This window comes from Pantherophis guttatus, chromosome 3, assembly GCF_059756535.1.
Source record: "Pantherophis guttatus breed Tessera chromosome 3, ASM5975653v1, whole genome shotgun sequence".
Taxonomy (NCBI): domain Eukaryota; kingdom Metazoa; phylum Chordata; class Lepidosauria; order Squamata; family Colubridae; genus Pantherophis; species Pantherophis guttatus.
The window spans coordinates 173,942,839-174,014,927 of record NC_142065.1 but is presented as its reverse complement, the minus strand read 5'-3'; the positions used below and the strand labels follow the sequence as shown (position 1 = coordinate 174,014,927).

General features: G+C 37.1%; 2 protein-coding genes across 3 annotated transcripts; one reads left to right on the top strand and one right to left on the bottom strand.

Annotated features, from left to right (window-relative positions):
• Window positions 1-1,106: 1,106 nt before the first annotated feature.
• Window positions 1,107-12,933, bottom strand: RGS20 (regulator of G protein signaling 20). 2 transcript variants are annotated; one of them, XM_034429773.3, is made up of 5 exons: window positions 12,662-12,933; window positions 8,510-8,658; window positions 3,968-4,051; window positions 2,387-2,621; window positions 1,107-1,354 (listed from the first exon to the last, which is right to left on the bottom strand). In XM_034429773.3, exons 2-5 carry the CDS (start codon window positions 8,653-8,655, stop codon window positions 1,166-1,168), a joined length of 654 nt encoding a protein of 217 aa, XP_034285664.1. In that variant the 5' UTR covers window positions 8,656-8,658; window positions 12,662-12,933; the 3' UTR covers window positions 1,107-1,165. The 2 variants fall into 2 exon arrangements, with proteins under 2 accessions (XP_034285664.1, XP_060537960.1); XM_060681977.1 differs by lacking the exons at window positions 8,510-8,658; window positions 12,662-12,933 and having other exon boundaries at window positions 3,968-4,386.
• Window positions 12,934-31,561: 18,628 nt separating this feature from the next.
• On the top strand, window positions 31,562-54,985 carry ATP6V1H (ATPase H+ transporting V1 subunit H). Its single transcript, XM_034429772.2, has 14 exons — window positions 31,562-32,108; window positions 35,029-35,151; window positions 36,664-36,766; window positions 41,239-41,328; window positions 42,476-42,589; window positions 42,680-42,784; window positions 44,242-44,283; window positions 44,507-44,604; window positions 45,507-45,699; window positions 47,029-47,207; window positions 48,572-48,697; window positions 49,705-49,806; window positions 50,924-51,037; window positions 54,654-54,985. The coding sequence occupies exons 2-14, from the start codon at window positions 35,048-35,050 to the stop codon at window positions 54,712-54,714; spliced, it is 1,431 nt and encodes a 476-aa protein (XP_034285663.2). The 5' UTR covers window positions 31,562-32,108; window positions 35,029-35,047; the 3' UTR covers window positions 54,715-54,985.
• Window positions 54,986-72,089: the final 17,104 nt, after the last annotated feature.

The window sequence follows — 72,089 nt, the reverse complement described above, 5'->3', positions numbered from 1 at the left end:
TCAAGAACTCAATTGCCAGTTGTTATAAGCATGAAAAAATTATCATGTGAATGGAGATTCTCAGTCATCCAGGTTATGGTTTCCCCAAAGGTGTTTTTTTCAAAAGGCAACTGGACTTCATTTTTCATTGAAGACATTTTGCTTCTCATCCAAGAAGCGTCTTCAGTTCTGAAACTTCTTGGATGAAAAGAACTGTCTTCAAGGAAAAAACAAAGTCCAGTTGCCTTTTGAAAAAAACACCTTTTGGATTATCATGTGAACATTTCAATATCAAAGCAAGTATTTGCTTTGTACAGTGCAAAGTTATCACTTCAAGTACTTACTGAGAAAAAGTTTCAGAATTCATAGAAATCCTCAGGCTTGGTCAAACATTGCAATTTTGGTATGCTTTCGGTAAACAAACATTATTGTTATACAAATTAAATTTAAAATGTTTTATTATATGTATGTTTTAGGTAGGTTTGGCTAAAATCAGAGATCTCTATAGACAACCTCAACAGCTACAAGATTTCTTGGATTGTGTTTGTCCAAGATCAGTGGTAAGGTTCTGAAGGATAAAGTTCAATATCAGATATTTCCTTACAGCTTTGCAACAGCTCTGATATGAATTGCTTTAATATTCAAAAGATCTTATCAGAGGCATAGTATGGATTATACAATGAGCAGAATGGAAAGAACTGACATCTATTTGATCAGGTAGTTCCCTTTTGCCATATCCCTGATGCAGGGGAAAAATCGGATCAAGCATAATTCATTTGTAAAATAAGAAAAACACTGGAAAGATTCCTGATCCCACACTTCCAGTCTCTCACTGATAGGACACCTGGATAGTGAACCACTCCAGGTAGATCATAGAATTGTGATTTAAAAGCTGTGTATGCATTTCAGAATTTTACTACAGTGCATGTTCCTGCTGTTAACATTTTTTTCTATATATCTTCCATCAGCACATATAATTTAGGCAGAACTACTTAAAATTCAGGAAATAATGTGGAATTTTAGAATTTGTAAACTTTGGAACACTGTTACCATTGTATTAAGATACACTTCTTACTGAATTACTGTTATGTAATCAGCTTGTTGATTCTAAATCCCATATTAATGGATGGTGGGCCAAACTTTTATTTGTGTAAAAAGGTAGTTAGATGCAAAATAAATTTAAATTCTACGATTCAGCAGTTGCTTGAAAATGTGACATAACTAATTCTTTGTAAATAGCAGAGTTCACAAATCGAGGATAGGAATCTCTGAGCATCAACATATAAACTTGGAATTGTGCTTCATCAAAAGTATGTATCGATGGTTCCATTATGTTCCGGTTAATAATTCCTCTTGCTCTGGAGTCCAGACTGACCTGTTAATAAATGAATTTATTAAAGTGTTCAATAATATCTTTCCTCAATTCTGTTGCTAACAATGGAAACAATTTTATAGTTTCGCAATGGGTCTGAAAATTGTGTAGACATTTTTTTTATAACTGGAGGACATTCTATTACCACTAAAACATTTGACAATGTTCTACTTTCATCTAGTCTTTATTTTAAAATCCACAGCTTTTGTTTTTCCTTGAAGAAAGACAAACACAAATTTTCTTCAAATGGTTAGTATTTGAAGGATATCCAGAATGGATTTAATACAGATATGGATATGTTGGAATCCATCATACTAAGACATCTAAATCTCCATCAGGGATTAAAACAATTTTCCATCACAAATCAAATATTACATTCAAAGAGCTTTCACAAGTGCAGTCCCTTGTCTTCATGAAGTACACACACTTGTTTTAAAAACTTTGTATTCAAGGACAAGAATTGTATGTTAAAAATCTATTGTATGAATTTACAAAGTGGTAATTGATTACTGGAATATCACAAATATCTTATCAATACCCGAAAAGTATTCTAAGGCATTGTATAATTGCAACAAGGTTAGATTTTAATAAATCTGTGTATATATCAATGTACTATATAGCTGGACTTCATTAGCAATTGGGAAAGAATGAAAAAATTAAATCTTTTGAAACATCCTATGAGATTGAGCCATGTTAGTCTTCTAGAAAGATAAGTTAAAATTTTATAACTGTCCCCTACTTATGCACTTATCCTTATCATCCTCAGTGGTATGCTTACAGATAATTTCTATTAGAAAAAATATATTCTAAGTTTTAACCCAAGAAGACCACCTCTTCAAATCACCTCACAAGAATAAATGTTTAAATGTTATAAAATAAATCACTTTAAAACTATCAAATTTTAAAAATCTTTAAAATCTTGTAACAGTCTTAATCTTTAAAATACTCCATCTAAACAAGAACAGCTTGGAACAGTTCATTGTATTTCTTTGGCTGACTCATTTAAAATCAAGGGTATTGCGAAATGTAACAAACCTCTCTTGGAGAAAGAATAGAAACATAATCTTCATATATTCGCCTGACTTTTTCATCAATTACATTCTTGTTAGATTCCTGTTTTAAGTCCTCACAGGCCAGCCAGAAAAGCATGTTTTCTTCACTGTATTCTGACCGAAGGAATTCTCTGAAAGCATTTCGACCTGAAGGTGTTGCCATCAGTTTGTCAAAGGAATGCCTCCAAGCACTTGCTTCTTCCAAAGATGGTGTTGAGCTATAAATGAAATAAATGAATGAAAAATAATAAATACTGTTACAATGGTATGGGAAGAAAAGGTGGAATTTAGGAGGTTTTATGCATTGATAAAACTGAAATTCGAAGCAATTTAGTTAAAAAATGAACAAAGGTGGTGAATGGTACCTTATCAGTGGTGGGATTGAAAAATTTAACAACCAGTTCGCTGTCCAGTTGCTGGATGAGTGTGGCCATGGAGGCATGACCTACTCAGCCTCCTGCACCACGATGGGGGGGGCATTTTCACCCTCCCGAGGCTCCGGAGGCTTTCCTCGAGCCTCCAGGAGGGCGAAAAGGGCCTTCCCCGGACACTGGAGGCCCTCTGGAGGCTGGAAATGGGCCGTTTCTGGACTTCCGGTATTTCCAGTAGGCTCATTTTTCACCCTCCGGAGCTCCAGAGGCTTTCTTCGAGCCTCCTGTAGGGCGAAAATGGCCTCCCCTGACTCTGGAGATTGGAAATGGGCCCATTTCTGGACTTCTAGTACTTCCGGTAGGCCCGTTTTTCGCCATCCGAGGCTCCAGAGGTTTTTCTCGAGCCTCCAGGAGGGCAAAAACGGTCTCCCCAGGGCTCCAGAAGTCCTCTGGAGGCTGGAAACAGGCCCATTTCCAGACTTCCTGTTGGCCCATTTTTCACCTCCCAGAGCCTCCGTGTGGTCCCTGCACTTACCTTGCATCCAAAACGGGCCGCGTGGAGACTCTGGGGAGGGGAGGGGTGGGCTGGATCAACCAGTCCTTTGAACAACCTGTTCAGCGAACCAGATTAAAATTAACATCTGGTTCACCCAAACCAGTCCGAACTGGCTGAATCCCAACCCTGCTTATTATGTTATTAATACCCTATCAATAAAATACTCTATCAGTATTTTGTCTATCTGTTATCTTATTGTAGTATGTTTATTATTGAACTGACCAGTACAATTATCTACAATATGTTTACTCAGTATAACCAGTACTTTCATGGTTTTTCTTATATGTTATCCTGTAGCTGTAGTATTAAGGAACAAAAGCAACACAGTCTGATTTTGTTTTTCATGTTTTCATAAAGTGTTAAAATGGAAAAACAAATTGTTGTATTAATTTTTCATATATTTTCATAGTACATTTTAACTAGATTCAGTTTACAGGTGAATGTGTTGCATGATAGTGATCTCATGATAACCAAAATATGCTAAACTGGTATGAGAATGGTAATAACTTTATCCAATGTGATATCGTCTAAATATGTAGAACTACAATTTCCATCATTCCCAGTATACATGATCTTGCTATCTAAGAAATACCAGTGCTTTAAATGCAGTACAATGACTTTACCAGTTAATCCTTACCCTTGTTCACAATATGGAATCATTTCTGATGCAATTTCATGTGCTGCTGCCCTTGTACTTTCATCTTGATTCCTAACAGCAAGACTGTAATAAAACAGAGTTTGGTGAAACTGAAATAAACAATTTGCTGAGATTTTAAATTTACCACTAGGCTTGATACCTAAAAATAGGTTACAATCTAATTCCCCCAGTATAAGATTTCCATTAAGATACCATGCAATTTCTTCTAAACTTGATGTGTTGAATGATGGCATCTCATTTTTAATCTCTTAGAAAAATATTGGTTCATTTAATATATTGGCTGTCTGTGCTTTAGTTTAAAAATATGGGACAGAAGAGAAAATATTTTTAGCAAATGTGATTTCTTCTAGAAAATCTAGTATGAAAGACTGCAAGAATAGTAAAATGTTACACCGAGAGATTTATCTGACAACAAATTAGCACTTTAATGTTCAGATGTCCAATCACTCAAGGTTATTTATGTACATTCCCTTATTGTTATTTGTTCGTATGTCAAGAACGTCCCTTTTTAATAATTTTATCAGACTGCTTCATATGTTTCCTAGTTTGAACTGAGGTAAATCTACAGAGAAACTTTTGCATTGGAGGGAACTGCTCTACCATGCCTTGAAAGAAATATTATGTTTGATTTAGAATTGGATAAATTTCATATACTCTGTGGTAAGTGTTACCCAATTACAGTCTTGGCTGCCTATTTCTTCATATTTTGCAATACCAGGTCATGTACTGTAAATACACAGTATCTTTATAGTCTTAACTTTTCTCTACAATACATTTTTTTTTGCAGTCTGACTCCTTGTTCTCAAAATTCAGGATAAAAGGAATTGTAATGTCAAAAATCTCTAACTGGACTATTTTACTTTTAAAAAATGGGGGAAAATCTGATTATGATGGGAGTAAATCTTAATAAGGGGTGCAATGGCTCAGCAGTTAAAGACGCTGAGCTTGTCAGCTGGAAAGCTGACAGCCTGGGTTCAAGATCTAAGCACCACGCAACATAGTGAGCTGCTGTTCCTGCCTCAGCTCCTGCCCACCCAACAGTTCGAAAGCATGCAAATGTGAGTAGATTAATAAGTACCACTTCGGTGGGAAGGTAACAGTGTTCCATGCATCTATGGTATATATCCATGCTGGCCACATAAGCCCAGAAAATCTTCAGAGAACGCTGGCTCGGAGATGAGCACTGTACCCATGACTGGACAGGGAGACCTTTACCTTTAATGATCTTAATATATTTTAGTTTTTCAAAGTTGTAATGGATTTAAGTCAAGAAAACAGCATATTATGCTGGACATGTCTTTCACTGTTGATCCACTCAGTGAGAGATTCATTTCTCTTTTTCTTTAAAAATATAATTTAATTACAAAATTCAAACTTCAGTCCTGCTGTAACTGAAACTCTAATGGATAATTATACTCTTAATGGTTGTATAAAGGTTGTTTTCCTATAATATAACCTGATGGATATCATCTGAGATACTCTTGAATCCATCCACAGATACAGGTTAATGGAATAAAAAATGTAGAAACATTTCCTCAAGAATTTAAAAGACCACAAAAATCAAAAAAATAAATAAATACCTAAATTGAAAAGTTAGTCCACCAGTCAAGGAAGGGCTGTTATGGAGAAGAAGAAGAAAAGAAAAAAGAAAATAAGAAAGCACCAAGAGCAGGGCAGATAATAGACTTTGGAGCAATTATTGGAGTGGTTGGCCAAGTTAAAAAAAAAAAGAAGCAAAACAGTTTTATGAGATGGCACAGATAATCTGGAGAAGTAATAATGAGATAGGTTGTCTCAGTAGTCAAGAAAATGACTAGAAATGTCTAGACAGCAGGCTAGATTAATTGTAGAATACATTTTGGGTCACTTCAACAGTGAGATGGGCAGCATATAAATTTAATAAATAGTAAATAATTTAATGGAAGACTTTCCCCCAAGATCTGAGGTGGGAGTTAAGCTCTTTTGCGGGGATCTACATATGTTCTCTACCTACCTGGTGAATGTGTTTTGGAATGGTAAATGAGAACATAAACATCATTAGATGTTACCTCCTCCTTGTTTGCTTTTGTTTTGAGTGTAGTTATCTGTATTAGGTTTTTCAAACACTATTATTTGCCAGATTTATATTTCTCTTTCTATTCAAGAGGGCAAAGCAGCATAGACAGCATTTCCTCTTACATTTTTTCTCCAAGAACAGCATAAGGCGAATAGGTGGGGGTAAAAGCAGGGGTGAAATGCTGCCGGTTCGGACCAGCTCGGGCGAGTAGGTAGCGATGGTGCCGGGCAGTTCGGAGAACCGGTAGCAAAAATCCCTGCCCCCGCCCCCATGCCCAGCTGAGCCACGCGATCATCAGAGCCTTTTTTTCCTTTTAAATGGCTCTGATGAGCCAAGCTTTGACGATCCCAGCTGAGTTGCCTGCTAATCAGGCAACTCAGCTTGGATCGCCAGAGCCATATAAAAGAAAAAAACTTTTTTTCTTTTAAATGGCTCTGACGATCCAAGCTCTGACGACCCCAGATGAGATGCCTGCTAATCGGTAGCAAAAATCCCTCCCTCTCCCTCCCTCAGCTTGCTTACTTTAGCTGCTGGTCGCAACACCTTACTGTAATCCCTGCACTCCATTGCATCAGCAAGCAACTGAATCTCCCTGCCTGCAATCAAGCAGGCAGGGAGTTGTGGACTTCAACTCCCAGAATTCCTCAGCCAGCAAAGCAAAGCTGGCTGAGGAATTCTGGGAGTTGAAGTCTACAAGTCTTAAAGTTGCCAAGGTTGGAGACCCCTGTTCTATTGAGTAAGTTTTTTTCCCCTTTGGAGCTTTAAAAAAATAGTTAATTGGGGTTTTTTTTAGTTGTTCTTTTTTTAGACCTAGCCATTTAAAGTTTAAGGAGTTTTAAATTTAGCTGCTTTTATATAAAAATAAAATAAAATAATATTTGTGCAACTTTCTGAGATTTAGGGTGTTTCTGTAGTGTTTCACTCTAACTACACAAACACACAAAATCTCACAAATCTGTATGTGGAATTTTGTGTGTGTAAAGTGTGAAAGTTGGTTTTTTGGGCTTTTGTGGCTGTGAGGTTCCTGCTTGTTGCAGGGGCCATTTTGGGTCTAGCACAGCTGCTTTTACATTGTGGGTGAGCCGGTTGTGTTGTGTTGTGTTTTGTAGGTTAAAAAAGGGCAAAGAAGTGACATTGACTTGGCCACGCCCACCAAGCCACACCCTACCAGTCACCTTACCACCAAGCCCCGCCCACTAATTAAGCCATGCCCACAGAACTGGTAGCAAAAAAATTTAGATTTCACCCCTGCTTTAGATGAAAGAAATGTAGTGGTGCAGTGGTTAGAATGCAGTATTGCAGGCTAATTTTGCTGAGTGCCAGCAGGATGAATTCAGCAACATGACCTGTTTGATTTATTTCACAACAATAAGGAAGTAGTTTGCCACGGTCATTTGGGGGGTATTTTCTCAACTTCCCTGTCTAGCTACAGCACTGTATTTCCTTGACATTTTTCACCCAAGTGAAAACTGCTTGGCTTTCAAGCCCAGATAAGGCCAGCTGCCACCAGAGCAAGCTGCAAACGTATCAGAATCTTAAATTTGTTCTGCTGAAAAGAGACTGTTTTGGCTCTGGTTTGTTGAAGAATTATGAGTGCATTTATAAAATTATTTGTGCATAAATAGTTTTACAGTACTACCTTTTTTATGCCTCACAGCTGCATTTAGTAAATATTTTCAAAATACTAATTTCAAGTTGAAGCTATTTCCGTTATCTACCAGCAGTTTTGCAGAGACAATAATCTAATTTTCTTTCTTTCAAGAGTGCTGATTAAAATTACATTTTTCTTAGCTTGTCTTTTATCTACTATGGATCAAATGTTTCAAGATCTTCTGAATTGCTTCGGTACTGAAAAACTATCATTCATGATATAACAGCTACATAAGGCCATCTATGAAATGCGTGGTGGCGCAGCGGTTAGAATGCAATATTGCAGACTAATTCTGATGACTGCCAACTAACCTAACCCTATACACATTGCATATACATTTATATTTATCCCAATAATTGGAGGGATGAAAGGCTAGGCTTTCTAATCTCTCACTTCCTGAGTTCAGTAGCCTATCGTGCTTAAATAAAATAAAGTAAAAACAAAGCGGAGCACTAAGCAATGCAATTCACATTTTATGAATAATCTGATTTAACCCTGAATCAGATTATTGGTCCATTTGGCTATTTAAATCACTTCCAACTTTATAGATCTAGAGTGTATTTGTCAATGAAATTATCCTGTTTGGAAAATTAAATGGGAAACACGTAATGTATGAATAGCATCAATCTTGCATCTTTGTGCAACTCCGCAAACAGCATGATTTTGTTTTCATCTCCACACAGCTGTTGCCTAGTTTATGCTAGGTATCTTCCTTTCCTGCTTATCTGATTACCCAAGGGACCTATGTCTATGTTCCTATGGAAACTAGCTGTCATTTCCCTCTGGCTGAATTGAGTATATTTTAAAGACATACCAGGAGCAACTGCAACAACAGCACCAGCAGAAGCAGCAGGGATTGGAGCCTTGAGTCTCTATCCCAGACTGGGCAAGTAGAGAGCTTGGTATCCCCTGAGATGCAGAGGTCTGCCTTTTGCGCATTTCCACCTGCTCTGATCCCATGAGCTGCAAAATGGAATATTAGGAAATAGGTTAAACATGCAAGAAAAAGCTGTATGCTGGGTTGCTGATAGCTGCCATACTGCAAGGGCAACCAATGGTTTTTCTAATTGCTGTTCAAAATGCAAACAGAACTATGTCTTAAGAAATGGAACACTATAGGCTTCCTCGGGTCCCTGACAGCTGCTTTGTTGTTCAGCAAAAATCTTGTGAATGAGACAGAAACAGGGCTTGTTGAATCTGAAAAGCATATTTTCAGGATTGACAAGAAGATTAATCTAATCATCATTTCCAAAAGTTCTTTGGCTTGCATAACAAATGAAAGCTATAATAAAGCAGATGGTATATTGTTACATACTGCTTTATTCCAGCTTACTTTTGTTCCTAAATTATACCAAAACTGATCTTGCATTCCTACTTAAGAAAGACAGGTTCAAAATACTATACTTCATTTCAAAAATACAAAACCTATTGAATGTTTTAAGGATCCATGTTATTGTTTTTCTGTTTTAGAATGCTTTTTTTGCCCCTCCCCTCCCCTGTGCCTTTTCACCTCCTTGAAATATATTGAAAAAGGAGGTATCATGTAAATTTAATTTAATTTAATTTAATTAATCATATGTCTATGCCGCCCAACTTCCAAATGTCCTGGCTTTTTTTGCAGAAATAAACAGATAACACTTTCTGCCACTTGTAACTTGTTTTCTGACTAGGAAAAAACCTGTTAAGGAGGGAAAAACAAAAATAGCTACACATAATCCTTCTATTCTACAGCACCAGGAGCCATACATCTGATAGCACCTAACAGCAAAGACGGTATCTTTTATATGGCCAAACAGCAATAAGAATTGTAACAGACATCAGAAACCCCAAAATGGGTTATCCACTTTGGCTGAAATAATGTATATTAGCTTTAGAATTCTCACCATCTCGCTATCATGTTCATTTGTACATTCATTCCTACTAAGTTGCAATATTTTCACTATGGAGCAAAATACAGCTGTCTGCAATGTCCATCTGACAATTTATAATGTGCAAATAAATTACAAGATAATGTCCAAAACAAAATCAAGCTACCTCATAACATACTATGTTGTATTATTATCTTTTTTGTTGCTTAAGTTCCCCAATATTGACTGGTCAAATTATTGAGTCTTAAGGTTCTTTGCTTTGAATTTAATATATAACAAAGAAAAAGATCTTGATATTAAAAGGCAGGAGGAAATCAATATGCAACTTTAACCTTTTTGCAAGTTTCTGGTGACAGAGTATTAGGAGGAGTCTAGTGGCACTTTTTCCAACTAACACGTTTTATTAAAAAAGCATAGCTCAGAAAAGGTGCTTTCAGATTTGTGATTTTTTGTCAATATAGCCCAACTCAATTATGTGACAGTATACCGAATGTTGAGTAGAGAATGGGAAGTCTTTTTATTTCATTGTGCCCTGTGCGCTATTGATAAGAAAGACAAAGTCTGAATAGTAGACATTATAATACCTCGAGACAGCAGAAGAGAAAGAACTCGAGAAAATTAAAAAATATAAAGACTGCAAATAGTGTTTGCCACAACTGTGGCAAAGTAAGCAAAGACAGTGCCAATAGTAATAGGCTCCTTGGGTACAGTTCCAAAACTTCTGAGACACAATTTAAACACCATCAGCATTGACAAAATCACTTTACTTGGAACAGTTTACATCCTGCAACAATACCATTAATATTATTAAAAAATAATGTCTGGCTATCCCAGGTCCTTGGAAAGGATTCAATAAGTGGACAGATGTGCTAAATACAGTCTAAAATGTGGCTGATGGCAACCAACTACAATAATGATAAAACAATGTCACAAACTGGCCATTATGGTCCCAATAGTTATTGATACACTGGGTGCCATACCAAAAAATCTTGGTCAGCCCTTAGAAAATCTGAGCATTAACAAAATTTCCATTTGTCAGTTACAAGATGGCCTCCTGCTTGGATCCGCACATATTAGACTGATATGTTATAACACTGTGGGTTCTTGGGAAGAACTTGATATGTACAAAGGCCAACACCTGCTAAAGAATTGGAAACTGTAATTTCACATTATCCTGTATACAATTCCTATTTTTATTTTTCTTTGTATTTAATACATTGATAAAACAATAAAAGTCATGAGATTAAAAAAAAACAATAGCTAATCTAGTCACAAATGTGTTTATGTATTATATGCATGTATATATTGACTTTTTAAAGCACACACTGTTTTAAGTTTAAGTATTTCTGAGACTTCTTATTTTTTAAAAAACTTTTTTCCTGCCTCTTGAGATCAAAAGGATCATCCTCAAAGGACCTTAGAAAATAATTTTCCCAAATACTCATTTTCCCAAATCCAAATAATCCTTCTCCCCTAAACCCTAACCCTAACCCTATGTACAACATTAAAACAGCACCAGCACTGAACATTAGAACTATTCAATTACTATAAACAGTCTAAAATCTTCTAAGCGTTTATGAGATATTTAAAAAGAACCTTTCTGAACTGTAATTTCATCCAGACATTACTATCACTTATCCATCCGACAGAGCCACTCTTTCCTAATGTCTTTGCCTACAATAGCCATCATCTCAGCCAGCTTGCAAAGAAGAAGTATGCTGATTTAGTTAAAGAAGAAATGCTCCATCTCTTCAAGAAGAGGGTAGTAGGTCCTAAATTTGGGGATTTATGAGATCAACCAGCCAGGTCCCTCTTTTTATTTTGGCAAGTTATGCATATGTTGATGGGCTGATCCTATCTATCTGAACAAAATATTTATTGTTCTATTTTATTATCCTTCGCTGAAGCTATTTTCAAAATTATTTTAGGCTTTTAGGCCGGCAATAGAAACCTTGCTAACTTTTTGAATTACCGTACTTGTAGCGTCCTTCCTGCTCTTCTCGCTAGTTCGAAATTGCGCCCTCTGGCGTTAAACTGAGAAAGATTTGGCTGATTGAAGGCGTGTGTTTACTTTTTTGCCTCTTTAAAAATAATGTTCCCTATTTAAAAAAAAAATGAAGGATTACTGTAATTTCCATCAATGAAAAACGAATCAATGTATACCGAGATTCAGCGGGAACAGAACTCACTGACGAGCAGAAATCAAGACTTCTCTTAGTTTTGAAAGCAAAATTTCTTATAGAGCTAAGCACCCGGATTCTTCTCTGATGGGGTGTTTGCTAAACCAGGGGTCTCGAACCTTGGCAACTTTAAAACTTGTGGACTTCAACTCCCAGAGTTCCTCAGCCAGCAAAGCAAGCAAAGCTGGCTGAGGAACTCTGGGAGTTGAAGTCCACAAGTCTTAAAGTTGCCAAGGTTCGAGACCCCCGTGCTAGATCGAATCTATTGCAGCAAGTGTTTTTTTTGTGTGTGTGTGTTTGTGTTTTGTTGTTTTGTTGTTGTTTTTTTGCTTGGAAGTCAAGAACAAGCACAACACGTTCTCATCCACCCATCAACCTTCTTCGGATTACGTACAAATACAGGTGTCCCCCACCCCCGTTCGTTTTATACAATTCTTTTCCAACCCATGTTCGCTCTTCCTCAGTTCCGAATCAATCATATGAAACTTTTTGATGCGGACCTTGCCTGGCATTTTTCCCCCCAGATTAACGTCCTCTTGGAGTTGGCAATGCCGACTGCAAAACTCCCCTCTCCCACTTTGCCCCCTTCAGGTTCCCTAAGAAAACCAGAACAATCGCAAAAGTCAGCCTGACAAAACTGTCGCCCCTACTTTCCCCAGCTTTCTAAGGAGAGAGACCTTCTGACTGAACCTGCTGTTCTTTCTTCCCGCGTGGCTTCTCGCGTCCAGTGGATCTCTTTCTGAGTCTCATCAAGACCTGTGGCATCTGAATCTAGGAGTGGAAGCCTTTGCATTCCTAGCTGGAAAACTCAGACTCGTACGTTGTATCCCAGCGTATTTGCACGCCAAGAGCAAAGGGGTGAAGGCCATTCCGACAGGTTTCCGCAACCTGTTCGACGAGGGTGCTTGAAGTACTTACAGCTTTCCCTTCGATCTCCGAAGCCAGGTGGAAATCCTTGCCTTGCTCACCTCGGCTGGCACTATCACTTGCACACCCGCGATAGATTTATTCCCAGGTTCTTCCCGCTCAAAACCCCTCCCCCGGTTTTTTCCCCTCCCAATGACCAAACTTCTCGAGTCCTTTCCCGTATTCCGTATTTTTGCTGCCCGAAAGGGAAAAGGTTGGCTAGAAACGTGGCGAACTGAAGGTTTTGGGAACCCGAGAGACCGCCCTTTACGGAGGAAGCGTCACTTGCTGCCTTTCCGAGGTTCAGCACCTCGGACAGTTCGCGAAAAGTCGCTCAATTGAACCGGCGGTTAGCTCGCTCTCCTCCCCCCCCCTCCACCCTCCAATGCCCGGTGCCGTGAATCACTTTGGCTGGTGGAAACACCCCGCAGGCATGTGAGTGTATAAATGCTAGCTGGGTTAGTTGACATGTGAAGCAATAAACATCTGCTACAACACAGAGGGGGAAAACAAGCCTAAAGAGAGGGCCGGGAGACGGAGCGACGCAGTTTCCTGCTTAGGTCTCCCTCTGGGAAAATTAGTAGAGGAATAAACAAGAGTGTTTGTCGGAAGAAAAAAAAAGACAGAGTGGCCTTCACTAACCCGATGCCCTCCCAGTGTGCTGAGCTACCACCCCTTTGCTTTCAGGCAAGGCCTGGCCGATGGTATTGGTAGTCCAAAACATCCGGGTGGCGCTGGATAGGTCTGATAGAGGTCCACCGTCCTCTAACAACTAGGTCTCCTTCAGTTGCAACGGGGAAGCTGGTTAAAGAAGCAATTTGTGTCATTCCGAGGACCTCTTTCCTTCCTGAACTTCAGCGCTGAAAGAAAGAATGGCACTGCCTCAGACTTAAAAGAGTTTATGTGGGAAGGAGAAAATTGGCTTTTCCACCGGATCAATCGAGTCGGATCAATCGAGGATGGAAGTGCCTAAAGGAAATGCTTTCCTTGGATTTCCCAGCGGGGAAGCGGTGGGCTATAGAGCTTCTTGATGACTTCTGTCTCTTCCTTTTCTCTTTCTGGAGAAGGCATGGTGCAACTTCCTCTCCCAGACACTGAAATTGATCAGATACAGAAATAACCTTGGCCTCACTTCCTTCTGCTTCTCAGGAGCTCAATTCAGGATCTCCTAGTTACCTGGAAAACAGAGAGCCTTCACATTCAGCAGATGTGAGTCAGACTGCTATCTTGATTGCAGAATTCGGAGAGAGCCCCCAGCCATTCCTGGTTCTCTCCCCTACCACAAATCCTATTAAACTGTTGAAAGTGAGAGCTTCCTAAATTCAGAAATAGAGTTTTCTAGTTCAAATGGGACTAATTTTTAAATGCTGTTTCCTTATAACAATAGCTTGGCATCAAAAGAAATGATAGAAACTCTAAGAATGTGAAGAATGCCCCTCCTAAAAGTCAAATGAGAAAAGCCCTGCTGGGCTAGGCCCAGCCAGCCAGCCAGCATTTCATTTCACTTGCTAGTTCATTGGTTGCATCTAGCAAGTCCACATTTCAGAGACCAACACAACCCTCCTCCCACAATGTTGCTTCCATGCATCTCCTATGTAAAATGGACTGCAACTATTTTCATATTATATTCCAGCCTGCAATTAGAATACAGGTTGATAATCTCCATCAACACCCAAAGTCAGGAATGATTTTGCCCAGTTTAAATCCAGCCAATTGCACCTGTAAATGATATTGTTAATTCTGATCACATGGCACTTTATTATACTACATGGATAATTAATTATTCCATTTACTCTGAGAATAATTATAAAGAGTTGTGGAAAAGATATCCTGGTTACTAATTTCTTTTGGGCCACAATTCAAAGGGTTGTTTAAAGATCTATAGAATTTAGGTCTCAGATATCCTAGGAATTGCCTCTTCCCACACTGATTCCCACAATCTTAAGTAATATTGAAATCCTTCTCTATGTCCCAATGTTGCAGAAACAAAATTGGTGGATACAATGATCTCAGCTAAATTGTAGAACCTACTTAGGAGGCCAGGCTGCTGCCCTATCTAATGATCTTTCACCAGCTGATTAAAACTTCTTAATGAAGACAGCATTTATTCTACAGGGAATTATATTGGCGATAATATATAATCTACTTTTACTGGAGTATTTTTCCATTTTGTTTCTGTTTTCAACACTTATTAAAAATGTGTTTTAATTCTTAGCTGCTCTGAATGAAAGTTAGACACCTGTTCTATAAATAAATAAGGATGGACTCAAATGTAAATACATGACCGCCAGTATCCTTCACATGCAGTGAGTCAACCAGTTTATTATAATTATGTTTGAATGAATTGCATTATAAGGAACTGCTGATATCCTTGCCTAAAACTGGGTCACATTCAAGGTTCTCTGTAAGCAGAGATATCTAAGGCTAAGATTTCTTCTCCATTTCACAACCTCAAGATGGTCATCAGGTGTCTATTACTGCAACCTTATGCTTATGTAAGAAGGATTTTTGTCAAATAAAACAACACATATTTTATTACCTTTTTTTAAAAAAAATAAACTGGTAATGATAATGTGATTGCCTGCCACTATATCCATTGTTTGTCAAAAAGAAATAAAATGGGAAAGTGGTGCCTCTACTTCATCTACAGAAATTTCTCTGTAGAATTAGTACTTACTTGTTTGGGTTGTTTGCAGAAAGCCTTGTTTAGTCTAGTACCACTGCTACATTTAGAGCATCTCAGGAGCTCTGAGGAGATGTGATTATGTAATGCCAATTCTTCTAAGAGATCTCCTCATAAGCTCTCATAAGAAGAGCCAGAGACACCACTTCTACCCTAAGCTGAACGCTTGTTTGAAAGGCTGAATTATTCAAGGAAAGGGCATCAGGCACAGCTGGAAAGAATGGCTGATAGGAGAAGGAAAAGAGAGGCGTTGGGAAAAAGAAATGGACTGGAGAATTTGGAGATTTGGATGAAAACTTGAAGGAAGGGAAGCAGGGAAAGAAAAAGCGAGAAACAAAATAAATAATACTTTGCAAGTTTGCTCTAAGCATCCGGGATTCAAGTCAGAAGCAGTTGATCTAAGTACTGGATTAACATATAGAAGACATTGTATGTCTTGATTCTCTTTGAGAATCCTCTTTTACTTAGAAGAAGATAGCTGGATTATGCAGCAAATTGTTTTTGATGGAGCAGGAGCTAGGTGGAAATGCCATTTTTGCTATTTCCAGCTACATGCTATTTTTAATCATAGGGTAACATCAATATTATATAACTCTATATTTTTCTATAAAAATATTTATCTTAGGCCATTGATAACTATTTCTATTTCCAATGACCTGCTGAAAAGAGCAAATGAAAATAATTCAAAGAGAGTAAATGAAATCTAAATATGTTGATTCTTAAGAAAAACTTAAATTTTGATGAGCTAAATAATGCTAGAGCATTAATGCCAAAATATAATTGATTGCTATTAGCAGAATTAGGGCTTCTGTTATGGAACAATATAGAATGTATAAGTAAGATTTCTGGAATGTTGGATTCCAGGATTGAAATGCAAAATAAACATAAACAGTGTTTATAAGAGACCCTGTCAATGAACTCAACTACCATAATTAAACTTCAGGGAGTTCAGTCAGTCCCATAGAGGGTTTAACTAATTTAATAATTTTTTAAAATCCCTGCAAGTACACTGAGAATGTACGTAAAAATAAGCAAAAATGATATCTCCAACATTGGCAGCTGTCCACTGCAAAGTTTAGTTTAGATTATTTTTGCTCTTGCAAGGAAGAAAAAGAAAGAAAGAAAACATGAAGGAAGAAAGGGAATGAGAAAGGGAAGAAGAAAGGAAGGAAGGAAGGAAAGAAGGAAGGAAGGAAGGTAGGAAGGAAGGGTTTTCTAGTTCATTGTATTGTTTCATGCCGTGGCAGTGCATGGAAGTGAGTAAATTGTATCAAGGAGAGGATTGCTGGATCAAGAATACTGTGCAAGCATGGGCTACATATCTCTTGAAAACTACAGTAAAAACAAAATAACAAGCTCAATTAGTACACTTTAGACTGTTTAGATGTAGCCATTTGGGAATATATTTTGTTGATAAAATTCTTCCTCGCTATTCTGACTTTTCATAGCCCTTGTAGCAATAGGAAATGGATGCTACTTTTTAAGATATTGTAGATATTGTCCTTCTGACTTATTCTTGCTGAAGAAATTGGCAATCTACGTGGAGTGACAGATATGAATGATAAAATTATATTAACAAAATTATTATTGTTAACGGAATATTAATAGTGGCACTTCTAATACCAGCCTTACTGTCAATGTGGAGGAAATTACTGGAAACCAGGAGTATTTATAAGATTTATAGAACAGATTAAACAATGTGACTATACATGACTACAGTTCAGTTTATTGCTCTGAAATTATAGTCCAATGTACATATAAGTCAGCATTTAGAAACATTTAAAATTCAGACCTTTCTTCCTTCCTTTTCTCTATCCAAAAATATTTCCTTATTTGTTAATCGAGTGAGGAAGAATTAACTTTAAGAGGGAATAAGTAAAGAGAAAATTATCATTAAAATATTTTTGAAAGGTTAAAAACTTTTAAAAGATGAGCTTATAGTAATAAAACAGCAAGAGGTCATCTGCAGAAAACATTCCTAATGAGCTTTTCTGCATTGAGATTCCCTAACAAGCAGTAGACCTAAAGAAACAGGCTTTTAAATCTGGAATGGGTTTAAAATATAGTGTATTACATGTTGTGTTTCTTTTAACCCAGCGGTGTCAAACTCAAGGCCTGGGGGGCCAGATCCGGCCCAAGGGTACTTAGAAACAGCAAAGGACTGGCCTGCGGTGCTTCTGCCAGCGAAAATGGGCTCCTGAGCTCCGTTTTCACTGGTAGACGGTTACAGGAGGCCGTGGCATTTAAAAACGGAGCTTGGGAGCCCGTTTTCACCGGCAGAGCATTTGGGCCACCACAGGCGCCCCTGACATGAGTGACGTCAAGCTCGCCACACCTACCTTGGCCATGCCCCCACCCCTGAGGTCAAGCACAACCCTGATGCGGCCCTCAATGAAATTGAGTTTGACACTGTCAGATGTAAATGCCTTATTCCCTAATGTGTAAATAATGTATATATGGGATATCAGGGGTTAACTTATTCTTTGTTTCTTAATGTATTCATAATTCACCACTCCTACTCTTGGCTCCACCCTTTGTATATATAAGGAGCCACCTTCGCCATTTTCCTTGCTTTTATCTGTGAATATTCAGTGAATATAGAATGCCTACTATAATTAAAGAGAAATATATTTGAATCTCTAACTCTAAATATTATTATTGAGTCTGATCCTAAAAATATTGCAACAAACTGGTAGCAGAGGATGGTTAATTGACTCAATAAATAACTAAAAATGTCTAAGAAAGATAGGCCCAACACCAGGGCCTACAGCAAAGAAATAGAAACTGAACAAGAAATAATCAACGAATCCACAAACGCGATTTCGAGAGAATCCGAAGAATACACCACTGAAGAAGAAGAACTAATAAATGAAAATGATGGCCAGGAAGAAATCGAAATAGAAAATAACAAACTCAGGTCAGAGATACTAAAGATTTTAAAAAGCCAGAAGAATGATGAAAGCCTCATCGCGAACCTCCAAGAAATGCTGAAGAACAGCGGAGCAGCGAGAGAGAAAAACATCGCTAAAGAGAAACCCAAAGACCAAAAAACTGTGAGTGATGTGACTACAGAGAAAGTCGTTATGAAAAAGAAAAGATGTGATCCCGCGCGAAATTTTGAATGGCAGCCATCTTGGTTTCAACAAGCCTCCAAAGTGAGCGAAGCAGAGCCAATCAAAATGCTCAGTTCAAAATTTCTGGCGCCAAAAACGTTATCAGACAACGAAAGTGAAAAGGAGGATTCAAACTCTTCGGAAGAGCCAGAATCAGAAAATGAAAACGACTTAACGAAATCCCAAGTAAAGTCAGCAATGAAGACGCTTTTTGCCGCATTCGGGCCAAAATTAAAAATTTCCAAAGCGCCAACGAAGAAGCAAGCGAACAAGCCGATGCTTCAAGACCTGCACGCTCCCATCCTGACTTCGAGAACGACGACGCCCGAGCCCAGAGAGCCATGTCGATTCCGCCCTACACCGCAGACCGAAGCAAGTGCCAACGCACCCAAAAGAAAGAAAAGAACAGCCGCCGCCATCAGAACTCCTAAGACCGAGCCAGAGACCGACTCGTCTGAAGAGGAACGGAGCGAGCGAGCTGCAATGGAGAGAACCTTCCACGACAACGTCAAAGAAGAAATGAACAACGCGCATGTGCGAAACTACGTAGACGGTCCGGAAAGACTTGAACTGGCCAGAGAACCGCGCAGACTCGTTGCGAGCATTCCCATGCCGTTTTGCAATTTTCTACACTTGCGAGACCACGGACTGCCTCAGGTTGTAAGTAATGGACAAAATAATGTGGGTAACTTACCCAGTGACTTCCCAAAACTTAGAGTTGATGGCATTAATTTACAAGAATGGTATCAACAGCTCCAGGTTGTATTTATGAAAGAAAATTTACTATTCTTTATCACTAGTCCCCCAAGAAGACCTTGGACTTTAAAAATAGATTGTTTACACCATAAGGCATTTTTCCTAATAATATCTAGCGTGTCTCCTGCAATGTATCATAGCATCAAACCAAACCTAACTGTTTCAGAAATAATTCAATGCATGTTTAATTTGTTTCACAGCGATAGTGTAGCTACCACCACAAGAATGTCTAAGGACTTCTTTTCTTCCAGAGTAAAACCAGGGGTTTCCATAAGTGAGCATTTAATATCTTTAAACAAAATAAGAGCTGAGCTGCATTTGAGGGGGGAAGTGATTTCAGATCAAACAATGAAAAGTGTTATTATCAACTCACTTGATTCATCATGGGATAGTTTTATGTCACACTTAGACACCATCAATCTAGGATATTTGTCAATAGAAAGTCTATCTAACAAATTGATAGCAGAAGACAATTCAAGAAAAAATCGTTATAGCAATCACACAGAACACAAACCTTTTAGGAAGGTAGCTTTCCAAGAAAAATATAATGAAACCTTTAAATGCCACAATTGTGGGTCCAGAGAACACAATAGAAGAGATTGCCCCAAAATCTCAAAAGAAAGACATAGGTCAGAATATAGGAATAAATACAATTATAGACAGTCTTCCACAGACAGACATAAATATAGAAGCCCACCAAATTACAGAGAAAATAGAGGGGGCAGAGAAAATTCAAAAGAGAGAAAATCTGGTTCACTGAATGGACTAAATAAACAAGATAGCACCAAAACGCAACCAAATGAGAACAATAATTGGCTTATTGATTCTGGAGCAACTAATCACACCACTAATAACAAAAATATATTGTCTTCATTTACAGAAGATAAGTTTGTAATAAAAGTAGCTAACCAAGAAAAAGTTCAAGTACTAGGCAGAGGGAATGTGACCTTGCCTGGTCTAGGAAAAATAGAGGGGGTATTGTTAATACCAGAAATACCTCATAACATACTAAGTGTCATAAAATTAAGCAGAGATTCTGACATCAATATAGTTTTCTCAAAGGGAAAAGCAACTTTAGAGAAGAATAAAACTAATGTAGGCACTGTGATGATTAAAGGAGGCCTACCCTATCTGATAACAAAAGAAAGATGGTTACATAACATTGATTCAAATATGGAAGATTGCATTGAGGCAGATGATGAAAATATTAGTAACAGTGACAATGATGAATGTAAAATATCTCATGGTCACACAGATACACACAATGAGAAGAAACCAAAAATAGGTAAACCAATACATGACGAGTGTGCTCATATCTTACATAGGAAGTTAGGACATGCAAGTTTTCCTGTAGTACAAAAAATGATTGAACACGCTGAAGGTGTCAAAATAAAAAATTGTGAAAATTATTTGGAATGCTCAGTATGTAAATCTACTAAATTAAAAACTAGTCCCAGGCCAAAAAAATCCACCAGATCAACTAACAAAATTTTTGACTTAGTACACATGGACTTAGTTGGTCCATTAACTCCATCAATCACTTATAGAAAACGTTACTTCCTAACAATAGTAGACGATTATAATCGCTATGGTTTTGTTTACACATTAAAACACAAGGATGAAACCTTTCAAAAATTTAAGGAATTTTATAAACGCATAGAAACACAACATAATATCAGAATAAAACAAATTATGACAGATAGGGGATGTGAATTCATGTCTAAGGAATTCTCCCAATGGTTAAAGGATAGAGGAATGTTACATTACACATCTAGTCCATTTTCTGCGTTCCAAAACGGGATTGCAGAGAGAAAGAATTCCACATTACAAACCATGATTAGATGCACATTAGAGGATGCTGGTTTAGGCAAACAATTTTGGTCAGAAGCCCTACATTATTCAAATTACACTCAAAATAGAACCTGGTCCAGTATTGTGAATAAGACACCATATGAGGTGATGTATAATAGGAAACCAAAATTAGCACACATGCACATATTTGGGGTCACTGCAGACGTACACATACCCAAACAATTGAGGAGAAAGGGAGAAAACGTATCCAGAAGATTAAGATTTATGGGATATGAAACTGGCACCAAAGGGTACAGATTCATTGATAATAATAATAAATTTATAGTTTCCAGAACAGCTGTGTTCCATGAACAGGCCAACTGGTCTAAATTACATCTTAATGAAATATTTCCGAATAAATGCAAGGATACCAAATCTCGTGAGGAAGGGACGATAGAAAATCAAAATATTAACAGAAGCAAAAACAAAACCAAAACATGGACAAATAGTAAACACAAAATAAAGACAGACACATTAACAAAAAAGGAAGCAAGATATTTGCATGACTACCATAGCAAACCAGAAAGAACTATTAGGAACAACAGAAATCAAATACCAAATAAATACAAAGATTACATAATGCATATGGATGGTGAACAAATAACACCTAATACATATGAGGAAGTATTAAAACTACCTCGTGAAGAAAAAGAAAAATGGGAACTAGCTATGAAAAAAGAGATGGAGAGCTTACAAGGATTAAATGTATTCACACCTGCGATTGCACCCAAAGATAAAACAATTATTGGTACCAGGTGGATTTATAAAATTAAAAATCTAGAAGGAGGCAATACCTTATACAAAGCTAGATTGGTTGCACAAGGTTATGCACAAAAATATCCGGAGGACTATACTGACACATACTCCCCCACAGTAAGAACAGAGAGTGTTAAAACAGCTCTAGTAGTAGCATCCACACTCAATCTTGATGTATTCCAATATGACATACAGACTGCGTACCTACACGCAAAACTAGATAAGGAGATATACGTAAGAGCACCTCACAGTCAATACACTAATAAAAATGAAATTTGGCTATTGAACAAGAGCTTATACGGATTAAAGCAATCTGGCAAAAGATGGTACGATTGCTTGGTAAAAGTACTTAAAACCATGGATTTCAACGCTACCACTGCTGATAACTGTTTCTTTGTCAAAAAGAGTGATGATCACGTTGAGTTTGTATTGATCTACGTAGATGATATTTTATATATAGGAAAACACAGAGAGAGAAGAGAAATCTTTGTAAACAAGTTAAATGAACATTTCTCGTTGAAATCTCTAGGTAAAATAAACAAATACCTTGGTGTACAAATTAACAAAACTAGAAAGGGTTTCAAACTTACTCAGAAAGATAAGATTATTGAACTTCTAAACAAATGTAATTTAAACAATGCCAAACCCTGTGACACTCCTATGCAAACTGATTTCCTTAGAAATACTGATGAATCTTCCCCTGAATTCAAGGACAATACATTCTATAGATCAGTAATAGGTTCACTTCTTTATATATCTAATTGGACCAGACCAGATATTGCATTACCACTCAATTTATTATCAAGGCACGTTAGTAAACCAACAATGTATCACTGGGAAGCTGTCAAAAGAATTTTAAGATATCTGAAAAGTACATTGGACTTTTGTCTAGTATTAGAGCCTAGTGATAACAAAGAACCAAGACTTACATGTTACGCAGATGCGGATTGGGCTGGAGATACATCATGCAGAAAAAGTACCTCTGGTTATATTTTTCTGTTAAATGACTGTCCAGTTTACTGGTACACTGGTAAACAAGAATTGGTAGCCACTTCAACCACAGAAGCGGAGTATGTTTGTTTATCCAAAGCTGCAAATAATCTTGTATGGTTTAATGATTTAATTTCAGATGTTTGGAAAAAACCTGCTTTGCCTTTTGTTATGCATGAAGACAATAAAGCGGCCATTGAAATATCTAGATCCGATGCCATTGGACAAAGATCCAGACATATAGATATAAAATTTAAGCATGTGAGACAATTGTCCCAAGATGGATTTATCAAAGCAGTACATTGCGATACCTCTGAACAATTGGCTGACATATTGACGAAGCCTTTACCTTCTAAACAGCACAAATACTTAACTTCCAGATTGTATGTATTATATTGTCCTGAATCTGAATGTAATTGGTGTTGTATAGCGAACCGGCATTTAGAGGGGGATTTGTCAGATGTAAATGCCTTATTCCCTAATGTGTAAATAATGTATATATGGGATATCAGGGGTTAACTTATTCTTTGTTTCTTAATGTATTCATAATTCACCACTCCTACTCTTGGCTCCACCCTTTGTATATATAAGGAGCCACCTTCGCCATTTTCCTTGCTTCTATCTGTGAATATTCAGTGAATATAGAATGCCTACTATAATTAAAGAGAAATATATTTGAATCTCTAACTCTAAATATTATTATTGAGTCTGATCCTAAAAATATTGCAACAGACACCCCTCTTTTATTTATTTATTTTTTAAAATTATTGAGTATTTTACATTTTTAAAACCAAACACACAATAGCAAAAGAAAACAAGAGAAAAACAAAACAAAACCACATACACTTACATCAAGTGTTAAAATACAATACTAACAACAAATATAAATTTTACAACTTTCTGCATCGACTTTTGTCTTTACTCTTAACTTTTATCTTCCTGCTCCTTCTCTTTATTTTTAAATATTCATCATTAACCGTTTTGTTAGCAGGGTCATTATTTACATTTATATCCAGTATGTTAATATCAAATTTCACTTTAAATTCTTATTTCTTAATTTGATTTCTGTTTTCTCACCATGTATAGAACCTATTCCACACTTTGTAATAATCCGAGTCATCTCTTTCTTTGATCTCCATCGTTAATTTGTCAATTTCGGCACATTCGAGGATTTTTTAAATTATTGTTTCTTCCGATGGGGTATTGGTTGACTTCCACATTTGTGCTAGAGTAATTCTGGCCACCGTTAGAATATGCAATATAATATATAATACAGACTTTTTTTCATTTTTCTATCAATCATTCCTAGGATTTTAAACATCTCCGGTTTAAAATCCATCTTTTGGAGTTGACACTCTTCTTTTAATCTATCTCTTTTGCTGTAGTATTGAGAATATTTTGCCTCAAAACTTCTAATTTCTTTGGCTCTAGGGAGTCACTTGATGCAAGATTCTTATTTTGGTAATCTAGCAAAAGTACAAGTGATAAATTATATAAACAAGAGCAGATCTACTACCATCTGCTCATTTACCTGCCCCATGTTTTGGGAAACTGAAGCCAGAAGAAAGTAAAGAGAGTAGAGTAGAGTAGAGTAGAGTAGAGTAGAGTAGGGTAGGGTAGAGCAGAATAGAGTACAGGGTGGGTTCTACTTACCTTTACTACCGGTTCTCAACAGGAGCACACACGCGCTTCTGTGCATGCACAGAAGCTTTTGTGCAAATGCAGATTGTCATATATGACATCAGGGTGGGTGGGCGGAGCCTCCCACCGTTTTTACTACCTGTTCTCAAGAACTGGACAGAACCGGGAATAACCCACCACTGGTATAGCCTTCCAAAACCTTGAACTACAGTAGTAGTAATCATAATGTGTACTAGAACCAGTGGTGGGATTCAGCCAGTTCGCACCACTTCGGGAGAACCGGTTGTTAACTTTCTGAGCAGTTTGGTGATCTGGTTGTTGGAAGATATCATGAGGGCAGAGAACCGGTTGTTAAATTATTTGAATCCCACCACTGACTAGAACATCACTGTCACTATCTTGAACTTGAAAAACATATTTGCTGAAAGCAGCAGCAAATGTTGAGAGCTTTGAACTTTCTCTTCTCCTGTTCTTTGGCTTCCAGACTACAAACTTACATCAACCAACAAGTAATATGCTAAAGGCAGGACAGCTAGTAAGCATAATTTATTATAACTTGGAAGGACCAGCTTGGAAAATGTAATGTAAGAGGAGAAATATCATATTGATTTAAACAGTTCAATCAGGGCTTTTTCAAAGTTGTCCACTGCATTACATGGGATAGGATGAAATTGGGAAAAATATTGCCATAGAACATCAGCAGTAAGTGTTGAAAAGCTGTTAAAGTTTGCAACTCCCACTCACATCTTAACATCCTAAAAATATAGTTCCTGGTTTTTCAGACATATTTACCCATGGTTTTCCTAATTCAATCAATTTTCTGGGCTTGTATAACACACTGAACAACAAATTAGCACATAGTTAGCTTGAACTCACATAATACTCTATGGTGAAATGTGTTTGGCTGGCTTGTGATTCAGTGTGTCACATAGAAAAATGAGTTATTGAGCTAGAATCTGGATTGTCTTCTTTCGCTTTAGTACGGTATATAAATTCAGGTATATTGTGAAATAAAATATAATTATATTAAAAAATATTGGTTATCCAAATTCAACGATTCATCATGTACAGTGATTTTATTATCATTTTATTACTAAATTAAAAACTTCCAGCAGATGTCACTATAAGCTCAATGTTTAAAAAGATTGTTACTGTTGCCGAAAGCTATATTTGTTTTAAAGGGAGGTGTTGTCTAACTCTGTTTTTTGCACAAGATACTTTAACTTTCTTATCAATTATATATTATTATTATCAAATAATTATAACCTAGAATGGGACAATAGAGAAGAATTTATATGTAATGCAAATTAGCACTTGAGCTACCAAATGCCCTTATACTTAGACCCCCAATTCATTGAAAAAAATTATTGTAAAAGTGTTCACATTTTTCTCTAGAAAATATTTTAAAAACTCAATTCATTTCACAGGGTAGCTATTATGGGAAAGAAACTGAAGAATGAATGCTCTGGAGAAAATTTGGAAAATGGATACACATGTAGGGATATCTACCTTTCATATATACAGATTACTACTTCTAACAATAAACTCAGTTCAATTATATAGGTTCATTTATATTGGTATAAAGCAAAACCACAAAAACCAATAAAACCAGTTTCCTAGCTAACTGAAATCCTAAAAAGATGCACTGCTATAATGGACTAGAAATGCGATAGAACATTTTTACCAGTCTCTGCATCAACCAATTATGATTTTGAGCAATCTTTCTGTTCAGTTGATTAATTTATAATTCAGTTTTCCACTTATCTTTTTTTTATTACAGAAATTGATTATTTCCATTACCTCCCTTTTATGAGTAAACTATTAGAAATTTTTCAGGGTCACAATAGCATTATTTTAATTTATTCTGTTTCTTTATTTGGAACTTCTTCTTTCCTTGAGAAATAGGCAAACTTTAGTACTTTCACCATGGTTATCTTCTGTAGTTGTGTTTCTGTGTTCTAAAGGAAATACGTTCAGTGTTCTATGACCTATCCATGTTGATAGGTCATAGAAAGGCATATGTAGGAATTTGCCATGTGCGACCATCCCAGCTGGCTTTTGACAAGCTTCTAACAAGCACAGTCAACGGGGGAAGCGAGATTCACTTAATGACTGCATAATTCACTTAAAACCATGGCAAAAGGTTATAAATCAGGCATGATTCACATAAAAACTGCCTTGCTTAGCAATGGAAATTCTGTCCCAGTTGTGGTTGTAATGAATTTAAAATGTTGTTCACTTAAGAATTTTAAATATAGGATAATGCAGCATTGTCAGCTGCTGTGGCGTAGAGGTGGAGCTCTTGCCTCACAATCAGGAGGTTGTGAGTTCGATCCTAGGTAGAGGCAGATGTAGGGTCTCCTACTTGGGCAGGGGGTTGGACTAGATGACCTGCAAAGTTTCTTCCAACTCTGTTAATCTGATCTACTACAACCTGATCATGTTGTAGTAGACATCAGCATAGGCTACTGTTTCCTGATAGCAGAAATACACATTGTTTTTGACCTTCTCCCCAGCCCAACAAGAAGGCAACACTTTATTTATAGATCTTCCTTCCTTCCTTCCTTCCTTCCTTCCTTCCTTCCTTCCTTCCTTCCTTCCTTTTTGTAAATTCACTGTGGATACACCAAATTGTGTCAAAAATAAGGGGAAATTAATAGCCAACTCCTACAAAAGTTTTATTAATGAAAACCAAATTGTTCTCAAAGACCTGGCCATAGAAAGGAAAGCTTTCTCAGCAGAGATGGGAGGAATAGGGAAGCAGGAAAATGTATAAATCAGGGGCTGTGGTAAGTGTAGTCTGTATAAAACATCATTCCTTATCACTGGTAGCAGTGGTGGAAGGAATTGAAATTACAAAAGTGATTTTTTTTTAAAAAAAGCCAACTTTATTTCCACCCAGTTTATGCATAGCATTCAAGCACTTTAAGGCTGTGAGCGGAAAAGCCCATAGTTCTGCTAAGATCAATAATATTTATTAATTATAAATAGCTTGTCAATTAAGCAGATGGTCTTATGTTAGTGGGACAGTGATCCCATATAATGAGAAATCCATTTGGATGGAGTAACATTATATATATGAAAAAGGGCAGTCTTTTCAATGGCTGAAGGTATTTTTAAAAAATAATAATAAAATGCCTTTTAAGGGTTTACTATCACCTGTTTTCACAGTGTAGGGAAGTTATATTATGGGTTTTTAGCAATCTTGGTCAGAGGGAATCTCAAGAGTTGAAGAATGGAGACCTGGGCTAGGACCTTTCCTGATTTACATGTAACAGGTAGATTTAGTAGGCTGTTAAGCTTGCCTTGAATAGTTCTTTATTTGTTATATTTCTATCCTACATATTGTGAACTATAAGCACTCAAATGCAGCTTGCTATAATTAAATTAATAGCAGGAAAGTATACTTTTCTCTGTGAGGCTTTCCTTTTTAACAAGAGTAGATTAATTGGCTTCATACAACCACTCTATTTAGACTATAGAGACACATAATTTTTCCAGCATAAAGATGGGAACAGAAATAGGGTAACTATGAGGTTAAATGGTAGTTAATTACATTCTGCATATGATATGGCCACTTCAGTCTGTTGGCGATTCTTTCATAATTGTATTTATGACAAATTAATGACCTTTAGTTTCATTCAGCTGTATAATCCAATTACTGCTGAGAGACTTACAGATTTGATGTTGCACATGTATAATCCTTGTTAGTTTGGCTGTTGAAACTGAATGAGTGTATTTAAGCATACTTATTGTAAGAGAGCTTGTTTGGATAGTTTTCCCCCAACTTTCCTTCTCTAGATTGGTTGGAACTTTAATTCCCAGAATAGCCAATGATGCCAGTCAGCCATGTTGGGATTTCTTGTCCCAGCAATTCTAGAAAAGACCAGGCTGGGTACTTTTGAATGAGAAAACTGAACCTCTTTATAGATCTAAATTAATGATAACACTGTTCACAAACTTAATTGACAGGTAATGGCCAAATATTGTGGAGGTTTCAATCCTTTGCTCCCTTAGAATGCAGCTTCCCAAGTTGTACTGGGTGCAGTTTGCTTCCAGGTCTAATTCAGGATTTTGGTTATCACCTTTATAATCCTCACAGCATAGGATATCTGAGGAACCATCTTATCCCAATTATATTGACTCACCCCACCTGGCCAAATAGGGTGGTCATGCTGCATATCCACCAGGGAGTTTCAACTGGCAGGATCTAAGAGGAAGGCCTTCTCAGCTGCTGCTCTCACCTTATCGTACATCTTACTTGCAGAGTGAGGTGACTCTCCATTCTTCTGGTTCCCGGAAAAGCATTAAAGCATGTTTTTGCTAATTAGCACAGGCCGTCTAAAAGTATATAAAAGCCTGGGGATGTGCAGTGTTCTGAGTGCATTCCTGCTGCTTTGTTAACTTCCTAGTCTTTGAATTTTAATCTGATTTTTTAAAGTTTTAACGAGTTTTAAACTGTTTTTAAAGCTGTGCTTTTATTCATGTATTTGTAAGGTTTTCTTATGTTGCTGTAAACAACCCAGAGTCACTTAGGTAAGATGGGTGATGTAGATATTCAATGAATGAATGAATGAAAGAAAGAAAGAAAGAAAGAAAGAAAGAAAGAAAGAAAGAAAGAAAGAAAGCTCACCTCTGCTGCTGCCCTGGTGCCTGCCATTTGACTGAAAGGACAGATCTCTTTTAAACAGATTGAAGTATTCATTTCAGTTCAAATAATAGATATTGAAATATGTGTGAGGGTATGTACAACCTCTCCTGGAAACTGAATTCTCAGGAGTCAGACTTAGAAGTTCTTAGTTTGTTCCTAGTCTATAGCAGAGTTTTTCCAGTCTGGATCCTAAATTGCATTTATAACACAACAAGGGAAGCTTTTACTCTATTTCTTCCTATGACCTGAGGATTATTCTCCAATCATATTGCTAGTAGGAATCAGTGTATAAAAAGTCAACATAAATTGACAAAGTTCATCCATGCAGTAGTTGTGTCCATAGTTAGGGGTATCAGAGTCAGGCTGGAAAAATATGGACAAATCTCTAAGTAGCATCAAATAATTTTCTGTATTGTTTTGCTTCTATCTAATAGTCATCTGGGTTTTTGTAACATAGGTTACCATATGTGAGGTCATGATATGTGAATATCTTCCAGAATGTTAGTTGGTAGTGTAATGAGGTTGATAACTAAGATAACTGGAATACGCTTTTCTTTATCCATGCTTTATACTTTTCCTTACCAAACTAAAACCTTGCAAGTGCTTTGCCAGGTGCCATTTTGACTGGCTAGATTTGTTAATTACTTAATCCCCATACTGAAACAACAATCATATTTTTTCAAAAAATTTTTCAAAATGAAGGGGAAGGAGGAGAAAGAGGTTTACTTGATTTGAAATTGTACTTTGCTGTTTGGTTTGGATGAAATAATGGGTATTAGTATACCCATTAGGAATTAGAATTTTCTAATTTTCTTTGGATTTAGAAGATTCTTTGGAATTAGAAGAATATGACCAGAGATTTGGGTCACATGGATATTTGTGTTACAATAAAGTACAGGTAAATGTGGATTTTAAAAATCATTGTTAGAAATGCCATATTGAGAATATTGAATCCTGGTTTTGCCCCTGAAATATGGCTCTCAGCACAAGAAGCATTTTGTAGTTGAGAAATAATAGGCAAGGACAAATGACGTTAATTGAAATACTAGAATTTTGACAAAGGAATGTAAAATAAAATCAAAGGGAAAACTGGTGGCAGAGAGAAGGAAATAGTTGTCAATCCTATTTATAATTTTTAGAAAAATATGAAGTGGAAAAAGAGAATTTTATGGTTTTGAACAATGTAAGACTGAGTTTGAAGTAGATTTGTGTACAAATGATAAACACATAGTTGTTAATGTTTATGGAGATTCTCAATCTTCCAGGTTATGGTTGTCCCAAAGGTGTTTTGTGAAAGACAAGTTTTTTTCTTGAAAATGTTTCACAGAACAAAAGAAGCTTCTTGGATGAGAAGCAAAATGTTTTCAACGAAAAAACAAAATCCAGTCACTTTTTGAAAAGCACCTTTGGAACATAGTTATTAAAATGTATAAACTTTTATTGAAGTTGGAAACAGAAGAACAAGTGTAAGACTTGTATGACAAGTATGTATGACGTATGTATGATGTATGTATAATGTATGTCTAAGTATGTATGATGAAGAATGTATGACAAAGTGGGCTAAATTTTTGGTTATAATACATAGATGGAACAATGAAAAAATATCTGTCTAAAATGACTGAAATGTACTTTGTTATCATCTTAATTCTTATTTGATGTACCATTGGTATACAGTATATCACCAGAGAAATTGTCTAAGAATGTATAAAGGCGCTTCAAATTTATGTTGGAAACATCTTATTTTTATCATGTTTTAGCATAATCCAACAAACATTTACCAAAAAAGCTAGAAAATTTGAATTCAAATGCTATACATTGATTCAGAGGGTTTTAAAGATTCACCTACAACTGAGAACAAGTTTTTCCTTTGGAATAGATGGGCGAACAGTTGGAAGAAAAGTTGTGGAACTGTGTACATGACAACTGAAGCAAGATTATTGTATGTATAAAGATAGACAGATTCAGCATTACTGACATTGAAAGAATGGTTGGTGAAGATAATTTGCTCAGAACTTGCTGAGAAGATTAAATTGACTTTCATTGATGAGAAAAAAACCGTATCTATATTTACTGCTGATTGGAAACCCACTATAGACTTTTTGTGCGAGACAGAAAAGTGTTTTGATGATTAGACAGTGTATAGACTATAGAAGTGTGGGACTCGGTGGCGAAGATCGAAAGGCCGGCAGTTCAGCAGTTCGAATCCCTACTGCCGCGTAACGGGGTGAGCTCCCGTTACTTGTCTCAGCTTCTGCCAACCTAGCAGTTCAAAAGCACGTAAAAAGTGCAAGTAGAAAAATAGGGACCACCTTTGGGGGAGGGAAGGTAACAGCGTTCCATGCACCTTTGGCGTTTAGTCATGCCGGCCACATGACCACCCAGACATCTTCGGACAGCACTGGCTCTTTGGCTTTGAAACGGAGATGAGCACCGCCCCCTGGAGTCGGAAATGACTAGCACATACGTGCGGAGGGGAACCTTTACCTTTACCTTTAGACTATAGAAGGAAGAGAGTTATGTTGTAACCATGTAATAATCGAAGAGGTAGATTTGTAATAGTACTTATAACTGGTATAAAGAAGATTGGAAGCTACTTCTCTGAATTGTTCTTTTTCTTTAATTCCCCCCCCCCTTCTTCCTTAAAAAAATCTTTAATATGAGAGAGAGAGACAGAGAGAGAGAGAGAGAGAGAGAGAGAGAGAGAGAGAGAAAGAAAACACCACGTTTCTAATGGACGCTGGGAGTTGTGGTTCGCAATACCCCGAAAGGGGAGGGTTACGCCAGTCTGCCTAGCGCACAACGCGCGCCGATCTCTGTTAGTGCTTTAGCGGTGCTCGGGCCGCTCTTCGGCACCTTGTCGGCATCCGTAGCTCGTTCAGTTGGGGCTGTCAGCTGAACTCTCGTCATATGACCGGGAGTGTCGGTTCTCCTTTCTCCGCTCGGTGGCTGACTGCGAATCGTCCGCCTGCGAATCGTCTGCCGATCCCGGGGCTTTGGTTGCCGGGCTTCCTAAGAGAGGTGAGACGTCGTAGCTCTTTCTCCCTTCGAGGGCCGCCCCAGCGTGGCAGAGCAGAGGTCGTGGGAACCTTTCCTCGCATCTGCACAACAGGGAAGCTTAAGAGTTTAGCGGCCAGCGGGAAGGCGAGAAGGCGCCTCTGCTGCCTTTCTGCCCAACCTCGCTCGCATAGACCTTGCTGTCGCGGTGCAACTCGGTAGAGGAAGGAAAAGTAAACGGCCTTTCTCCTCGCTCCCGAGGGGCCCGTTGCCAGCAGTGCATTGTAGCCGGCCCTGCAGAGACTCCCCAATTCAATGTCTTGCCTCCAGCGCCGACCCTTTAGGCTTCCCAGGGGAAGGTCACACAAGGCGGCGGTTCTTTGCCACCCTGCTGCTCTCAGACGTGTTTTTTTTTCCTTGACCTTGTTTTAGGGAAAATAACTTATTAATATGATTTTCCTGATCTCTCAGTTCTCTTAATATTCAGACAGTGGCTTCCCTACAGAAAGAATAAGTTAGATAGGTCAGATGCTTTAAGCAAATAGATTAGAATTCTTTGTTGGCCAAGTGTGATTGGACACACAAGGAATTTGTCTTTGGTGTATATGCTCTGCCGGTATATACAGTATATACTTTACCCAATATATACCGAGTAGATGTAATAAAACAAATTTTGCATATATTGATTGTGAGACGGGAGCTGCTTGTTCCAAATATTTTAGTTCTCTGAATCTTTGTGTTTGCTGAATTGCTATTGTTCATCCCATCAGTTTGTTAAATATAGGAATGTATTTCTTGTATTTCTTACCACGCTGCTTTTAGAGAGAGACAGATTATTTGCAGGGCGATATAGCTGAACTTGGCTAGGTTCTTCTGAACAAATCATAGGCCAGATCATTCCTGCAGCTGCCTTTCTCTGAACTAAACCTTGCTTTTGCTAGCATTGCTTTAACAAAAAAAGGCCGTAATAGCTGTTTCATCCAATAATAGGTGTGTATTTGCAGGGGAAAGGAAGGAAGGATTAATCTGGTTTTTGCAGATATGGTTAGATGACTGTAATACAGTTTCAGCTGGTTTGGTCAGGTAGAGTTGGCTAGTACTGATCAACATCCTGCCCTAGTCATGACTTGATGCAATAAAAACTAAATAGTTGTTTTGGCATCAGAAATTTAGAGTAGGCCAGAAACTATTTGAGGAGAAAACAAAATGGTGAAGGTCATTGGTGCAATGATATTTAGCTGTCCTTCTGCTTTTCTATGTTAGCATAAACAGTTGATATTACATTGGGATATTAAATACAATTTGTCCATGTTTTTTCAAAAATAAGCTGTGTTCTGTGATCAGTTGCACTTAAATTTTGGAAAAGCATGTGTAGAAAGTTTTAGTTTGAAATGCAAAATTTAAAATATGAAACAATAAGAAGAACCAAATCCAACAGCTGGTTTCCAGATGGAATTGGATGTGGAAACTTGAGTTGGGATTCTTTTCTTTCATAAGGGATCTCTGTTTAATAAGTAACAGGAATTTTATTTTGGTAACAGATGTGTAATAATGGGGTGGTATTTTGCACATTATTTTGTTTCCTGAAGTAAATTGTTACATGCAATTTACAGAACTCTAACTAAGGAAAAGTAACCACAATAAAGTACATTGTAAATAATAAAAACAATACTATCCCATTATTTTGTTTTCTGAAGTAAATTGTTACATGCAATTTACAGAACTCTAATCAAGGAAAAGTAACCACAATAAAGTACATTGTAAATAATAAAAACAATACTATCCCAATTTACAGCTATTAAAAACATAGTTTAAACAAGCCATACTAATTATGTATCAAATAATTATTTCAGAGGGAGTGCATTTTTGTATAATAGTTTAACTAACTCCAGCTGGAATTCCGTAAGAAAACAAAAAAGGTTTTTATTAAAATGTTCAGAAAATTGGTGCCATTGCATTAAGTCTGGTTCTCTTCTTACTGAATGAGGCGGGACTGTATGCTAAAAAAATATTTTCTATAACAAACATTATAATATGGAGCTTTGTCAATCTAGGTTAATAATACAGCATAAACACAGGATGATTCATTTTAAGAGGTATGTAACATTTTTATGTTTATAAGAACTTTTGAAAGTAGTTCAAAAGTTGAATTATTGAATTAAATAGATTTCTTGGTTTGCTTTACCTCAGCCAAGGAATTGTTTAATTTTCATAATTTAAATAGTAGCAAATATAAAACTATCTGTTTGAAGCACATAACATGGTGGTTTCCCTTTTAATATATTTTAATTCTATGCCATATATATTTTAGTATAAATAAATCTTTTTCATTAATTTTATTACGTATTACAGTATATTAAGTAAAACTAAAGCAACAATCTAACACACACGGGGGGGAGGGGGGGTTTGGGTTAGAGAGAGAGAGAGTGGGTGAATTATGATTATAATTTCTATAATTGTTTCAAAGATAGTTTAATAGATAAACAAAAATAGCATTGTTTTTGTTTATGTATTTATTACATTCCTCAAATTAAGACATTACAGTAGATTGAGGGGTCCTTGGTGCTCTCTGAGCTTGCTTGTTTTCTTGCAGATGTTTCATTACCCAAGGTAGGTAACATCATCAGTGCTAGTAAGGAGTGGGGTTTGCTGTCAGTTTATCTGTCAGTGTTGTGGGGGAGGTCTTAGAGATTCTTTGATTGGGACTGTTTACTGTTGTCGCTTTGGCAGTTTCTGGGGTATTGTTTACTTGTTTTTTGATTATTGATTTGAAGTTAATAAGCTTCAGACCAACAATCAAGTAAACAATACCTCAATCAAGAAACTACCAAAGAGCCAATGAAATTTAGATCCATGAAAGTAAACTGATTTCAGTGTTCATGTATTGACTGAAGCATTGTTCAGGTTTATTGCAAACTCATATTTATATTTGTTTCCTTAATAGGTTTTAAATTACAGTAATTATGGATATTCGGGGTGCTGTTGATGCTGCTGTCCCCACCAATATCATTGCTGCTAAAGCAGCTGAAGTTCGGGCTAATAAAGTAAATTGGCAGTTGTATCTACAGTAAGTTTTGAACTGGGTATAAATGGTTATAAGTGGCATAATTTCTCTAAAATAGTTACATAAAGTATATGTAGATGTATTGGAAACTAGAGCACTGTTTAAGACTTGGAAAAATCTTGAGTCAGTGGAAATTGGGAAAAATGATTTGTCAGTTACTAGTCATAAAATATTTCAATGTAGTAGTATAATTGTGAACCATACTTCTAGTAACATGTTAAGTAAATTGGCAGTTGTAGCTAAAACCAGGTTTTCAGAATAGCAGATTATTCATTACTTTATTTTAATCAATTATATATTTAGAAAGACATATAGCCTTTCTGGCTACAAATATTTTTTTAACAGCTAGCTATATCCTTTTTCAAAGCTTTTCATCCCACTACTTTTCTTATGTTAATGTATTATTGCTTCATAGCAAAACAAGTTTCTGATGTTGCCTTCATTATTCTTCTTGAAGATACTTGAAAGTTAAAGAAACGCTTATTGGGATAAATAGATGGACAAGATTTTTTAATACTCATCCATATCTGCCCCCTCGTCCCACGCCCAAGACATTGATTGTGTCAATCTGTTTATTTCATTGCACCAAAATATTGGCTTGGCTATATCCTTCCTGCCTATGACTAATACTATTCCTAATTGTTTTTTTGTGTCCTAAGTAAGAAATTATATGATCTTTTGATGAAAGTGTCCAATCCAAATCATTTTAATTTGTTTTTGTCTAATTATCAATGTCTAGTCTTCATTTTATCTTTTAATATATCTGGCCCTTAATAATTGATTGTTTATGTATCACAAAGTTGATGTTGATGCTTAGCATCACATAGATTTTCTCTATGATCACCTGTCCCTAGCTTGATCTTGATTAACAATATAAGTTCTATTCTTAAACTGGGTTTTCCAAATGTGTTAGGAATAATACATCTATTATTTTTTAGCCAATATATTTATTGATTGAAATGTCGTAAGAAAAATGTTATAAAAAGATAATGGAAATGGTCTACAGTACTTGGAATTGTTTGCTGTTGTAGCAGTATAAACTGCTGGGGAAAATAGATGTGAAATATAAAACTTAAACCTTCAGGTTATAAAGAGAAGCCAATTTGATTTGAAACATTAAGTTAACTTTGACTTAAAACGTACATATTGTAACAAATTTGGGGAGGCAGGGGGCATAATGTATCTCCAGAAGACAGCCAGAACATGGCTTACATAAAGGACACATGTATATTTTTAAACAGGAAAAAAGCACTCACAGTTGTCCAAGGAGTTTAAAAACAATTCTTGAAACTAAGTCTCTAACATGAGTGGTAAATACTTTTAAATATGAGATATAAGGTTTTCCTTTATGAGGTGATGTTTTGTTGCCAAGATTGCCCATCCAGTTCATCATTTCCTATTTAAGTTTGGGAATATAAGTGATTTTAGAAGCAATTGTGGGAATTCTGGGGCAGAAATAAATAAAGTCTACAAATCAGAAGCGCTAAAAAAAGATTCTTTTTTTTTCTTTTGCAGAGGGCTAATGATTTCAGGAGAAGACTGTGAATTCATTCAAAGATTTGAACAAAAACGGGCTCCAGAAGAAAAGCAAGAATTAATACAAACAGAAGGCAATCAAGTAATACAGTTTCTGTGGGACAAATAATTATTCAGTGTTATGAATTGTTTTGGTTTTATTTTTTTGTTTATTTGTTATTGCTTTTTTTTTTTTGGTTTGGAAAGGTTTGTAGATCTGTTCTTATATGCTGTAGTCAAATTTTTCCCCAAACTACTTACATTATTAATAGTGACAAAGCAAAGTTATTTTGACAGTTTAAAAATAGTGTGTGCCCCTGACAAATATTCTCCAGGGAATAGCAGTTAATCCATATTATGTTATGTTAGGTTAGGTTAGGTTAGGTTAGGTTAGGTTAGGCTACGCTACGCTACGCTATGCTATGCTGTATTATATTTTACGTTAGATTAGATTAGATTACATTACATTACATTACGTTACATTACATCTTCTCAAATTAGGAATAAATCCTATTAACTTCTGTGGTGTTTCGTCACAATAAAGTTATTCAGCAGTACAATATGTTTACTCTTTTACAAATTATTTGCTATTTTTTTATTTTATTTTATTTTAAATTCATATACCGCCCTTCTCCCTGAGGACTCAGGGCGGTGTATAGCCAGAATTAAAAAACATAAAATACAAATATTAAAAAACAATTAATATATATATAAATTTGGCCCAAAATTAAAAATACAAACCAATTAAAACATTTAAAATTTCTTCTTAAGCCAGCCCGGCTTGCTGGAAAAAGTGGGTTTTAAGGGCACGGCGGAAGGCACTAAGGTCTTGGATTCTCCTTATCTCTGGGGGCAACTGATTCCAGAGGGTAGGTGCCCCCACAGAGAAGGCCCTCCCCCTGGGGGTCACCAGCCTACATTGATTGGCTGATGGCACCCTGAGGAGGCCCTCTCTATGGGAGCGCACGGGACGATGGGAGGTCGTCGGTAGCAGCAGGCGGTCTCGAAGATAGCTAGGCCCGATGCCATGGAGCGCTTTAAAGGTGATAACCAGCACCTTGAAGCGCACCCGGAAGACCACTGGGAGCCAGTGCAGCTTGCGCAGGAGCGGTGTTACATGGGAGCGCCATGCTGCTCCCGTCACTACCCGCGCTGCTGCATTCTGGACCAGTTGGAGCCTCCGGGTGCTCTTCAAGGGGAGCCCCATGTAGAGAGCGTTGCAGTAGTCAAGGTGAGAGGTGACGAGGGCATGAGTGACTGTGCACAGGGAATCCCGATCAAGAAAGGGCCGCAACTGGCGAATCAGGCGAACCTGACAAAAGGTCCCCCTGGTTACAGCTGTCAGATGTTCCTCCAAGGACAGCTGCATATCCAGGAGGACTCCCAGATTGCGAGCCCTTTCTGTGGGGGCCAAAGACTCGCCCCCAATAGTCAGTGATGGAGTCAACTGATTATATCGGGATGCCGGGAGCCACAGCCACTCAGTCTTGGAAGGGTTGAGCTTGAGCCTGTTCCTCCCCATCCAGATCCGCACAGCCTCCAGGCACTGGGACATCACTTCAAGGGCATCATTGGGGTGGCCTGGGGTGGAGATGTACAGCTGGGTGTCATCAGCGTACTGGTGGTATCTCACCCTGAAGCCACGGATGATCTCGCCCAGCGGCTTTACATAAATGTTGAACAGAAGGGGCGATTATTAATAATCCTGAAACAGTATTCACATTTTGTTATTTGATATGGATTTCTAGAAGATAAATTACATATCTCTGTATGTCACTGATTCATATTTTGACACTCAGTAATTGATAGCGGATGCACAAACTGTTTAAATCAGAATTAATGAATTTTCATGAAAAATTGATTATCATGGAAAAACAGTCTGGTGTTCTCTGTTACAATCTCGTGTTCTCTGTTGTTCAGACAATATTATATTCTACAGTCCCGAATCATTGGCCATGCTAGTAGGCATTACAAATCAAATTGGATAGAATAATCTGGTTATTGGTATATCTGATGCTTAATTTGTGACATGCAGTCATGCATATGTGAATTCACCCTTGTAATACTTTCCACTACCATTATGCCAGCAAGCTTCATAATAAGACAGTTAACAAAAGTCTGATAGTTGTGCCACACTATTATAAACTGCATAGTAAATCTGAAGCTACATGCTGCTTTTGTACCTTTAATAGCCATGCTACAGTAAATGGATTGTTGCTTTATTTGTTATATCATATAATCATCAGAGGAGCTGAAGAATCCTTGGAGGTCTTGTAGTCCACCCCGGTCCAACAACTCCATAGTCCAACAATATGTGTTGGTGTGTTATTAACAACAAAACCATGCCATTGTTGTGTGCACAATACTTCAGTTTGAAATGTTTTAAGTTTAAAATAGCAAGAGCAAGAGCAAGAGCACTTAAACTTATATACAGCTTCACAGTGCTTTTACAACCCTCTCCTAAGCAGGTTACAGTGTCAGCATATTGCCCCCAACAATCTGAGTCCTCGTTTTACTGACCAGGGAAGGATGGAAGGCTGAGTCAACTTTGAGCCGGTGAGAATCAAGCTGCCAAACTGCTGGCAGCCTGTAGTCAGCAGAATTAGCTGTAGTGCTGCATTCTAACCACTGTGCCACCATGGCTCTTAATCAAATAATTTTATTAAACATTATATGTTAGAAACAACTGTTCTCACCTTACAGAAAATACTAAAAACTCAAAATGACCTCAACTCAATGCAGCACTGTTTTGAGTTTGAAACTTTTCACTATGCCTACACTTTTTCCGGCGTCATATAGTCAGCAGGTGCCATCGCTGACTATTGGGGGTGAATCTTTGCCCTCTACAGAGAGGGCTCGCAATCTGGGTGTCCTCCTGGATGCACGGCTGTCTTTAGAAGAGCATATGACGGCCGTGGCCAGGGGGGCCTTTTATCAGGTTCGCCTGATTCGCCAGTTGCAGCCCTTTCTGGACCAGGACGCCTTGCGCACGGTCACTCACGCCCTTATCACCTCCCGGCTGGACTATTGTAATGCTCTCTACATGGGGCTCCCCTTGAAGAGCACTCGGAGGCTCCAACTGGTCCAGAATGCGGCCGCGCGGGTGGTTATGGGCGCAACTCATTGTGCCCATGTGACACCCCTCCTGCGCGAGCTGCACTGGCTCCCAGTGGTCTTCTGGGTGCGATTCAAGGTGCTGGTTACCACCTTTAGAGCGCTTCATGGCTTAGGGCCGGGATATTTATGGGACCGCCTTCTACCACCAATAGCCTCCCACCGGCCAGTTTGCTCCCACAGAGAGGGTCTCCTCAGGGTGCCATTGGCCAAGTTATGTCAGCTGGCGACACCCAGGAGGAGGGCCTTCTCTGTGGGAGCCCCAGCCCTGCGGAATGAACTGCCCCTGTAAATACGTAAGATTCCCGACCTCCGGGTATTTTGCTGTGCACTGAAGACCCTGTTGTTCCGCCAGGCCGGGCTATCAACATGATAATTTTAAATTGGGGTATTTTAAATTTCTGGGGTTTTAAATGGAGCCAAATTTATTTAATAATTTTAAATTTTAAATTGATGTTTGAATTGTGTTTTTAAATAGGCTGTACACCGCCCTGAGTCCTTCGGGAGAAGGGCGGTATAGAAATAAAATTATTATTATTATTATTATTATTATTATTATTATTATTATTATTATTATTATTATTATTATTATTATTATTATTATATCAGACTAACTTTTCTGAATCTGAAATGTAACATTTTGTGCATCCCTTAAGTACACAATTGTTTCTTGCAAAGGAATCTAGAGGGATATTTTCTTTTCTCTTCTCCCCCACTTTAGTGAAACATTTATGAATATTCGAAGAAAGCTTGTGGAGGGCAGCATAAGTGAGAGTGTCAGAAAGATTTCTTTGCATGGGTGTCCATATAGTCATAGTCCTATTAAGTTATTTTATTATATTCTCCACCAGCCTGTAAAATCCATTAAGGATACTGTTTGAAGAAAGGTCCATGTTAATATAATTGTGTATGTAAATGCAATCTTGTTTCTCTTAAAATTCAGCTGTCATAGTTCTGATCTTTTGGAACAGTGAAGGAGAAAGAGACAAGCTGCCAGAGCACTTGGTTACAAATAATTTTGTTTATTTTTTCCCAAGTTACTTTTGAAAATCAAGTTGGCATTTCAACATATTTCCTTTTGGTTAACGTGATTTAACATACATAATTTACTCTAGGGGCAGGTATTTGTAATTCCTTATTTAAATCACAGCAAATATTAGTCTCTGTGAAGCTGAATTAGAAGTAACAAAATATATGCAGCATTTATTTTTCTATATTGAAGAGAAGAATGAAGCTATTGTTGCTCCTCCATATGAAATCCATTGTCTTAGTGATAACTGAATAAATGGAATTTTGCAATAATAATATGCTTGATGAAAGCATTCTAGCAAATCAATACATGTGAATATTCTGATCCAACAATTTAAAATTGTTTTCACGTTCACTGTACAACCTATGCTTGCAGAAATGCAGAGCAAAATGAGAATGAAAACAATGTCTAAAAATTTATTTTTTTCCTAGTGTGCTAAAACATTCATAAGTCTGATGACTCATATCTCCAAGGAACAGACAGTTCAGTACATTTTAACTATGGTTGATGATATGCTGCAGGTACGTTCATTAACTATTTTCATGATTAACTAATTGATATGCAGATTTCTTATTGCAATAGAGCTGGCTTTTTACTTTATATCCACTTTCCCAGTAATGCTGGGCAGATTACACTTCCTGTGAGTAGGATCCCTTAGAAAATACTTCAGCCATTTTTTACAATGTGGCATGATTACATTTATATCTTGAAATTTCTGAAAGCAAATAATGCATCAATTGATCTACTTGCAAAATGAAAGTTGAATCTGATTGTTAAGATGCTTTTCAATAAGCAGGACTTTCACCATCCTATACAATAAAGGGTAGTCAAGCTATTATCCTCCAGATATTATGAACTATGGCCTGCTATCCTATCCAGCTGACAGTTTTGGCTGTCTCTGTGAGAGCTGCTTCAGAATTATTTGGGTCTGGAAGCTTTGATTGGTGAAAAATGCAGAACTAAACTGCTAACTGGTATGCCATACTTATGTTAAAAGAAATTATTGCCAGTTGCTTTCCAGGCATAATATAAGGTCCTGGTAATCTGGAAACAGTAGCTACTCTCATAAGCACCTATTATTTTTGCCCAGAGATGCTAAATTACTTTTGCTTTATCAATTCCTTCTCTTTGCTTGAATCCTATAAAACAAATAATGCTTACTTAATGTCTTTTATAGCATCTGAATTAATAAATAATCCTTTTATTCTTAGGTATTATTCCAATGAAGTTTGTGTCTTGCAGTTTAACTTAGAATATTTTTGTAGTGTGGCTTTGCTAAATATTGCAGTCATTTGCATTTTTAATGTTGTGTAGTTTTATCAAAACATTAAATTGTTTGGGGGGGCCTGTTTTTTGATCTAGCACTTTTGTATGCTTCAGTATAGATCATTTTAAGTGCTATGATAATAGATACATTGCAACAGTGAATGGCAAATGGACTGCAAGAAGTGTTGATAATGGTGCATTATCATCGGCTTTGATCTAGTTTACTCTTATCACCTAATCATAGTACTAATGCAGGATGAACATCAAAATGTAATTCTATGTATGTGTTGTATGTATTGCTTATCTTGCTGGAACCATTTTGAAATAAATCTTATATAAAGTATCAGTCATGATCCTTCCACTTTGGTAACAATAATTCATTTATTCTTTTCCTTTCAACAGGAGAATCACCAGCGAGTTAGTATTTTCTTTGACTATGCAAAGCGGGACAAGAACACTGCATGGTCTTATTTCCTGCCAATGTTGAATCGACAGGATCTTTTCACTGTGCATATGGTAAACCTTCAATCAATAAAAATCTGAAATTGTAAAATAGTATATTCTTCTAGAAAGAACTGAAATTCTGTTTTCTGTATTATTTTTCAGGCTGCCAGAATTATTGCTAAACTAGCAGCTTGGGGACGGGAGCTGATGGAAGGCAGTGACTTAAATTATTACTTCAACTGGATTAAAACTCAGCTTAGTTCACAGGTATATGTAGTCATACTTAATATATCTGTAAATTAAATTACTTCAATTAAAATAGTCTTAACAGAAATTACTATTCTGGGCTGCATCTAATATATTGGTGGAATTATGTTACTTTCAGTGACATAAGATCTTTTTAAAGTGAAGAGAATACAAACATTCACTGGACTTCAAAAAGTTGATCAACGTGGGATGTATGGACATATCCTTGTTGCGGGTCTTCTCTTGAAAAGTGCATGAAACTAATGTATTTGAGTAGCATCACACAACTAGGAAATTTCCCATTGGCCTTTATGCCAAGAAAAGTTACTGGATGTGTTACCACACAGAACTCATGATCAAGAGCCGTGGTGGTACAGTGGTTAGAATGCTGTGCTGCAAGCTACTTCTGCTGACTGCTGGCATTTCGATTCCCATCAGCTCAAGGTTGACTCAGCTTTCCATCCTTCCGAGGTTGGTAAAATGAGGACCTGGATTGTTGGCGGCAATATGCTGACTCTGTAAACTGTTTTCAGAGGGCTGTAAAACACTATGAAGCGGTATATACTGTATTTTCGGAGTATAAGACGCACCGGAGTATAAGACGCATCTACTGTTTTTGATGAGGAAAAGAAGAAAAAGAAATCTCCCTCTGAGCAATTTTGCCTCGTTGCAGCAAACAGCCTGCTTTACTTTCATTTTTGTTTTCAGCATAGCTTGATTAGCACAAGGAAAAAAAAGATCTGCTCCAGCAATTTACCTCTTTGCAGCAAGCAGCAGAGCCCTGCACAAAACAGCTGAGAGCAAATCAGCTGAGAGTCGGGAGGCCGATCAATCAACTTGTGCTAACTAGGCTGTGCTGAAGCTTAAAGGAGCTATTTTTGCTTGCAAGGAGGTAACTGCTGTGAGGCAGAGGCCAAAGGGTGGGGGCCAGTGGGTGGGCAGGGCTACATTCGGTGTATAAGACGCACCTAAATTTTCACCCCCTTTTAGGGGGGAAAAAGGTGCGTCTTATACTCTGAAAAATACGGTAATTCTAAGTGCTATTGCTATTATATTTTACTATGACATCAAACTCTATAGAAACCTGTAGACTTCTGTTCTATTGATTAATGAAACAAAGCAGAAAATTCCAATATGAAATATCTAAATATGTTCCTGAAGTTCGTGAACTTGACTAAATGGGTATTTTTGTGGATATTTTCAGGTTAAAAAGGCCATACATGAGAATGAAATAAAAAGGACATCCCATACCCAATTATTCTTTATGAGTCTTCAGAACATAAATTGTGTTTGTAATTGATGCAAATTGCTTCTTTAGATACTTTTCTTTTTCTTTCCTTTATATTATTTTTTCTTTTACCTTTTTATTTTTTCTTTTCCTATTTTTTCTTTTATGTTTCTGTAGTTTTTTAAATCTATGTAAATTTCCTTTAAATAAAAATAATTCTGAGAGTATATCTTTTTTTGTTTTATGCCAGAAACTACGTGGTACTGGAAGTGCTAATGAACCTGGAACTGATGTAAGTATATATTTCTTCAAGAATATAGTCTGGATCTGGGCTAACCTTTGTTCTTTTTGTTTTGTTTTTTAAATTGAACTTTCTGCAGCCTGAAAGTAGCAACAGGCATTTCTACTATTGGGCCAGTTTCTGATTTCATGATCGATGAATAATTGGAGACTTCTTACTTAAGAAATCATATTATGTACATATCTTTAGGGAAGTGTATTTTTCTTTCATGTAGAGTTCACAATATGTCCAATGTGTTGCTGGGTGTTTGCAGTTGATGCTCAGAGTCAATGAATACCGTTTTGCATGGGTAGAATCAGATGGAGTAAACTGGTGAGTATTTGTAAGAAGAAAAATCAGTGTCTGCTGTTTTAGTGGACTGTCTTGGGGTACATTTAGATCGGGTGAAATGCTCCCAGTTTGGACCGGACCGCCTGATCCGGTAGTGATGGTGGCAGGTGGTAGCAAAAATTCCTGTCCCCACCCTATGCCCGGCTGAGCTGCGCGATCATCAGAGGCTTTTTAAAAAACTTTTAAGAGCATTTTTTCGGCCGAAGAGGTTGTAGAAAAAATGCTTTTAAAAATTAAAAAAAAAAAAAGTTGGCCATGCCCACACAGTCACATTACCTCCCCCACCAAGCCATGCCCACAGAACCGGTAGTAACAAATTTTACATTTCACCACTGATTTAGATGTCTGATTTAGAAGAATAACATGCCTTTTAAAAGAGACATTCTCTGTGGGTGAGCAGAAGATTGTACTTGAAGAATAATGGGGACTACTTATTATATTATAGACAGGAACACTGGCATGATGAATTATAAACATAAATCCGAATTCATTTAAAATTGCTATTCTGTTCACAATAAACTTGGATGAAATTGCATTGAATGCTGAGGAGTTGCTCCAGGACATTTAAATTAGACGAAAACATGCTCATGTTGAATGTTCAATCAAGGCACTCCATAAGTGCAATTCAGCAGTGAAACTAATAATAGTTGTGGCTTTCAGGAGAACATGTAATTTCATTACCCAGAAAAAATAACAGATGCCTCCCATGGTCATTGCTGATTTAAGAGGTTTACAAGAACTCTAAAAATCAGCCTCTACATGATTTTCCTCTACCTTTTTTTTGAAAAAGAGAGACCAACTTTTCAAGATCTTGGGAATAAGGGCAAAATAGAGACTGATCAGATAGAAACCGTATTTTCTATATGTCTTTTCCCCCCCTCCAGTATAATGGGAGTATTGAGTAACAAGTGTGGTTTCCAGCTTCAATATCAGATGATTTTCTCTGTCTGGCTCTTGGCCTTCAGTCCCCAAATGTGTGAACACTTGCGGCGTTACAATATTGTTCCTGTTTTATCTGACATCCTTCAAGAGTCTGTAAAAGAGAAAGTAACCAGGATCATTTTGGCAGCATTTCGGGTGAGTGGATGAAGCACATTGACTAGATGAAACTGGCTGTGGTGTGTTTTTATATATATATTGTAACTTGGTGTTGTTTGATTGTTTTCTTTTCAAGCAAGAGTTGGCTTCTGAACTGGAAGAGCCTCAGTTGTTTGTTCTTCACTGTAGTTCCAATTCATACCAAGGCCCTATGCCTGAGAGGGGTCTGTTCGTTGGCAATATTTATTTTGGGACAGGGTTTTCCAGTATGGGAACTATTGGAGGAGGGTTGTGCCACAGCCTTAAATTGGACTTACTGTACATTGCCTATTAAAAAAAGAGAGAGAGATGCAGCATTAAACTGCATGGTAAATGTCATGTCCACCAAACCATTTTCCCTTAATATTTTCAGATTTTAAAGTTGTGAAGCCAAGTACTGTATGCCTTTATCTGGAAGACTTGTGCACCTATCATTTGGTGCTTATGAATCACATGCTCTTAAGTGCAATCCACTATACTCCCACACTCAGAATCTCCTTCCCTTCATGCAACTTTCACAGGCAAGGAAGCTCATTACTCCAGAGTAGAAATTGGGGGCGTTCCAGTAGCTGTAGAAGGAAAATGAATCTCCATTTTCCAATTCTGCTGATAGAGTTTTATAGAGAAAAGCCATTGGACATCATTTTCTCTAAATTGTTTTGGAGACACTGAGGGTCTGAGCAAATGTTGTTAATGGTGATGGATTGATTATGTGCCATCAAGTTGGTGGTAACTCTTATCAACCCCTTAAAAACATTTTCTCCCTGATGATCTGTTCCTAACTTGGTCCTCCAAATTTTCTAATGATGCATCCATTGCAATTGTAACTGAATCCATCTGAATGACGGATATACAAAAATATAAAAATATAAAATATATATTATATCTGAATATAAAATATACAAAAGTATGAAGGCTATTGCTTAACGCATTGTAAGCCACCCTGAGTCTTCGGAGAAGGGCGGCATAAAATGACCACTTTGCTGCTGGTCATTCTCCTCTCTTTCCTTTCATCTTTTCCAGCATTAGAGTCTTTCTCAGAGAAGAGTATACATTATACTTCACATAATGTATCAGAAGTAGGATAATTTGAGCTTGGTCATTTGTGTCTCCAGTGAGTTGATTTGTATGTTGATCCTTTTATTTGTTTCCTTGGCTGTTATGGTATCATTTTAAGTATAAAGGTATACTTTTTTTCTTGTAAGCTTACTGGAGGGAACAGCTTAGTGGTATTATAAATATTAAAATATATAGGCACAAATCACAAAACAATATATTTTTCATTTATGATAGATGACATTTTAAAAATCCCCTATATTTTTCCCCTAGAATTTTCTAGAAAAGTCCACTGAGAGAGAAACCCGCCAAGAATATGCTCTTGCCATGATCCAGTGCAAAGTACTGAAGCAATTAGAAAATTTGGAGCAACAGAAATATGACGATGAAGATATAAGTGAGGATATAAAATTTCTGTTGGATAAACTTGGAGAGAGTGTCCAGGATCTCAGGTACATTTTGCATTTAGAATCTTAAAAATAAGAATGTTGGTCAGACTTCAGTTAAAACTCTTTTCCTCACAAAACTATTGGTTATGATCAGGTACAAGTTGAGACATTAAGTAAATAGTTAATCTCAAAGTGCTGTTTCTAAAAACTTTGCAGGAAATCATTTTGAGGGCCCTTAAAAAAACCTCTTCTAATAAATTGTGCCCGTAGATGGTTTGTACTTAAAATTTAAAAAGTCTGGTGGTTACAGCTACCACAATTAGTCTTTCAATTACATCCCTCATTATAACAAAAACTCCAAATAATGTAGAATCAATAAAGGCTATTAACATTATTAACATAATTAACTCTTCTTAAATTTAAATGATGATTTTATTATCCAAGTTCAGATACCTGGATAATGAGTGAATTTCATAGAGTTTATAAATCAATATTTTGAAGGATAAGGCAAATGTTATAAGAGAGAACAATCTCTTAGAACAGGGACCCCCAACCTCCAAGCTGCGACCCATTACTAAGCCATGGCTATTGAGAATTAGGCCGTGTGAGTGGCTGGCCAGAAAGTTTGGTGACCACTGTTTTAGAACAAAGAATGTTGCATCTGATTTTTCTCAACAATATTACTATCACTTTAAAAATGAAATTATAAAATCAATAAACTCTAGTAGAAACAGCTTTAACAGGATAGCAGTTTTTTCTTTGGTATTAGGAAAAGAAAAATATAAATTTTTATCTCTTTAAAATAGAGGTTTAAAAAAATAAAAAGTAGATCAGTTGAAAAACAGAGGAAAAGCATAAAAGGAAAAGCATTTTGGAATACACAAATACGTTTTAATCACATGGAATAATATTGGCAGTCTTCCTATTATACTGATATCAAACTAGTTCATAAATAGAAAGGGAATACATATTACTGATCCAAGATTGTCACTCTGGGATCATGCTGTCTTTACAATATTGAAGAGTAATTTGTTTTTGCTGGCCCCCATGCTTGATGATTCCATAATTCCTTATATAATAATATGCTCAATATTTATGCTGTATAATTTAAAAGTATACTTATAACTATAAATTGTAATCATCTTTGTAATATCATATCATATAAAACCAAAATAGGGCAATAGTGGCTGATGAGTAAATCATTTGAGTAGGTATTCCTATGCCCATTTTACACTTTCAGCATAATGGAATTGACAGCCAATACCTTTAAAACATTCTCTACAGTGCCCAGTAAACATGACAAAATTAGTCTGGTAGTTAAGATTAGGAATGTGCAGCTATTTAAGTCCGGTGGAAAAAGCAATAGGGCATCATATATTGTTCTCAAGGATCTTTTGTTCCTAAATTCATCTTCAATTTTTCTGCAGTTCTTTTGATGAATATAGTTCAGAGCTTAAGTCGGGAAGACTGGAATGGAGTCCTGTTCACAAATCTGAGAAATTCTGGAGGGAAAATGCTGTAAGATTAAATGAAAAGAATTACGAACTGTTGAAGTACGTCCTGAGATTCCCTCCTTTTTCCCCCATTTTTTCTTTAACAATTGAAATGTATGTGTTGCTCAGAATAATGAAAATTGCATTTTAAACCTCTAGGCAAGATGAAATTTAAATTTCACTTCAAGGAAACACTTCTTCTTTAAACAAAATATTCTTTAGATTGCAACCCTTCTCCTTATTGTTTTGAGGAGTGTCTTTGGCATTCCTACTGAAACCGTTCTGTTTTAAAACCATATGATTGTGAAAGAGCAAATCATATTTTTATTGTTTTAAAATGTAGGCTACAACAAGGGTATTAGCTTATAAATTCTGTGTTATGAGATGGAACAAATATTTGTACTTCATTTCTACTAAGTGGAACCACCACTTTGAACTCCAGAGAAGCAAACATATATAGATGTAAATCTTCAACTCTTATTTCCTGAAAACATATGGAGACTATTGAAGATTGTGGAATGAGCTACTGTAAGGTTCATGGAGTCTCCATGCAAATGCAAATAAATAACATTAAATTAAAAATCAGCATCAAGTATATGTATGCTCCATCTGAATATAGCACATTTCTTCAGCGAAGCCAAAATATTTTAGATATTTATATTATCCATTCAAACTGGTATGTTCCTACACCTGTCAGTGATTTTTTTAAACTTATAATTTGGATTTCTGGCTTTGAAACCTAATTTGGATGCATATTAACGCAATACTTTTAGTTGTGCGTGAGTCACATTGACAACTTTCAAAAATACCGATATGCCTTTGTTCAGAAATTCACTGAACAGTATACCTCATTATTTGTAATCAAAGGAATAAAATAATTAAAACATATTTTCATGGTATATTTTAATAAGATAGTTTATTCTTTTCATATGGTTAGTGAAGTTGTAAGTTGATATGGACTTTTTAGAAATAAATATTTTTAAATATTTGGATGCATATTCTAATATTTTAAACATTCTAATATTTTGTAAAAAATTTAAATCTTACTATATAAAATTGTATTGTAGAATTTTGACAAAACTTTTGGAAGTATCAGACGATCCTCAGGTTTTGGCTGTAGCTGCTCATGATGTGGGAGAATACGTACGACACTATCCTCGAGGAAAACGGTAGGCAAAATTTACTCCTTAAATCTGCTTCAAGTTATTGTAGTAGTTATTTCAATTTTTCATGGAAGTTTTTATATGGTTGTGTGCAACTATAAAATGTGTGCAACAGCTGTCCTATTAATTGTGTTAAGCTTTAAATCAGGAGTGTCAAACTTAAAGCCTGCGGGCCGGATCCAGCTCTCAAGGTGCTTAGATTTGGCCCACGGGGCCACCCTCGAAATACCAAAGGACCGGCCCGCAGTACCTCTGCCAGTGAAAATGGAGCTCAGGAGGGCCGCGCACAGCTCCGTTTTCACTGGCAGAGGGTTGCAGGAGAATCCTCCAGCCCTGCCTGAGCCACCACAGCTGTCCCCTGACATGAGTGATGTCAAGCTGGCCATGCCCATGCTGGCCACACCCATCCTCCGCCCAAGGTCAAACACAACCTCAATGAAATCAAGTTCGACACCCCTGTTTTAAATATGAGTATTTACTTGGATTATTTGAGGATGTGTAAAATAATCTACATGTCCCTTGGAAAATGAAGTTAATACTGGTTTTTAAAACACAGAGGAAATCAAAATCCATTAACATATGCAACTAATCTCTTTTTTTAATCTTTAAAAATTCTTGTTATTCTGTTCATATTTCCTACTGCTTCCCCTGGAAGCATTGACAGTGAATTCAAAACAGACTCCAGTCTTGCAGTTATCTGGCATTCAGTCCCCTTAGGCAGCCATTCCAAGAGAAAATGGGTGCCTGGCTTCCATGTTGCATTTAATAAAATGACAGAAAGGTGAAGAGTGAGAATGCCATTTTGACCATAAACCATCTGAAGAACATACATTTCTATGGCCTCTGAAGTAGGATGATTTCATGCCTGTTATTACATTTTCATTGTGTAAGGAAAACTATTTATAATTTTTATGCTAAAGTAATGTGTATTTTGATTATTTAGAGCTGAACTCTTTTACCTTCTATTTAAAATTTGGAACAAGGTGACTCCCCTACAAGTTCATAATTTGAAATTTCTAATTGTGAGAAATCAGAAGAGGAAGTAATATCAATCGTATATCTGCCCATGTCATTTTAGACACCCCGCTACCCTTTCTCTTTCTTTCTTTCTTTCTTTGTTTAGTGTGATTGAACAGCTTGGTGGAAAACAGCTTGTGATGAATCATATGCATCATGAAGACCAGCAGGTTCGCTACAATGCCTTACTTGCTGTGCAAAAGTTGATGGTTCATAATTGGTATGTGATGGCTAATTTTTATTTCTGTATTGACAAAAGGAATTTTTCTCATTCATTAAATCTTAATTATGAAGTATCGTAAATCTAAATTATGAAGTATCAGTGATTAATAATGATATTCTGGTTATTTTTGTTATTCACACCAATAAATGAAAGTAATATTGCTGAAATGGATTTGTATGGCTTTTTATTGGTTTTTTTCCCCTATACATTTATGATATTTCAGTACTTGACAAGGGCTTATTTGTACACTTCAGTATTTGTGAGTTGTCAATGGATGTTTAATGACATATAACTTGATCTTTGTTGACAATTTGTGCTTTTTGCTTACTTTTTTGGTATATTTTACTGAAATTTCTTGCAAGATTTTATTCTTCCATAATATGTTGTCCCTGAAATCTATCTGTATGTGATTGATAAAATATAAATAGAATTTAATGCACATTCTCTCTATCCATCTAGTAAAATGTATTAATTGCAGAAATTACAAATAATTAACTTGCCTACTTGTTTTTCATACAAATCTATATGTATATTTTATTAATATTAACTGGAGTTTTTAGGATTTGTATTACAAAAAAATCTACACCCTGTCAGGCAGCGCCTAGAATTTAATAGCATTATTGCTTATGCAGCAGACATAACATAATCAATACTACTTTACTTGGGCTCTACTTTTTCTGCAATTTTTCAGTGGCTACTTAGAATGCATGCAGCACTATCAGTGACAGAACGTTTAGCTCAACATCAAGAAAAAAAGTTAAAGCATTCATTTAAAAGTCCAGAAAGTCAGGAATGCAATGGAATTGAGATTGAGGCATTATTCGCTGAATCTCATTACTCACAATCAAAAGTTAAGACATCATCTAAAACCATATTAAAACTATACATATTAAAATATTAAAAACGAACCTGGTGCTAAATCAAACCCTTAGTGTGCAGTTATCCAATCTGATACCAACACTTGGGAGAAAAGCCAGGACTTCAAAGCCAAATTTCAGTGTGCAGAGTGTTCCATAGTGCAGGTTTTGTCATGAAATAGGCATGCTTCCTAGCTCCCATTGGATGGTAATATTTAGGGGAAGGGACTAGATATGTGCCTACCCTATGTGACCTGGTAGGGCAGGTAGATGTTCTTAGAAAAGAGGTCCTGCAAACAACCTGTCCCTGTTCCTGGGCTTTAAAGATGATGACCAGCATGTTGAATAAACCAAGAAAGAAACTGGAAGCCAGCGTAGCTCACACAGCAAAGATGTTGCATGGGTAAACCTAGTGGTTTCCATTACTGTGCATGCTGTTGCATTCTGGACTAGTTGACATTCTTAAAGGGCAGCCTCATGTAGAACGCATTGCAGTAATCCATAAGGCAGGTGACCATGGCATGAGTGACCATGAGCAAAGCCTCCCAGTCCAATTTATCACCACTCCTTTACATTTTTTTTCTTTTTTTTGAAAAATAGTGGTATTCTAAAACATAAATTTGCAATTACTGAGCAGGCCTTCTTGAACATTATTGTTCTCACTGTTTTGGCATCAATCTGATTCTCACTGATGGCTACATGCATTATTCCATCTCACCAATAAGTGTCCCACTATGCCTTGCATCTATTCTGTGCTAATGCATCAAATTATCTATAATTCAAAAAGTAAATTTTTGCTTCATGTTGGCATAAATAGCATGGCCCTACATTGTGAGATGCACATATAGTCAATTTTGTATGATTTTCTTTTTGAATGATTTATGAATATTGGGAGGGGGGAAGCATATATAAAAACCATGTATACCATAGCAGACCTTAACAAAGTCTAATAATTTTCAGAACTGCAAGCTACTTCCAATATAAAGCTAGTGAATTAAATTACTGCATTAGAGATAGTGTGCTAACAAATTATTTGTAATCATGCACTGCACAAGGCTTTTGGTCTTGAAGAAGTGCATTAGAGTCAATTACTGTGCATGTTTCCTGAGGCTTACAGTATTTAGCAGAAGTGGCAGCATTACATACATATAATTCCTTTATTTAAAAGTAAAATAAAACTGATGTAATTAAATGTATAGTGTTTATGAACTATATATTGTATTAATTAGAAAGCTAATTTTTGTTGTTTGAAATTAATGTTATAATTTCATTTCATTTCATTTATTAAAGTTTTATACCGCCCCTCCCCCAAAGGACTCGGGGCGGTGAACAGCCAGGATTAAAAAACATACAGTATAAACATTAAAATACTTTAAAACATAATTAAATCTATATTGGCTTCCCCCAATTTAAAACCCCTTACCCATAAATTAACCAATTAAAATTTTTTTAAATCAGCCCGGCTTGCTGAAATAAAGTCTTCAGAGCCTGGCGAAAGGTCCGGAGGTCCGGGATTAGTCGTATCCCTGGGGGTAGCTCATTCCAGAGGGCGGGTGCATAATAATGTGAAGCTGCATAAATATTAGACCTAAAATGTTCTTTTAACTTGCTCTCCAAGTTAATTTAACAATGTATAGCTGTTTTTTCTTTCCAGTAATAAATGTTGTCTTCTGGTCTTTTGCTACAGAGATTATGTTCAATGTCCTTGTTATTTTTAGTTTAACCTTTCTGTGCATCATACAATATAACTGAGCTGGCATACGTGTGCAGATGAAAAAACATATTTTCTTGCAGAATCTAAATAAGAGTCAGTCACAATTAAGTTGCTCTAAGTAAAAATTCAGTTCTTCCCCTGCTTGTCTTGTTGCAAATGTCTTTATTCAAGCACTGTAAATTGATGACATGTTCCAGACACCCCCCACCCTTTTAAATTCAGGAGCACAAAGTGCTGTGTTTGGTTTGATTGATTCTCAAACGTTAGCACAATTTCATAAAATTCTGACTCTTAAGCTTCTACAACTTGTTAATATTCTACTTCTTTCTTAACTGTGAAACATTAAGTACCCAACTTTTAGAGATTATTAGATTTGAAGAGATTAATATTAACCAATGTGGTGCAATAGTTAAAATATTGAAGAAGGATTGATGAAACCTAGTCTGAAATCCACCTTTAGGCATTGCAAACTCACTGGATAATTTTGATCCAGTGTCTCTTTTTCAATCCAACCTTTATCAAGGGATTGTAGGGATTGAATGAAGTGAAATCCCCATATATATATCCCTGTCTGCATAGGACTTTTTAGGTACACAGATGTTGTGGAATAGTGTAGCAGAGATGAGGAGAAGATCATCTTGCCTTAATTTTATTGTAGAGAAATTGCTGGTTTTCCTAGCAAAGCTGGTGCATTACAATCTCTGTAGAAAGACCACATGATGCCTTATTTTTCATCACCTTTTCCAACAATTATTGTATGATGTGCAATAAAATTTAAAGCTGCTATATGGTCAATGCCCATCTAATATAAACTAGCATGAGTACTGTTTGATATTTGGTTTCCTTATTTAAAATTCAAATTTGAATACGTTCTCAAAAGTAGAATCTCTAAACTGTGAAAGGATTGACTGGTCTTCAGACAGTAAATTGCATACTTGTTTTTCATTGCCTCTTGTTGTTTATTCCTTTCTGGAAAAACTCCATTTAAGTATTGTCTTTTCATATTTTTTTCTCTTCCCTTTTCCACATTGTTTTTTTGTAGGGAATATCTTGGAAAACAGCTACAGTCAGAACAGCCTCAAACAGCTGCAGCACGAAGCTGAGCCTCAACTCTCTTTGCTGAGAATAATCATAATTGCTACAAGTACCTTCAAGTACACAGAAGAAAATAATGTAGTTGAAGTCCCTTTAGCTGTCTGCTACTGTGAGCTTTCCTTCCAATAAATCTTCCAATCTTGTTGCCTGAAGGGCCTTGTCTTGTAAATCATTTCATTTGCTAGCAAGAATACAACAGAATATCCAAGATAGCTAATGTGTAATGTCTTTATTTTATGTATTTATTGTCTTAAAAAAATAAAGAATAATTATTCCTTATTGTTTTTTTATTGTTCTTTATTGGCTGCAAATTAGTGATTAGGGTTTTTTCTTATTGATTTATTTATTGAAAGCATTTTTATCTTTGGCACCAATTTTTTAAATTATGGATTTAGATACAATTTTAGTGAGAGGAGATGAAAAACCTGGCAGAGTTGTCGTTTAGCACAATGAATGGAATTGTCCTGCTTGCCATTCCCACACCCTTTCTGGCTGGCTCCTTTTCATGAATAAGTCAATCATTGGTTAGGAGGTACATTGTATGCACAAAGACTCTGCTGCCAACATCCTTCCATGCCTACAGGGAAAGCTCTTTCCATGTTTACTATTGAGTAGTAGAGTGGTCATGATCATGGATACAAGTGTAATACCTTCAACAAAAATAATTCAACGAGACTTGCATGTTTATATTCATAGTTTTTTATATAGGTATTACATATCTATAAATGTCTAGACAGAGGTTGCTTTTTAAAAAAAGCATATGTGGAGAGATTTGACTCCTTGTGATTCAGTGGATAGGCCCATGTAGTTTTCATGGCGGCATGGCAGATATTCTACTGCTGCCATGAAAACTACATGGGCCTATCCACTGAATCACAAGGAGTCAAGTCTCTCCACATATTTTTAAAAAGCAACCTCTGTTTAGACATTTATAGATATGTAACACCTATATAAAAAACTATGAGCTTACTGTTACTGCCCCCCCCTTTTTTTACTTCCTAGTCTAGTTGCAATCTAGTTTAGTATTTGCTGAGGATACCTCCATCAAAATATTAATCAGCTCCAATTTTAATTAGTATTTTGGGAATAATTTACCTGTTGTGACCTGCTTTGATCATATTGTTACTGGATGTTATTTAGTTATAATATAAATATATAATCAATCCAGATAAAAAAATGAGTCTCTTACATTAGCTATATATTGTGATTCATAGTTTCCTGGCCTATTAACGAACTTCAATTGGAGAAACAAAGTAAATTAATCTGAATATTTCTTTTTAGTTGTATATACCCTGTTTCCCCTAAAATAGGATATCCCCTGATAATAAGCCCAATCAAGCTTTTGAGCGACAGGGTCTTATTTTCGGGGAAATACTGTATTAGGCTAGAAAAGTCAGAATAGATAGCCACAGTTTTGACACTTTGGAACTGGAGACAATATAAAGAAAAGGGAATGTAGGTGATAAAAGTACATTAGGGTGACTTCTCTGGCATGTGATATGTTAGAAAATAAGTAATACTAAACAAAAATGTTTACATTTCTGCAATTAGCACTATCCAGCTTATTTTTCCAGTGACTCAGTGATTCATGTGATTCTCATAACATACCGGTACTTTTAGCTTAAAGAACAGTGATTGACAAATCTTAGAAGAGATAAAAGGGTATTTCTTTGCAGACGATGGTACACACTAGGATAGTATCTGTATCCATCCTTTAAAAATTCACATTAAACATGGTTAAGTAATTTTAAAAAGTGATGTTGATGTAAACATTTTAAAGTGTAGAAGACATTTCTATAACATAGAACAAAAAATTGTTACAAGATAAAATGTTAATGTCAGAACTGTATTAGAAAATTGGAGAAATATCCTCTAACTGATTCAACCACAGTAAAATGTTATAAAAGTGAGTTATATCATTTTGGGGTGGTTATTAGATTTTCTGTTAGTTTACCTGTACAATAAGAATTTCAACACAAGTGTATGTATACTCTACTGGATAGATAAACATTTTCCAGGGTAATCTGAAGGCCATAGCAAGGTAGGTGGATTTGATTATAGTGGCAAAAGGTACTTTGTGGGGAGACCTGAAGGGCTAGATTAGGGACAGTTAGGCAGGTCTATTTATGTTGTCCCTAAAACTTGATGGCACTTAATGCTATTGCTGTTGTTCGGTCATCTGGTTGCTTATGACCTTTTGTCACTTGATTGGGCATCATTTCACCTGATTGTCAAGTAACTACTACTTATTGATGATGAATGCTGGGTAACAGAGAAAACGAAACAATACCAAACAGAAGTCAGGATGAATCCCAGAATATTTCATTGTCCTCATGAGGAATATATAGAAGCCAGGAAACCACAGTGTGGACAGAATATGGTGAAAGAGAGTCTAGGTTGGCAAATGAGGGCAACAAAGATATATACTCTCCCCTTTTTAGAGAATGGATTGGATGAACATGGTTTTAAAATGGGTGGAAGAAACATCAGTAACCTTCTGATATAGTATGCTGAGGATACTATTCTGGTAGAATGCAAATGTTCTGTACCCTTTAGTAATAAAAGTAATAAAAAATATTTATGTGTTTTATCTTGTGGCTGTTCACCGCCCTGAGTCCTTCGGGAGAAGGGCGGTATAGAAATTTAATAAAATAAATAAATAAATAAAATAAAAGTCAAGGAGTGCAGAAAGAAAATGGACTAAAATAAGACTAATGACCACAGGTAGAACAATGAGCATTAGACATGACAATGAAGATGTCAAAATGGTAGATAGCTTCTGGCTTTTAGGATCAACCATCAACAGTAAAGGAACAAGCAGTCAAAAAATATGCCTCAGATTAGAATTTGATGAGAACACTCATGAAGGCCCTGGAAAAGATATTTAAGTGTCACAACATGGTTAGGGCTACAAAGATCAGAACTGTGCAAGCCATGTTACTCTTTATGACACTCTTTGGAAACAAAAATTGGACATTGAAGAAGATAGGATAAGAAGAGTATTGAAGCTTTGAATTTTGTTGTTGGAGAAGACTCTTGAAAATACCTCAGAGATGAAGAAAACAAACTAATGGATTATCAAACAAATCAACCCAAGAGTTCTCATTTGAGGCACAAATGACCAGGCTTAAATTATCCTACTTAGGACCCATCTCTCTGGAGAAGGCTTTATTGCTAGGAAAGAGATCAGGAACATTCATATTTTTAAAAGATATCCATATTTTGTAATAGCCTATATCAGTAAACCTTTTGCATATTGAAAAAGCAAAACAGATGTTTTTTAAGAAACACTTGACTTCTCCATTTTCCTCAAATGTTAGTCATGTGAAGTTGTGTGTTCCTTTTTGAGCTATTTTATTTATTTATTGTTTATTTATTGGTTCGATTTATATGCCGCCCTTCTCTGGAGGCTCAGGGTAGCTTACAATGCGTTAAGCAATAGCCTTCATACTTTTGTATATACCTGCTTAGTAGGGCTTTCGGCCCACCTAAGTGGTGTTCTTTTTTATACAAAGTCAGTTTATTGCCCCCACAGTCTGGGTCCTCATTTTACCTATCTCAAAAGGATGGAAGTCTGAGTCAACCTTGAGCCTGGTGAGATTTGAACTTGCAGTAATTGCAGGCAGCTGGTGTTACTTAACAGTACTTTAGTCTGCTGTGCCACCAAGGCTTCATTCTAAATTCTTGAAATAAAAGATACAAGGCTTCTCCAATGTAAAGTAACCAATACAAATTATTTCTGTTCACTGATTCCCAGAACATCAATTTTAATGCTGACATTATTATTCTAATGATATTAAGTTGCCTTGTTTCATGATTTGACATTCCATTTAATAATGGTTTATACATTGTTTGCAGCCTATACTTTATGTTTATCTTTGATCTGAGCAACTGATCTAACTGATCAATTTTAATCCTGCCATATCATAAGCTTCTGTGTGATTCATATTTGACCTCTGCTCTTCCTCAGTTGAATATCATCTCATGAGGATGCTCATCTTTGATTATTATAGTGTCATTGTCCTAGTGTAAATGTCCATTTGGTCTTGGACTATAATGGCATGTATGTTTGTTTCTTCTTTCAGGAAGGCAGTTATCCTGCACTATCAGTATAGGTGTTCTTGCAAATTTAAAGGAAGAAAACAAACTGCAATCCCACCTCCTCATTGCAGATGACAAGAGCTGCTCCCTCCATTTCCATGAACTTCAACTATGAGGAGGAGGAAGTATTCCCCATTGTCCTCTTTGCTGCAGAGAGCTGAGATATTCCTTAAATTCTAGCAATAGCACTTAAGACTTATATACTGCTCCACAGTGCTTTAGTTAGTTTACTTATTGTCATTGCACTTCGTACAACAAAATTAAATGCCATCTTCAGTGTACGTTATACATGAGAAAATTATAAAAATAAAACAAAAACACACATCCTTCACATTCTATACAATTGAATTGAAAACCCTTGATACTGCATTAATAATATACTATACAATAGAATTCAATATAGTTACTGCTCTGGGATAGAAGCTGTTTTTCAGCCTATTTGTCCTTGTTTTTATTAGTCTGTACTGTCTGGCAGATGGTAATAGTTCCAAAAAAAAAAGGGTGCCCAGGATGAGATGGATCTTTAAGAATGTTTTGAACTTTCTTAAGGCAGCAGGAATTATAAAGCTCTTCCAAAGATTTGATTTGATTTAATTTAATTTAATTTAATTTAATTTAATTTAATTTAATTTAATTTAATTTAATTTAATTTAATTTAATTTAATTTAATTTAATTTAATTTAATTTTAAATTTAAATTTAAATTTAAATTTAAATTTAAATTTAAATTTAAATTTAAATTTATATACCACCCTTCTCCCGAAGGACTCAGGGCGGTGAACAGCCAGAAGTAAAAAACATCAAATACAAAATATAAAAACAATTTAAAAATGAATTAAACAATTTGGCCCGACAGTTAAAATCCCCCATTAAAAATCCAAATTAAAATACACAATTGGAGAGATTAGGCCAGCCCAACTTGATGAAATAAAAAGGTTTTGAGGGCCCAATGGAAAGTACGTAAGTCCGGAATCGTCCGTATCCCCGGGGGGAGCTTGTTCCAGAGGGCAGGTGCTTCCACAGAGAAAGCTCTCCCCCTGGGGGCCGCCAGTCGGCATTGTTTGACCAATGGAACCCGGAGGAGCCCCTCTCTGTGGGAGCGGACTGGCTGGTAGGAGGCTCTTGGTGGCAGAAGGCGGTCCCATAAATATCCCGGCCCTAAGCCATGAAGCGCTCTAAAGGTGGTCACCAACACCTTGAATCGCACCCCGAGGACCATCGGGAGCCAGTGCAGCTCACGCAGGAGAGGTGTTACATGGGAGCGCCATGATGCTCCCATAATCACCCATACGGCCGCATTCTGGACCAGTTGGAGCCTCCAGGTGCTTTTCAAGGGGAGCCCTATGTAGAGAGCATTGCAGTAGTACAGACGGGAAGTGACGAGGGCATGAGTGACCGTGCATAAGGAGTCCCGATCCAGAAAGGGACGCAACTGGCGAATCAGGTGAACCTGATAAAAAGCCCCCCTGGCCATGGCTGTCACATGCTCTTCTAAAGACAGCCGTACATCCAGGAGGACACCCAAGTTGTGAGCCCTCTCTGTGGGGGCCAACAACTCGCCCCCAATAGTCAGAGATGGCACCAACTGACTATATTGGGATGCCGGAAGTCAGAGCCACTCAGTTTTGGATGGGTTGAGCTTGAGCCTGTTTCTCCCCATCCAGATCCGTACGGCCTCCAGACACCGGGACATCACGTCAAAGGCATCATTGGGGTGGTCCAGGGTGGAGATGTACAGCTGAGTGTCATCAGCGTACTGATGATACTTCACCCTGAAACCACGGATGATCTCACCCAGCAGCTTCACATAAATGTTGAACAGAAGGGGTGAGAGGACTGATCCCTGCGGCACCCCACATACAAGGCACCTTGGGGTTGACCTCTGGCCCCCGTCAACACAAACTGTGACCGGTCAGAGAGGAAGGAGGAGAACCACCACAACACGGTGCCCCCCCCAACCCCTTCAACCGGCGCAGCATGATACCATGGTCAATGGTATCAAAAGCTGCTGAGAGATTTAACAGGACCAGGACAGAGGAACAGCCCCTGTCCTGAACCTTCCAGAGATCATCAACCAATGCGACCAATGCCGTTTCCATGCTGTGCCTAGGCCTGAAGCCCGACTGAAATGGATTGAGATAGACCGCTTCATCCAGGTACTGTGGGAACTGTCGTGCCACCACACTCTCAACAACCTTCGCTACAAAGCGAAGGTTGGAGACTGGACAATAATTTGCTAAAATAGCCGGGTCCAAGGAGGGCTTCTTGAAGAGAGGCCTCACCACTGCCTCTTTCAAGGTGGCGGGAAAGTAGCCCTCTCTCAAAGAAGCGTTAACAACCCCTTGGAGCCAGCCTTGTGTAACTTCCCGGGAAGCCAGCACCAACCAGGAGGGACACGGGTCCAATAAACATGTGGGCGCGCTAAGTCTACCCAGAATCCTGTCCACGTCTTCAGGGGTCACTGGGTCAAACTCCTCCCAGATAACGCTCTCAAGACCTGTCTCCGTCACCCCGCCTGTATCTACCCAGTCAGAGTCCAGGCCTTCCCGAATTTGAGCGACTTTGTCATGCAGATACTGCACAAAATCCTCAGCCCTGTCCTCCAAGGGGTCCTCCCGTGCTCCCGGATGGAGCAGGGAGCGGGTCACCGTGAACAGGGCGGCTGGGCGGTTATCTGCAGACGTGATAAGAACGGAAAAATAATTAAACTTTGCCGCTTTTATCGCCACTAGGTAGGTCTTAATATGAGACCTTACCAGTATTCGGTCGGATTCGGAAAGGCTAGCCCTCCAACTGCTCTCTAGGTGTCTTTTCTGGCGCTTCATCTCCCTCAGCTCCTCGGAGAACCAGGGAGCTAAGTGAGATCAGCAGCGGGTCAGAGGCCGCAAAGGCATGACACGGTCCAAAGCTCCAGCGGCTGCCCTATCCCAGGTGGCCACCAGGTGTTCAGCTGGGTCATGAGCCAGGCAGGGCCGTCGCCATGTGCAGGGAGCCAAGTACGTGATCGGCAGGCCCACCTACACCCCATGATCCCACTTCACAAAGAGGGACTCACATCCGGCTATCTGAGGCACAGTGGGCAACCACTGATGAGAGAGGGCAACCAATGATCCTCTGGGCAATGACGTTAACCCTCTGGAGCGCTGTGCAATTGGCAAACCATACACAGGTGCAATGAATTAAAATACTCTCTATGGTGCAGCAGTAGAAGATCACCAGCAGTTTTTCATTCAGTTGTTGTTTCCTGAGAAGTCTCTGGTAGTATAATCTCTGCTGGACCCTTTTGACCAGTGCTGCAATGTGAGTGCCCAGGTCAGGTCCTCTTTTGTGCTAACACCCAGAAACTTAAAACTGGCCACTTGCTCCACTCGGTCTCCATTGATAAGCAAGGACTGGATGTCTGATTTGTTCCTTCTATAGTCCACTATAAGCTCCTTGGCCTTATTGGTGTTAAGGACCAAATTATTGTCTCCACACCATGAAAACAACTGGTCCACCTCATCTCGATAGGCAGACTCATCTCCCCCCCCCCGGACATGAGTCCCACTACTATTGTATCATCAGTAAATTTAATAATATTACTGGTGTGAGTGGGAATGCAGTCAAGTACATAAAGAATATAGAGTAAGGGATTCAACACACAACCCTGTGGTGTACCAGTGTTAAGAATAAGGGCCAAGGAAGTATGATTACCTAATCTGACCCTCTTGAGAGCGGCTAGACAGGAAATCCATAATCCAAAGGCAGATTGAATAAGAAAGCCCAAGCTCCATAAATTTAGACACTAGTCTATGTGGAAGAATTATATTAAATGCAGAACTAAAATCTACAAAAAGCATCCTCACATAGCCCCCCCATTGTTCCAAATGAATCAGAGCAGTGTGAAAAGTGATGGCTATAGTGTCCTCTGTAGATCTATTCGTTCGATATGCAAACTGGTGTTTATCAAATGTATGCAGAAGACCAGAAGTTATGTGCCGACAGACCAATATATATATTATAGCCATTTCTAAGCGGTTTACAGAGTCAGCATATTGCCCCCAACAATCTGGATCCTCATTTTACCGATCTCAGAAGGATGGAAGGCTGAGTCAACCTTGAGCCGGTGAGACTCAAACTGTTGAACTGTGTTGTGGCTCCGTTGCCTGAGCCTGGGCTATCGACAGATGCAGACTCTGAGAGTGAGGGAGAGGAGTTGGCAAGGACTCCCTCTCCAGGACCCTCCTCTCTGGCAATGCCTCTGGAGGACACCGAAGGCCAAAAGATAGGCCCAGAGCCAAGCATGTCCCCGCAGCCACAGGTGGACAGCGACGAAGGAGATAAGTGCTGGCTGGACCCTCGGCAGAGGCGCAGGGAGAAGCGTGCTCAGCAGAGGGGAAGGCATGCCAGAGATTAGCTGAGTCACTGGACCACACCCCACAGGGTATAAATGTGGGTGTGGTGGCTGGTTCAGTTTGTGATGAGCAAAAACTAGAAATAATCCATGATCTCTGTGTTACTGGACTTCTGCCTGCCTTGTCGGACTGCATTGGACTAATCCTTGTATTGTGGAAACTTTGCCTGCTTTAACGGAATGCTTGCAGTCTAATCTTTGTTTTGTGTGAGTAAAGTCTGAATTGGCAGCTAGCCACTGGGTTGCTGCCAGCTTTATCTTCAAAGATTTTGTCGTGTGCCTTATTAACTCCGGGCCGTCTGTGGGGGTGCGTGTGTGGGACGGGGACAGAACAAACTGCTGGCTGCTGGCAGTCAGCAGAATTAGCCTGCAGTATTGAATTCTAACCACTGCACCACCATGGCTCATAAGTTCTAGGAAAATAAGTTCTACAAAACAAGTTGCTATTTGGAAGCAGGTTCCTCTCTGATTCATTACGTTATAAGAAGAACAAGAGAGACAGCACAATCAGACTTGCAAGATTCTGTTATTGCAGTCTACATCATTATAATTCTTGTCTTCCAATGATGTGGTCCACCCTGAAGGGCTGACATCTGCTGAAATTCCTTTTTACTCTTTTCCCCTCCTTTGCTTACATGGTTCTGGATGACCAATTTCCTTTTATGCCCTGTAACTGCTTTAAAAAGAGCAGTGTTCCAATCAAATACAGTGGGCAATCAACATCATTCAGGATCTATAACATGCAGGAAAGGCCTTCAGCAACATGGAATGGCTTTGGAATGTACTGCCTCTGAAAAGCATGAATTATAGCCTTAATTTTCCCCCCTTTATGAATGCAGAGTATTTATAAAGAACAAAAAATGAAGAAAATGGGAAATGGGTCTTTATCACAACAATACACCATACTGAAGTGAGCAAGATAACAAACCCACCTTTCCCCCATCTCATTTCACTATTGAATTTTGTTTTTATAAAAATGTACTAAAAATTTGCTCAGTGCGGAAATAACAATTCATTTAGATTTTAAAATTTAATAGTAGAATGAAGTCAAATTATTCTGAGTCTTAGTGTACAATGATGCAGTCCACCTGACTGCACTATATTACTATATTCAGATAAGTAACATACAGGAAATATTCAGGATACTATCTGAATTTGAAAATCATATATAGGTAGTCCTTGACTTATGACCCCAATTTAGCCCAAAATTTATGTGAAACAGTTGTTAAGTAAATTTTGCCCCATTTTATGACTTTTCTTGCCACAGTTATTAAGTGAAACATTAAGTGAATCTTCCAGGCATCTCTTCTGACACTCAAATTTCCCAAAGTCCCTCAGTAAACCAACTAAGTCCAAGATTGGCATATGGAGAGAGGCCACATAGGAACAATGCAGTCCAAAGCCTTACCCACCAGCCCATGGTGACCAAGGCCTCAGCCAAATCTCCCACCAGAACCAAGCTCCTCTGGAACCCCATAGAATCCATCATTTTGCTGCAGGTGAGACTGGCACCAATAAGCCAGAAGACAATCATAGAGTGATATAATGTGATCCTTGATATATGTTAGGCCACTGATACTCAGGAAAGATTCATGGTTGCCATCAGGCCATATACTCTGGTGCTCTGTACTCTATGCCACTAGGTGGCAGATTACTATTTAGTAATGCAAGCGATGACTTTTACTATACAACTACAACAAGCAAGGTTTTTTTTTCTCTTTTGCACATAAGGTGCAAATAAGGTGAGAGTTTAAATAAGGTGAGAGCTTAATTCATACTTCACATGTTTTGACCCTTTTCATTATTGAGACAAGGTCCAAGCTGGCTCTGAGTCTCTTAAGGAACACTTAATTGAAATTAACTTTCCCAATTTTAGTGCAATTTGCTTCCTAAAACAGAAGAGTAGGTTCACATCTGATGACTTTTGAATCTTCAAGTAAGCAATCTGGATAGTTAACTCTTGGGGATATAAACTACACAGAAACCTGAGTAAGTGAACATAGGGTTGGGTATTAAATCTCATTCGTTTTTATGCAGAGTAAGCTGAGTTTGAAGGCCAGGAATGTTTATAGTAGTTATTTAAGGAGGATGAAATGGGGACAGATGTGCAAAGAAAATTTCATGTTATTTAAAGGATTGATTGATCAATATGTTTTTCATCAGGACAAACTGCACTTAAATTACACATTCCTATGCAAGATGTACATTGTTAAAACATGACTGAAATCAATAATTAAATCTGGTTAAATCAGCAGTAATGTAATGTAGGCAGATACAGTTTCACATTATTATTTCTTTTTCAAAAGACATATTGCTTCCACATAAATACAGTTTCTTTCAGGAGTAGAAAAGCTTTGTCTACTGCATTGTTTCTTTGGGGCATGGCACAGTAGTGCAAAAATAAGTGTAGCATTCAGTTGCTTCCTTTTGGGTGGGAGGCTATTATTGTAAACCATTTTCATTTGTCAGTTTTCAGTACTAAAGTCTTTTTAAAAATCTGTACACATTGCTCCCCTATTTTTGTAAAGAAACGTTGTCAGATGCTACTGCTGTGCTAGTGGCATTATTCTTATTGACCATTATATAATAGTCTGCAGGTCAATATGTGTTCTGTATGTTTTGTGTATTTTCTGGATGGAAGATTTGATTAGAAGATTACTGCTATTAATTCTATTGCCAATAGCGAGGTAAAATGCAGATCTACTCTTATTTTCAATTAATCTAGTTTTCACAGCTTATTCTGTACCCTGACATTATGTGCATTGAAGTTTCAAAAGCCATGATGTTCAAATACAAACCAGCCTAATTCAACTTCAGCCTCCTGGAGATAAAATCACAGCTGTGTGGTAGATTAAAACAAAACAAAACAAAACAATGCTGTGCTAAATTGAGAAAAGTTTAATGCAAGGGCCTTTGAAAATGTCTACATTGGCAATCTATATCAGCACCAACTATGAATTCTTTTTAATTATGATGATGGCATTTTGTTCATCAAAGGCTTCTAAGGGAAATAAGTGTCTGTCTCACCATGACACTTGGTGATACTCATCAACTACCCTACGAGCCTGGCCCTGAAATCATGCAACATTTTACTTCAATTTTTTATTACTTGTCTGAATTACAATAATCAGATATGCAGAGGTTATGGTCTAAGAAAGGCTCAATAAACCAAAGTCTTCTTTATTGCAAGGGTAGGAGGAAGAAGGATCAAGCATCTAGCTGGCCATAATATTGGACCTGTGTCACGCGGACTTTTTAAAACCATGCTCAGTTGGACTGACTCAAGTCATTGAATCTTGGATACATGATGTCTTTATCTCTCCCTGTAAGGGTTGGCTTTTGAAACTTCAATGCACTTCATTTTGTAAAAACAAACATATAAAAGTGATATTACATATTAGTTATAGAGGAAAGAATATTAATTGCACTTAAAATTATGCTGGAATTGTTTACATTGAACACAGGAAGGTTATATGATGATTGGGGACCAAACAGAGAAGAAACTTGTATCAGTTGACCTGTGACAGACAAATAATTAGCTAATCTATTTTAACCTAACTGTTGTGTTTCCTTGCAAGTACAATGTTCAAGAAGAGCAAATGGAGCATCTGGTGGAACCCTGGTGACACAGTGGTTAGAATACAGTATTGCAGGCAAACTCTGCGCACAGTTTGGAATTCAATCCTGATAAGACTCAAGGTTAACTCAGCATCCCATCCTTCTGAGGTCAGTTAAATGAGGACTCAGATTGTTGAGAGCAATATGATGACTTGTAAACCACCCAGAGAGTGCTGTAAAGCACTATGGGACAGTATATAAGTCTAAATGCTATTGCTTATGCAACCTTATGATTCTTGATGAATGTATCTTTTCTTTTTATGTACACTGAGAGCATATGCACCAAAGACAAATTCCTTATGTGTCCAATCACACTTGGCCAATAAAGAATTCTATTCTATTGTATTCTATTTCTATCTACTGGAAACAATGAAAAGTTTCTGGGATGTATATTGTTTTCTCCCAGAAAGATGAAGTAACTTTGTTAATAGATATAAAATGATTAATCATTTATTCTTAGAATTAGAGTTAAAGCATAATAAAAAAATGAATGGAATAGCTAATTGCTTTCTTTGAACACCCCTAGTATCAGACTGGGGGGAAAAAAAGGAACAAAAGAGAAAAAAACTGAGAGCACAGAGGAGTTTGCCATATATCTGTGGAGCAAAGGCTGAAAACATATATAAATTGACATCATGTTCTTTCTGATGCTCTCGGCCTATGCATTCCATAGTAAATCCATGGATGGTTTTCTAGATCCAAAAATACAGCAAGGTAAACATTAGAGTTCTCTTTGAAAAAAAAAAGTCAGTCTTTGCTATCAGTTATAGAATGCACTAATTGCCTTACTGTATTTCATATTTAAATATCCAGTTTATTTAAAAACAAATCTTAACTCTTTCATCATCTGGAAATTTATTCTGAAATATAAGTATGAATTTCTCTGCTTTGTCTTCCTTCCTATAATTTGGGGTAAATAGTGGTGTTGATGGTAGTGGGAGAACTTCATTGTTAAAGAACAGAACATAAAAGTCCTCAGTTTTCATTTCCACAATTGATCATATGGGAAACACAGCCTTTGATTTTCAGTGACTTTTGTCAGGTAGAATTCTACAGGTTGCTAACTGATGCTCAGGTTTAGACATTAAAAGGGAGGCAAAGCAAATTCTCAGAAACAACAAGACTCCAGATGAAGAAAGGATGAAGGAAACATTGGAAGTTATGTTATTCTGCCCTTTTCCCAGTACAATCACACAGTAGAATGAACTTTGAAAGAAATCTTATGGGCATTGAACACATATTTGCTGTTAACTGTGTTATTAAAAGGAAATCAGCCTAAAGCCTCTGAAAGGTCAGAGCCCAGGAATAAAATGGGTTAGAGTTTCAATGACACTTTATGCCACAGTATTGTAATCTAAGACTGGAAATTAGGCCAACAGTCCATAATTATGCATTCAAGCATTCTGTACAATCAGTTGCTGGTCTTGAGTAGCAGATAAGGGAATGTGTTTTTCTAATGTTACGCACTCTGTAACACCATTTTGGTATGAAATGTGTAATATTGCACCCCCTACTATTCATAACATATATACATTATGTAATCACAGGGAAAGCATTTAAATATATGTTTACATTTAAACATTTTGTCTAGGTTTGTTAGCAATCCTTCTTATATGCTGATCAGTGGCAGATAAATTGTGTATTCAAAAATGTTGGTAGATGTGACAACAGCTTTAAAACATGATGGTCTAAGAAATATTTAGATTAGTAAGCATTTTAGCCTTACCTCACATTAAATATAAACCAGATCTTAGAAGGAAATGTCACATGAATTTAATTTCTGCCTAGCCCAAACAGTACTGACTAAATGCTGTCTGTTGATTAGACTTGACTAGAAAGTACAGAAATCAAAAGAAAATTTGCAGATTTTAAAGCCACTGCAAAATGTGTAAAGCTATACAATATTTCATTTTGCTGCCTTTATACTGCCAATGGCAACCCTGCATTTTGCAAGTCTATTGGCACCATTTTTCTAACATTTGCTCACTTTGAGTCTCTTTGTTACATTTGGTAATTCTTGCAATATTTCAAATTTCTTTATTATTATTAATCAGAAGATGATTAGCATTGAGCAATACATTATTTTAAATTAAAGTAAGTACATTTTTTAAGACAAAATGGTATTTTACACTTAATAGATACAATATAGTGCAAATATAACATTTATATACACTGGGAAACAAAAATATGAGACTTGCTCTGTTGTGATAGTTGTTTTATAGATGGTGATCTGGAACCAAATCTGCAATATCTCCAAGGTTCATATTAATTCTAGGATCTAAGGAAGTTTATTTGAGAACAGATGGCTGGAATCCATCATAATGTATTAAAGAAAAATTCAATTTCTCTTAACATTTATTTCACTGATACATCTTATGAGTAGCTTATTTGTTTCATTAATTTCAAAAGCCTATTTATTAATGCAGGATCAGTGGATTGATTATGTAATATTCATCTATTATATTGGTTCATCACACAGCCAGCCAGTTGTTCCAACTGGATTTGGCATTTTTGTCCACCTATTGAGTCCTTCCTAAGGCCCTGGAATAAGCAGATGTGGATGGTGTTACAGATATTGTCACAGGATATAATTATTATTAATTAATGATATTATTAATTTGGATTTTTTCTTTCATTCTTTACCGTTATATTGCTTGTGGCAACACTTGTCAGTAAAAGAAATAAAACAAGTCGAGTTTATGCAATAATTTTTCATTTGTTACTTTACTGAGATTTGACTTTAAATGTACCATAATTACAGATTATTGAATTGTATTCATATTCCCTTTTTTTAAACAGGTGTTTGAGATTTTTTTTCATGTTGTTTCTACAGGATTGTTTAGCATGGCGATAGAAATATCTTTTTTTCCATAGCAGTCTAGAACCATCTTGTGTTCATAAATCAAGTAAAATGTAATGTAATTGGTAAAATATAGTACAAGACTGTGGACAAGCAAAGAACAGGTTGTTTGTTCCAAGAAGAGTTCTACTGACTGTAAAAATAGAAAAATCACCTGAATTTGCTCTCTTGAATCTAGTGACTGAATTGTGTATCTGGTTACCAAGTTTTTTTTTTAATGTTTTATTAAATGCAGAGTGGCATGTGGATATCCATTAACATTTCTTTCCTTGCTGCAGTTCCTATGGAAACCTGCCCCATTGGTGCTATACATCTGAAAAGGTAAGTTTCCATTAGTTCTAACTTCACAGAAGATTCATCTCCTTTTCCAAACAACCCGAGTATGTGTAACAGAGTTTCTTCTTGATACTGTGCAGAATAATTTTCTTAGTGCATGTAGGTTAATTCCAGTTCCAATGATTCTCTGCCTACTCTGAGTCCTCTAACCATCTCGTTCATACTGAAGAAACTGCTTGGATCGGCAGCAAAACTTCTCAAAACCAACAGAAAACAAATCCGGTTGCCATAGCCTAACTTCTGAACTGTTAATTTTTATGTAATTATGATAATTTAGCTACTTATATGTGTAATTTATAACTGCTTTTGTGTTTTAATTATTGTGATATTGTTTCTTACCTAGAGTCAGTTGGCTTGAGATGGGTGCCTATTGAACAAGCAAGCAAGCAAGCAAGCAAGCAAGCAAATAAATAACATTCTGCACCCAAGAAGCTTACGATCCACACAATCATTACATTTCTCAGTGGGCACCATTTCCATTTCTGTTTAAAAGAAAAGCAGTGATGGTTATGATATCTGCATATGCGAGTCTGTGTTGGAAAAACGGAAGAAGAAAGGATCTTGTTAGTGTCAAAAAATATAATGTAGGGAGGGTGTGCAACCATTTGAGAAAACAAAAGAAAGGCAGAAAGAAAAAAAAATCTAAAATGAAAAATCAGTCATCAGTCCTACATAAAAGCTGATCACCAAGACTTGCCATCTCTGCATGGATGGGAAGGGAAAATAACAGAGTAGTGACCAATCTTGCAATGGCTAAAATTACTTAATGGAGCACCACTCTGATTCATAGCAATTTTGACTGAAATTTTTGAAATTGGCTTCAGAAACAGCCAGGAGCAGCATGAGAGAGAAGCGGATTAAGTTTGGCCATTAGTCTCCAACAGCTGAACCCAGCTCAGTTATAACTAACTAGTTTTCATTTCTCAGTGGAAATGAAATATAGAGAAGGGCTTTCAAAATGATCTTATCTATGAGAAGGTCAAGATGCTATCAAAATGATTCCAATCACCTGATCCAAAGCACACAGTAGTTTGTCTGCCAGGTGACTAGTATTAAATGAGTTTAGGAGAGATATTAAATGAGTTTAGGAGGATAGCCTGACTAGGTGGCTCAGTGGCTAAGACACTGGCTTGTCGATCAGAAAGGTCGGCAGTTCAGCAGTTTGAATCCTTACTACAGGTCTCCTGTGTGAGCAGAGGGTTGGACTAGATGACCTCCAAGTTCTCTTCCAACTCTGTTACTGTTAACTACTGTTAACCTTGTCTATCAGAAATCTGTTCTTTACAGCTACCACTGTTGTAATTTTTTAAAAAGTATTTTTTTAAAAAAATGATTTTAAATATGCAAATTATATACACTTGCATAGTACTTATATTTCCACTTGATTGATTCTCAGTATAATGGCTCATTTAATCTATTCTTATTACCAGGTATTGATTTAAAATTCCTATTTGCACTTTTCAGGTATTTGGGAGAATATAATATGGAAACTAGTCCAGAAAATTCACGGAACACAAATATATCTCTGGACATGATCCACAGCTGGTCTTTGTTAGGTTCCCAGATGACTTACAAAATTGAGAGATAATATGCTTACATTCCAAGAAAATACAAATAGGACTATTTTTCTACTCTCCAGCTGAATGTTGGACCTTAGAGAGCAGAGGTCTGTATGTGTATTCCACCTGTACATGTTTTCTAGCCTCCACATATTGATGTAAATGCCTGGAGTGGGCTACTGCCTTACTTGGATTTGAGAAAAGGGACATATAAAATTGGCTGTCAATTGTATATTTGCTGATTCTGACCTTCTTGCCATCTTCTATGAATAACTGCTCCTGATCATTTGATAAAGATGTTAAATGGCATTACCTTCATAATTTTAAACAGAATAATTGCAAACAACATTGTGTTCAAAAGGGTCAATTAATGTGCAATTGGTAAGGCTAAGCACATTACTAGGTGACGTCTTTCTTATCTTAATATACTTTAGACTTCATATATATAAGCATATTTGAAGAAAGTCTCTTTCATTGCCTAGGGAAACTGCACTTTGGGGTATGTAAAAAGAATACT

What these genes read in the sequence shown, in the direction of transcription:
- RGS20 (XM_060681977.1), bottom strand. Translation starts at nt 4,221, where the DNA reads ATGCCATCATTCAACACATCAAGTTTAGAAGAAATTGCATGGTATCTT. An exon ending in ATTCCATATTGTGAACAAGG is followed by an intron (nt 2,622 to 3,967) that starts GTAAGGATTAAC and finishes TTTCATTTATAG; the next exon opens with CTCAACACCATCTTTGGAAG. An exon ending in CTATTCTTTCTCCAAGAGAG is followed by an intron (nt 1,355 to 2,386) that starts GTTTGTTACATT and finishes ATTTATTAACAG; the next exon opens with GTCAGTCTGGACTCCAGAGC.
- ATP6V1H (XM_034429772.2), top strand. Translation starts at nt 35,048, where the DNA reads ATGGATATTCGGGGTGCTGTTGATGCTGCTGTCCCCACCAATATCATT. An exon ending in TCATTTTGGCAGCATTTCGG is followed by an intron (nt 45,700 to 47,028) that starts GTGAGTGGATGA and finishes TTTTTCCCCTAG; the next exon opens with AATTTTCTAGAAAAGTCCAC. An exon ending in GAGAGTGTCCAGGATCTCAG is followed by an intron (nt 47,208 to 48,571) that starts GTACATTTTGCA and finishes ATTTTTCTGCAG; the next exon opens with TTCTTTTGATGAATATAGTT.